Source organism: Dysidea avara, chromosome 12 (genome assembly GCF_963678975.1).
Source record: "Dysidea avara chromosome 12, odDysAvar1.4, whole genome shotgun sequence".
Taxonomy (NCBI): domain Eukaryota; kingdom Metazoa; phylum Porifera; class Demospongiae; order Dictyoceratida; family Dysideidae; genus Dysidea; species Dysidea avara.
The window spans coordinates 16,249,642-16,321,730 of record NC_089283.1 but is presented as its reverse complement, the minus strand read 5'-3'; the positions used below and the strand labels follow the sequence as shown (position 1 = coordinate 16,321,730).

At 37.9% G+C, this 72,089-nt stretch overlaps 5 protein-coding genes and 1 pseudogene across 6 annotated transcripts; 2 read left to right on the top strand and 4 right to left on the bottom strand.

Moving 5' to 3' along the window:
• Nucleotides 1-22,537: 22,537 nt before the first annotated feature.
• Nucleotides 22,538-26,452, bottom strand: LOC136239877 (uncharacterized). The gene has a single exon (XM_066030623.1). It carries the CDS (start codon nt 26,450-26,452, stop codon nt 22,538-22,540), a length of 3,915 nt encoding a protein of 1,304 aa, XP_065886695.1.
• Nucleotides 26,453-27,065: 613 nt separating this feature from the next.
• Nucleotides 27,066-28,634, bottom strand: LOC136240746 (uncharacterized). The gene is made up of 2 exons (XM_066031785.1): nt 27,229-28,634; nt 27,066-27,175 (listed from the first exon to the last, which is right to left on the bottom strand). Exons 1-2 carry the CDS (start codon nt 28,361-28,363, stop codon nt 27,165-27,167), a joined length of 1,146 nt encoding a protein of 381 aa, XP_065887857.1. The 5' UTR covers nt 28,364-28,634; the 3' UTR covers nt 27,066-27,164.
• A 7,634-nt stretch (nt 28,635-36,268) lies between these two features.
• Nucleotides 36,269-43,512, top strand: LOC136240259 (uncharacterized). Of its 2 annotated transcripts, none has more exons than XM_066031196.1 (7): nt 36,269-36,630; nt 36,732-37,158; nt 40,695-40,867; nt 40,921-41,022; nt 41,073-41,559; nt 42,583-42,979; nt 43,032-43,512. In XM_066031196.1, the coding sequence occupies exons 1-7, from the start codon at nt 36,410-36,412 to the stop codon at nt 43,313-43,315; spliced, it is 2,091 nt and encodes a 696-aa protein (XP_065887268.1). In that variant the 5' UTR covers nt 36,269-36,409; the 3' UTR covers nt 43,316-43,512. The 2 variants fall into 2 exon arrangements, with proteins under 2 accessions (XP_065887268.1, XP_065887267.1); XM_066031195.1 differs by having other exon boundaries at nt 36,693-37,158.
• Nucleotides 43,513-43,927: 415 nt separating this feature from the next.
• On the bottom strand, nt 43,928-48,214 carry LOC136240260 (uncharacterized). The gene is made up of 2 exons (XM_066031198.1): nt 47,957-48,214; nt 43,928-45,213 (listed from the first exon to the last, which is right to left on the bottom strand). Exons 1-2 carry the CDS (start codon nt 48,151-48,153, stop codon nt 44,031-44,033), a joined length of 1,380 nt encoding a protein of 459 aa, XP_065887270.1. The 5' UTR covers nt 48,154-48,214; the 3' UTR covers nt 43,928-44,030.
• Nucleotides 48,215-48,883: 669 nt separating this feature from the next.
• On the bottom strand, nt 48,884-50,504 carry LOC136239876 (uncharacterized; annotated as a pseudogene).
• Nucleotides 50,505-55,331: 4,827 nt separating this feature from the next.
• Nucleotides 55,332-69,934, top strand: LOC136239875 (serine-rich adhesin for platelets-like). Its single transcript, XM_066030622.1, has 10 exons — nt 55,332-55,537; nt 62,565-62,644; nt 63,074-63,258; nt 63,624-63,798; nt 64,361-64,624; nt 65,735-65,995; nt 66,158-66,283; nt 66,339-66,438; nt 67,114-67,168; nt 68,245-69,934. Exons 1-10 carry the CDS (start codon nt 55,332-55,334, stop codon nt 69,643-69,645), a joined length of 2,853 nt encoding a protein of 950 aa, XP_065886694.1. The 3' UTR covers nt 69,646-69,934.
• The last annotated feature ends 2,155 nt before the right edge of the window (nt 69,935-72,089 follow it).

Below are 72,089 nucleotides of genomic sequence, written 5' to 3'. Positions count from 1 at the left end.
ACTTTTTAATCTTGTACGAATTCTATCTAGTTGCATCTCATATTACTATCACTGCTATTGACACCAGCTATCATCCTATATCCTGCTGCTTTGAAGGTCCCTTGATGCTCAATAATGCTATCACTGCCTAACTTTGGTCATTCATGCCATATATAGGGGTTAAAAAAAGGATCATGATGCTATAATAATTTATTTACATAATGACATCACTCACATTGCTGTTGTTAGCTACAGTTTTCAATGACTGATCCATGTAGGGAGGTCACAATGAGCAAACAGTTGCAAACTTGGTACAAGATACAGGAATCAGGGTTTGCAAGCCTAGAATCTGCTATTGCATTCAATTGTACATTTGCAAAGTTTTACACACAACTGTAAGTCTGATATAACATTATAGCTACTGTTATAATAAATAGTATATAAATATAAACTCCACAATCAACAGCAATTATACAGCAGCAAGAAGATGCTTGTGATTATGACTCATATATATAGCTATGCAAAACACATTGTTTAGTCTATAATCCATCAGCAGACTGTCAGTGTGTTAGCTTCAGCCAAACATTAGCCAATCACAGTGCTTTAATTCACTCATGCTTTAATCTCTTTCTATATAGTCACCTGCAGAACAAAAGAGGTTGTATAGCAGTACATATAGTATATTATATGCATGCATGCAAGTAAGTTTAAGGAAGTATGACATGTACATATAGCAGTGCAGTATATTAACCATTTTTAATGACTGCTCTATTAGAGTGTTTGATGGGTATTGAAATTTCTTACCACACACTAGTACAACAAAGTTGTGAATTTCACTGCAGCAGTATACTTATACTATTTTTAATTGAAGATGATCTCACTGCATTGGCATTCTGTCAAATGGTCAGTAAGCAACAGAAAGATGCTTGTTAACAATACATGTATTACTGGAACACATTAACTACATGTTAAATAAATTGGCAACTACACTATACCTGAATTGGTTGTGGGGATATATAACTCGGTTCAGTTACGTCAATATATAACTACACCCGTTATGGTCTATAGCTATATACAAAATGAAATTTATATAAAACCATAGATAATATGTGACCAGATTTTATAGAACCGATCCAAATCGCACATCAGGCAAAATCAAACTAACACCACCAGTGGATAGCTACACTATCGTACTACAAGTTTTGACCCTCAGCACTACTCAAACTACACGAGGCTGGTTTTTGCACACGTCTTTTCTGGGTGGTGTGGAGTGCTCAAATGGCGGTTTCAGGCCTTGTGAAGGACCTGGCTTGGCAAGAGTCAGTGGTTTACTGGTGGACAGCCTTATAATGTTGGCCAGACGTGTTCTCTGTTGATTTTGCTACATATCAGCCATTAAGGAGCCAGCACAGCCCTGTAATCTCGTGTCTGGACTCCAATCGTGGTCTGCCTCCATTTTGAGGTCTAACTTTTGCCCTCCCCGCCACCCCCCAACCTCCACCCCTTTGTGAGCACTTGTGATACTACTTCGCTCGTCCAACTGCTCAGATTTTCTATCTTATTTGGCGGGAAACTGTACAAGCAGCTACAAGTACTGGAAGTGACTTGAAAGGTAACAGATTGATGCATCTTTTGTGTAAATTTCATACGCGTGCTTGCTATCCTTGGAGAGTTATGCTGGCTTCAATTCTTTAAAACCGTTTATCTCGGAACTTCCAATGTGCGATTTGGATCGTTTTTCCAAAATCCAGTCACATATAATACTCATCTGGCTGTAAAGGAGCCAAACACACAAAAACATACTTTGGAATCACTCCATGACCAGTGCCAGCCACCACACACTGACCAGACTTCTTTCCACTGCTCCAGGATTCTTGGCAGGTCACGTGATCTCACGTGATGCTCCAAAAATAATATTATATACCTCTGATAAAACAGAATCTATATTAATAACAGAAAGCTGAAGCTGGAACATGACCCTTAAAGGGTTGACCAGAACTCAAGAACCAGAGTACCGAAGACAAATGGTATATACCAATACACTGTCATTGTACACTATGCATGTAGCTATATTCCATGCAGAATGTTCACGTATACAGCTGTAATGCATGTTTGCCATTGGTACATGTATGTCATGTAGAGTGCTGGTCGTGCTGGTCAATCAGTACAAAACTCTCTAACAGAGCAATCACTGCAGCATGCCACTTTGGTTACTTTTTGCATTCAAGATATGTTACTTCCTCGGTTACTGCACTCACAGGACCAAATTCGTCAAAATTAATATTGAATCGACCTCATCAAAAAAAAAATTTGCAGCCCTTTAATTAATCATACCGCCCTCACAAATATTCATCGCCCTATGGAAATTAATCAATGTGCAGTTTTAATTTATTTATACCGCCCTCATAAATATTCCATCATCCATCAAAAATTAATTGTGCAACTCATTATAATTTCAACACCTGGCTTCACCCACACAAAAAATTACACTGTATCTACCAAAATATACTGTACTATTTTGACACTAATACTACACCATATATATATCAGCATTCATTCTTGGCCGCTTCAGATATCAGCTATTTCAATTGCCAGTTACTTTCATGGGTGCACTTTTTTTTACAGCCAATGCTAGATGTTTTTGCATGGATTAAAAAAAAATTTGTATAAGTAGTTGGATTAAGTTTGATTCTTGGCCGCTCCAGATATCAGCTCTTCAAGTTACCAGTTATTTTTACTTTCATGAAGTCTTTCCCTACAACTGAGCTGTTTTTAATTATATTGGATTACAGGTACTTGCAGTTTCTTGGATGCACCTTTTTTTTACAGCGAAGGTGTTTTTGGGGTGGATATCACTCATTTTTGTTATAGTAACAGTCTCACTGGTGGAACAACAAAATTGTTAAAATGGTAACATTTAGATGACTGATATTAGGAATAATATTATTATCTTGGAGAGTCAAACATGTGCACCTGTCATTGTGTTTGACAAAGGCATGCACATTACAGACACTGTTCACACTGTAAATATGGAAGTATGAATTTACAGTGTAGAATAGACAGACTGTTCTATTAGAGTATAGATCTATGTTTATTGTGGCATTCATTTACTATTAACAAAATTTTACAATATCTCATCTGTGGTAAATACTTTAGATTATGCTCATAATTAGCAAGTGCCTAATTAGTTCACAATTACTACACAGCAGGCCATTGACTGTTCTATTAGAGTATATTTATCTTTTTTATAATATTATTTACAAAATAATTATATCTGTGGTAAATACTTCAGGCATCTTATGCTCAAACTTAAGCATTAACTGGGTGCCTAATAAATTACTACACAGCTAGCTATGCATAATTTTGACTGAATTCATAATACAGACAATTTATTGCACAAGCACTGATGGATGGTAATACGACGCAATGCTTACCAGCAGTGATCTTACTTAATTCACTGCAGCTATATACACATAAGTCTCAGATTACATTTCAAGTGTTTGTGTGTTGTGGCACTGTAGGGAAACACTATGCATCTCTTCGTCTCAATAACTGCATCATCATCATATTTAGATCAACTGTTGTAACTGGATTGACAAGGTGTACAGATTTTCTAGTCATATAGAATCAATAAAGAGGGAGGATGGAGGATGAGGAGGATGGAGGATGAGGTAAAGAGGATGGAGGGAAACTAACAAGACATCCGATAACTGAACAATAATTATAGGAGGAACAGTCAAAATGCACTTAAATAAAACATCTCAATTAATATTTAAAACTCTTTGCTGATACTATAACCATGAACTCTGCTCTGGCAATTATCTTATAATTGTGTAGAACATTATATAATTTGATTCTTAGTGTGTAGCTATAGAGCCTTAGGCCTCATAGTGCATGGAATAGCAATTTATACTGGCAGATGAAAGAATACCTTGTATACGCAACCTGAAAGCTAAATACATCAGTATACAGGGGCAGATCCAGGGGGGGGGGGGGGGGGTGGGGGGGGCTTTGGGGGCTGAAGCCCCCCCTTCATATTTAGGCTTTACTTGATCAATATGCTGAGTATTATAATGAAATTTTGTCTTAGCATAATTATATGATCACTATATACAAATACTCATAAAACCACCTTATAAACATTTTTCCAAGGTATTATCAGTGGATTTATGCTAAAGTTTATGCAACAAGGACCCGGATCAGTATTGGAGGTTTACAAGATCGAGATACTCTAATAGAGCAGTCAGCTAACTACTCTAATAGAACATTCACTGGAAACATGTAGTTAGTTATGTTATGGAATTTTTCCAAATCTGCCTGCACCTATACATACAATGAAGTGCATTGGTCTGTTTAAAGGGCTTCATTCATCTACTTGTGTAGTTAATATGTATGGCAATACTTAATTCAGGTACACAATTTCCATTGAAAATGCTCTCAGATTCAATCTTGTATTGTTCAAATTTCAAAATTTTCCACTTTCAACATATTATTATTCTAACATGCACCTATTCAGTGTTGTGCAATTGTGAGAGGGGTGCATCATGTACTTGGTTGCCTGTACCTACCCAAACTTTTCCATTAGCAAAATACTTCAGAGTCAGACAGCCATACCTATAATCTAAAGGCAGTATATAAAATATCTACAGGCAGAAAATATTATGAATTTTATGTGGAAATGCCTCCAAATTGAAGTATTTTAGCATCTATTTTTCAAAATTTTCCTGGGGGGGGGGGCATGCCCCCAGACCCCCTAGTTCCCAAGAGATTAGTACCTTGAGTTAGCCCCCCCCCCCCCCCCCCTTATAAATCCTAGATCCGCCCCTGGTATAGCCATTATTATCAAGAGTCCATGCAAGCATATAACAAGAGTTCATTTTAATATGGGACTCTAACCATCTTTTGGACAATGTAAATATAGGGCATCAGAGCCAATACAGTAGATACAACCAGTACATTGAGATCCTAGCCTTTTTGACTGGAATTAAACTTTCAAACTTGATGAAGCGAATTTGGTCACTGAAGGACTAAAGTGGCAGTATACTTAATTAAAATTTTCTGAGGGAGTATACCCCAGAGGCCTAGACTATATAGACCAGTTGACTTAGTCTTAGCTACCACTTTCACCTTACTGTGGTGCCCCTGATGTATCAGTAACATATAATAGAGTAGCTATAAAAAAGCTAGTTAATGCCATAGGCATAGCTAGGGGGTGGGCATTTGCCCTACCATCACGCGTTCTATGCGACCATATATGCATGCACCATCACAAAAAATTAGCAGCACACAAACAATCCTATATATAGCTATAGGATATAGTACACACGTACCGCATTGCTGTGCTATGACTAAGGACAAGTACCACACAAGACTGACAATTATCACGTGATCTATTTAGGTGAAGTCCCTTGGAATGTCCCAAGCGGACACACGTGATATGCGGTTTTAATTAAAATTCTCGTTAAAATTGAACTAATGTTTAAAATGGCAGTCCAAGAAGGAGAGTGAGAGAGAAGTAACGAGACTACATTAAGTCTTATTGTAACTGGATTTCATTTCATGGTGAGGTGTACTTTAATGCAGAGGCCGTACACCGTTGCTGAAGTATGAAAGAACAAACTAGAGGTCACGCATATAAATTACTTAAGCCCCCTGCCCACCTTTCATGTCGGGTCAACTATTTTGGTACTAGAGTAATTAATGATTGGAACAATCTTACGAGTGATATTGTAGAAAATTCTTTATTAAATAATTTTAATCAGCTATAGATAATTACTTTTATGACTATAGATTTATGTTAATGTAATAATTATATTTATAGTTAATTTTTGTTCATTGCATCTAATTTATGTATGTAGACTCTATATGTATGTAATTGAATGGGTGTACAGGCTTCTAAGCCTCAACCCAAATCACATCATAATCATAATCATAATCAAGAATAATAATAATAATAAAGAATAAGAGTCTGGAGTGGAGGTTAACGAAACTGATTAGGCCACTCCAAATTAATTCTCTGTTTCCCGTCCTGGACGCAGGCATATTTGCATGCGAGCGGGCGGTCCATTTCCATTATTTCATTATAGCTTTTCAAGCCTGGCACAGCCAAAAAGGCTGCACAAAAGCATGTTCCTTCCTTTGTAAGTTGCAAAAATAACACAAACGTGAAGTTTGGGCTGACTTGATATAGCACTGCTCAGGGGCGGATCCAGGGGGGGGGGGGGGGGGGGGGGGGGCCGAAGCCTTCCCCCCCCCCCTTCATAATTTTTGCAAAGGCTTTACTTGATCAATATGCTGAGTATTATAATGAAATTTTGTCTTAGCATAATTATATGATCACTAATAATACAAATACTCATAAAACCACCTTATAAACATCTTTCCAAGGTATTATCAGTGGATTTATTGTTATTGTTATTGTTGTGATTTTGCTGCTGAAAGACATGGATACAAACTGGGGGGTTGGTATAAAACTAAACTAGACTATAAAATACAGCAGCTGGTGTGCTGATAAGAGCTATCAGCACCCAATTATAAGTTAAGATCACAAGGGAGCAACTAAAAATTACAAGTAAACTAATTAATTAACAAAGGGGTAATTGGGGTGGAACTACACCTATGACAAGGGCATACAACATGATAAGTACAGTAATTATTGTCATCAAAGTTTGAAGTGAACATGGCCCAGAAGATGTTGTTTAACTGTCTCTTTAGTGTTGCTATAGATAGATCTAGATTTAAAGGTGGCAGTACATTCCATAAACGTGGTAAACGGTTAAAATAAAAGTGGCGGGAGGTGCTATATTTCGTATAATTATGAACTAGCTTGGAATGGGTTGATGATCTTGTAGAACTGTTGCTGTTAAAATGGACCCACTTGGAGATGTCAAAGTGTAAAGATGGATTCTTGATGGATTTAATAAAAAATAACAAGTCATTTAGTTCGTAAGTAAACATGAGGGGAAGCATCGACAACTTTAATATGCTAAAGTTCATGCAACAAGGACCCGGATCAGCACTGGAGGTGTACAGGATCGAGATACTCTAATAGAGCAGTCAGCTAACTACTCTAATAGAACATTCACTGGAAACATGTAGTTAGTTCTGTTATGGAATTTTTCCAAATCTGCCTGCACCTATACATACAATGAAGTGCATTGGTCTGTTTAAAGGGCTTCATTCATCTACTTGTGTAGTTAATATGTATGGCAATACTTAATTCAGGTACACAATTTCCACTGAAAATGTTCTCAGATTCAATCTTGTATTGTTCAAATTTCAAAATTTTCCGCTTTCAACATAATTATTCTAACATGCACCTATTCAGTGTTGTGCAATTGTGAGAGGGGTGCATCATGTACTTGGTTGTTTGTACCTACCCGAACTTTTCCATTAGCAAAATGCTTCAGAGAGCCATACCTATAATCTAAAGACAATATATAAAATATCTACAGGCAGAAAATATTATGAATTTTATGTGGAAATGCCTCCAAATTGCAGTATTTTAGCATCTATTTTTCAAAATTTTCCTGGGGGTATGCCCCCATGCAGGCTCTCCTAGTTCCAGCATGCTTCGCACACCTCTACCCAAGAGATTAGTACCTTGAGTTAGCCCCCCCCCCCCTTATAAATCCTAGATCCGCCCCTGCTGCTGACACGTCAGCTGACACTGTTTCAAGATAGCTTTTACTGAGCCTATCAGTATGCAGGAATAACCGGAAAATAATGGAAGAATACGGAATAATGGAATATTTAGAGCTGGCAGTAACCAGATACGGGCGGTGGACGGGAAACACAGAATTTATTTGGAGTGGCCTTAGATCGAGGATTAGATCATCGACACACACTAAGGTATATGTGGGTATTATGAGTCACTTAAGTTAAAAGCTTTCCTATCACCTAATAATGTGACCCCAATTTTTCATACTACTTGTAGGCAAAGGTGTAACCATAAACTACACTATCCTAAAATTTCAAAAATTATCCTACCATGTGGTTGGCTATATGATCTTTTCTCTAAAGTACTGTATGTGCTCCGTTTACGAGTCATATGGGGGTATTATGGGTCACAATATTCATTACTTCATATGTTAATTATTTTATATCCAATTATGGTAAGTGTTGTGGAAATATTTATAGGCACTCTAATGGCATTCAAAACACCATAGTGGACTTGGTTTTTGCACTTTATACCTTCATACTCCTTATTACACGGTGAGAGGTACGTGTAGCTAATCTGGACCAGTATTCCTGCTTAATGAACTAAGTTATCTCTTAATTGGATTCGTAGTTAGCTTCTGATCACTGTCTATATTGATCTGAAGTAGTATCATCCATTTCTTCCTAAATCTGCAGGATTTAACACTCTGAGCATATTTTAAGCTATGTGACCCTTAATACAACCTGACCGAAAATACCAGCATATACCTTAATTAACCGAATTTACGGTATTTTAGAGACCCGCCAGGCGAAAACTCCTGGTAGCTCCACTAGCTCGTACAGTGGCGGATCTAGGAATTTATAAAGGGGGTTTCCAGTTTAGAAGGTGGAAATATATATTGACATGAGATACGCAAAAGTTTGTACTACATCGTCTGGTTTGGTAAGGTAAGACCAAACAATAATAATAATAATAAAAAAAAGGTCACAGCCTAGTAATAGTACATAAAATATATTAAATAACTTCCTACACACTACTTTAGTAGCTACTGTGACTGCTCTATTAGAGTATCTCGATCGAGACGCACGCCGCGATAATTAAAACATTTAATTGTTACGCAATCATTTTTCAAAGGGGGTTTCCGTGGAAACCTTTGAAACCCCCCTAAATCCGCCACTGTCGTATTATCTCATGGCGAAATTGTTGACAAGGTGTACGGACCAATTACCAAAAAACCGTGGGTATCTTGTCATTTTCCACTTATCATCATAAGAAGCCTCTGAACTTTGGCTACAGGTGAAAGTAAGTAAGCGAATCTGTGTCAGATATCAATGTTTGTATGAAAAAGTCGAGGGGTCCGCCACGACCTTAGAATCCTGTACGAGATTCCGAATCCCACGAAATTTCAGGCAAGATTCCGGATTCCAACCCAAGATTCCAGATTCCAAGAAATATTTAAATTACTGAAATCCAGTTACAACAAAGCTTGCAGCGAGGCTAGCAGTCAGCTAGAAAAGCTCAGTCATACTGTAGAAGGCAAGGTAGAACACGAGGATGATCTAGAAAGCTGCTTTACAGGGTTTTGACGCTTCTTGAACGAAAGTCGTAGCTATTGAACGAGTACTTCTGTACTGTTTTTACACCAGACAGAAATGATGAAGACCTGCCAAGCATTGGGGACTCTCCTTTCTCAAGTATTTCTAAAATCAATTTACAGGCCTCTGGAATAACTAAGCTTCTAAAAGACCTTGATCCATCAAAAGCTGCAGGACCCGACCACATCCCTGCTAAATTTCTGAAGATGTTTGCTGAAGATTTGACTCCATGTTTGTTCATTTTGTTTTCAGCTTCCCTTAAACAAGGCATAATCCCTACAGATTGGAAAAAAGCAACAGTATCACCTATTTTCAAGAAAGGATCACGATCCGACCCAGCTAACTACAGGCCCATTTCACTCACTTCTTTATTATGTAAAACTTTAGAGCACATTATTTACTCGCATGTGATGGGTCATTTAGAACGTAACAATATCCTCTCAACCAATCAGTTTGGCTTCCGCCAAAAACGCTCTGCTGATCTTCAACTACTATTAACCGTCCATGACTTAGCATCCAGTTTAAATGACAATGCACAAACTGATTGTATACTGCTGGATTTCAGCAAGGCTTTCGACAAAGTTTCCCATAAACTCTTACGTTAAAGTTAAGGTACTACGGAATTACCGGAGAGACAATTAACTGGATTCAGTCTTTTTTAACCAACCGTAAACAGCAAGTTGTTTGTGATGGTTCTATTTCAGAAGTTGTCAATGTTACCAGTGGAGTACCGCAGGGCTCTGTATTGGGCCCCTTACTGTTCCTTGTTTTTATAAATGACTTACCCAGCTGTATCAAATCTACTTGTCGCCTATTTGCAGATGACTGTCTATTGTATCACCAAATTCACTCTAAGCATGACTCCGATGTCCTACAGAATGATTTACATTGTCTGGAACATTGGGCAAACAAATGGTTTATGCAATTTAACCTAATTAAATGTGTTGTTTTAACAATTACTCACAAAGTGCATCCAACTGTCACACACTACACACTGTATGATCAAATGCTTGCCCATGTACAGGAAGCTAAATACTTAGGACTTACATTAGACAGTAAACTTACTTTCAACAAGCATATTGAGTGTATCTGTAAAAGAGCTAACTCTGCCCTAGCATTCATAAGAAGAAACACTCATTTCTGTCAGAGGAATATTAGAGTTGATGCTTATTGTACATATGTCAGACCAATTTTGGAGTACGCAGCTTTTGTTTGGTCCCCCTATACCAACATTAACAAATTAGAATCTGTTCAAAGGAGAGCTGCTAGATATGTGATGTCTGATTTTAACAGATACAGCAGTGTTAGTGAAATGTTATCAACTTTACAGTGGGACAGCTTGAAGAAAAGACGAGATATTCAGTCTCTATGTGTCCTTTATAAAATCTTAAATGGTTTAATAGATGTTTCACTCCCAGAATGTATGATTAAAAACTCTCTTATCACTAGAGGTCACAACAAAAGATTTGTTACAATATCTTCAACAGTTAATAGCTATAAGTACAGTTTTTTTCCACGAGTAGTCCCTCAGTGGAATGCTTTACCAAGTGTCACTGTCAATGCACCAACTCTACAACAATTCTCTACACTTGTACACTAGTGATCTCTTCAATTACTTAATTACTTATCCTTAATTAATTTACTTACTTAATTACTTATACTTAATTAATTTACTTACTTATTTACTTACATTCCAATTTAATTTGTAACTAATCATTGTACTATGCTCATGCATATGAGTCTTACAATTATAAAATATAATATAATATAATAGTGCGATTGCTCTTGCGTGTGTATGCTATCTACTACTTGTGGTAGTAGTTAGCTATCTATTACCAGTAATTGCCTATAAATAACAACGCTATTATACGTCTTGCTATGAAAACTACCATGATAGGGATTTCAAATGGTAACACAGGTTATTTCACTCCTAGAACGTCCAGTGACAGTACAGACGCATGCATGCGCAACCGGGCCGCTCTACGACTTTCATTCAGAAGTGTTAAAAACCCTGTAGCTATACAATTTATCATGATTTTTGTACAATTAATTATAAGAACTTAAGTATAATCTACAATAACAAAACGTGTCACAATCTAATCATTAACATAGCTCAGAAGTACGATGTGTACTAGCTAGATTTCTCCCCCTTGCTGCATTCAACACAGTACCACGATTTAATCTGATCATTGTATTCCACACAAGCAGCATGAAACCATTTGTTACATGTGTCACAACATACCATTTTGGAACCATCATCTGGCATTCGACATATGCAATGCACTTCACACACTTCTGTGCTTAAAATTCTGGATCTACGCTTGCGATGCTGTGAGGAGGGAAATTCTTTTAGCTGGCCAGCTCTTAAACACCTATATAGACACAGTAAGTTTAAAGCGAAGTGAAATTAACAGCTCAAGGCAAGTTATAACAGGCCAACAAGCTTATAGCTGCATACCACGAGTTGCACGCTATTAGTAGGCATTCCAGACTGATCTTAAAATTTTGGAAAACAGGCTTTTTATATGCTCAATAGATAGAGTAGTATTGATTGCCGATCTCAGAAATATATAGTTTGTTGGGTTGGAATTAGCTACTTTGGCATGCACAGTGCTTAAAAACTGAAAAAAGGTACATTTTATCTCCAGGGCTCCCCATACATTTTACAGGGGAAAATGGCACAATTGAATCAGGAAGCCATCTAGCAATCTGGACTATCTTGAAACTGCAGTTGCTTCTAGCTGCAAGTTTGTACATGTAATGAGAGTAACTTCAGGTCTTATTGGATCTCAGCTATCTTTGTATGCTTTGTGGTGAGCAAATATGTTTCACCTACTGCACACTTCTCAATACAATGGTGTATGCCCATAGGCAAGTGGCTATCTCAAGTTGGTAAAAACATCAAGTTAACAACTTATAAAGGTAAACAACTAAAGTGAAGGTGCCACAATACCTAAGGTGGAGTTGTGGTTTCAATTATGGCATTGTTATGCCGACTTTGAAGTGGTTTATACTTTTGAGTTGATGACACAACCATCAGAAAATTGCTCTGGAGCTGAAAATCGCTAACCCGAGCGAAGTAACTACGCACTGTAAAGTAAGCACCAGTGACTACCTTCCACCCGACCGTACGTTTTTAAAGTTTTAAAGTATTCTACATACATTATAAGGCTTGAAAAGATTACAAAACAACACAAAACTTACTTATATGTAACACGCACGATAAAACTAAGATTTTCATGATGATCAGCGTGTGGACAAACCCCACAGCGATTTTCACCCTCATTGGAGCTCGGACGACGGAGCAATCCCAAGTTAAACACGAGTTGTCATTTTGTGCCAGGGTTCTATTGGGGAATATACGGAGAATTTTTTTATTAAAAAATCTCGGATACTGGAATGCCTACTATTAGAATATCCGGAATTATTCGGAAATTCACGGACTTTAATCAACCAAAAGATTCCAAATTTTGTGCGAGATTCCGAGGGATTCCAAATGACTTGTACGGGATTCCAGCCCGTGACGGACCCCTCGGAAAAAGTATACCCATCATGAGTCGAGTCACATGTTCTGGTCTAAATTACTGAATTTATGTACAGTGAAATATATGAAGAAGTTTGCTGCATGGCACAGACATTATTTAGCTTAATCACGGAACACTTTAATTTTCACAAACTAACCAGCAGAACTATAATTCACAGTGCTTTTGTTTCATTGTAACACTAATGTAGTGAAGGTTAACAATGGCTGTCAAGACATCGAAATAGATCAGAGCGTTCCTTTCCAAATATCCGGCATTCAATTTGCCATAGAAAAAGTAAGTGATTTTCAACCTTAAAATGACAAGCTTAAATTTCCTCTGATTTCCTTCTGCTATAGCTCATCTTAATCGCTATTCACTGCTATTTCCAAATCTGGTTCAAATCTGAGGTATCTATCACGTGTCATGGGTTATTATTAGTGCTGAAACGATTACTCGGTTATTTGACTATTCGGTTGGTACGACACTATTCGATTCGTTACCACACTATTCGAATAATCGTTAGCACTTTGTACACTGTATTCAGATGGAAAAGCCAACATTGAAACTTAAGATTGTGAATGAAGTGATATACCTATGCCATAAAAATTCTATTTTAGAAAAGATAGAAATAGCTGTTAGGCTTTACCTTGCTCCCTAACAAAAGGTTTCAGTACTTATTCAATAGAAGTATAAGCTTAAAGAATAATCGAATATTCAGTCATTTTGTTCACAACTATTCGAATAGTAAAAATTGCTACTTGTTTCAGCACTAGTTATTATGCCTTTTATTGCATGACTCCAAAACACTCAATACAAAATGTATGAGGAAATCTGGTCAGTTTAGGCCATTTTGACGAGCCAAAATTTCCGTGAATTGGACTTCGTTTGGCATCATTGTACTCGCAGAGAGTTGCTCTACATGTATCAAATTCAGAAAGTTACTAAACAGACTCAAGATAGGCGGTACACAATAATTAATTAAATTTTTAATAATTTTTCAATTGAAATGTATTGGACATGCCTGTTCCAGATGGAATTTTTGCCATGAACAAAAGTATAGCAAATGTCCACAAACTTCTTGATATGCCTGTCTATTCAGGTCTCTGTGTAACAATGTCAACTGTTTAAACAAATGAAATCCCCAAATGTTTATTTTGTGTAAAAAGTGACAAATTTAAGTGTATTGCATTTAATGCTCACCTATCTGTTTTTACAGGCAATATAGTCATAGTGATTTACCCACCAACAGTGGATGTGGTTGTGATACTTAACTGTGGACCAGGTAGGACCCTTATTAGTATTGTGAATTCGGATCAGTTTACATACAGAACTCGAGGAATTATATGGTGTTTTCTTTTTGTAGTGCTCAATATTGTGACGTCAAAAGGTGTCATGAATTTCTACATGATTAGTTGATATTGTACTATCTCATATGATGGTAACAAACTAATAGCCAGGTCAGTTTACGTGTTGTGCGTATAGTATTAATGTTTTCCTAGTACCCAGATTTTTTGGTGTATTGTACGTATTAATGACACCGTCGGTTTTGCAGGTGCCATCTGGTCATAGCAGTTCACGTACTAGCAGTCAGATGTAGTCATGGTAAGTCACGTTTGACCAGGGAAGAATGCTTGCTTGTTGTTTTACAGGACTGGTCTCTTGTGTTGTCAGAATACCAAGCAAGATGTGTTTTGTGGTGACCACAAGCCCAGCCCTAGTGATAATTGGCCAGTTGTCTGATTAGCAGCTTTAACTTAAGGTATGTGCACAAGCTCACAGAAATTGCTTTGTAAGTTGTACTTTTATGCACAAGTGTAACTTAATGTTACTTAGAATCAGGTATTGGTTGTAAAATGGGTTAAACAATATATCAGGTATTTGCTTAGCTTAAAAGTGGGAATTGCAACAATTGCAATCCTGAATTTCCTGTTGTATAGCTAAGAAACATGTTGTACATTCTGTTTGGTGGCTACTTGTTGTTTGACAGGTCTCCTCGTGTTCATGTTTACATTAGGCACCAAAACACATTTACGTTACCTCTGGTACACCAGATTCACTTATAGTCTTGAATATAATTTTTAATGTTTAATTCAGTGCCTGCATGCTTGTTCTTTTATAGGGCTCACTTAATCTTGTGTCATCATGAAGACATCTAAGAAATAATCACTTGGTGTTAAACTGATGTTTATTAAATTTTTGTTATGTGTTATTATAGCACTGTTACATGTTTACTCTACTGCAAGAAATTTTCATGAATTCTGCAGCCATCTTATCCACAATTAGAATTGCCTTATTAGTAGCTGTCACGGCAGTTCACACTTCCACGGCAGTTTCACACTTCCACAAAGCACCATCAGTGTAAGACGGAGCTTGTGTTGTGGCTTTCATTATGTATGTAATGTAGGGCAACAAATTTTTGTGATTTGTGACCGTGTACATGAATTTTGGTCATTCCACACAACTTGCAAAATATTTCTTGTACCATAATGCACCTATCAATGTGTTGCCCCACCACCACCCCCCCCCCCCCCCCCTCGGGTGTAAGTGGAGATTTACAGGGGGGGTTGACACGAAACTGCTGCCTCACTATGGGGCATTTGACGATCGTTCAGTAAGCACCCAAATGTTTTTTTGTTATTACTTCCTTCGCTATGTCAAATCCCACGTTGCAACTGGGGCCAACGGTGGGGATTTGACATGATAGGTTTGCCCTACTATGGGGCATTTGACATTCGCCTGTGTCAAATCCCACATATGCCCGAGGGGGGGGGGGGCAGTGGGGCAGTACATTGATAGGTGGATGGCACTAAATGGAGTATTGATTAACGATTTATACGTGTCTGTACGTTCTTTTATCACGCTTTCACACCTTATTTACACTCGCATGGGGCGTGGCACTAAATGGACTCTAAAAGATTTCTGCTTAAAATGCCTTCCCTAGGGAACTTATGGGTCTGCACGCTTTCACAACATGTTGCTTGTGTCCACATCGTGTCTTCAAAAGTTATTGTAGGGATTAGAGGTTTGAATGGAGAAAATACGCGTAGGGCCAACCAGATTTAGATAATGTCAGGCCTAGATGGCTGGTACAAATACGGGTAAGATGACTGGTATAACGTGACGATACGTGTAATACAAGGTAGAGAAATAAAGTGAAATATGTCTAAATACGGCTATACTTTTTATTTTAGCAAGGTCGCAAGAAAACGACGACTGAAGATTTTTTTATTACGTAACCCAATACAAATCCATTGAGAGATGTTGCATAATCCAGGGCTAATATTGTGAAACCGACCCTACACGTAAATAACTCACAGTAGTGGCCGCGTCTTTTAATTGGGCGTGCGCTTCGTAGTTTCTTGGCTGCGCGCCTCACTACCGTGAGTCTTGATATTTGATATGATATTGCATAGTGTGCTCATGCTTTGCCATCTTTTTGGCATGTGCATTGCATTAATTTTCAGTTAAAATTGTCCTACCATGCTGGCACAATGCTTGAACCTGTTGCTAGCCTACTATGCTCAAATTATACTGGCATAATTGACACAAACATCAGGTGATCTTCTCTACTTCAGTAATTTCATTGTAAAGATTATCCACACAAAAAAAGCCAAGCTGTGAAAAAATGGTGCAGCCTTAAAATGCCTGGGTAAAAAAAGTTGTGAAATCAAAGGTGGCTGTCTGCAATGATGTTAACGTTAATAAATTTTAACAATTAACACAGCCATTATTTAAATTCTTTTAGCATTAACATCATTGCAGCCATTTCTTGGCCGCCACCTTTGATTTCACAACTTTTTCCACCCAGGCTTTTTAAGGCCGCACCATTTTTTCACAGCTTGGCTGTTTTGTGTGGATTTCACTTCTTTTTGTACTTTATAAGGTCAGAAATGACTGCAATGATGTTAATGCTAAATTTAAATAATGGCTGTGTACATTGGCTGACCTTGGAGCCAATGCACACAGCCATTTATCATTAACATCATTGTCATCATTGATGTTAATGCTAAATGTATCATCATCATTGTATCAACATCATTGACTTTGAGATTTGGCTGTGAGCCAATGCACACCACCAAATCTCAAAGTCAGCCATAGACCAGCCTATGGCTGACTTTGAGATTTGTTTTTACTCACATTTCTTCTTTTCTATGTAGATACAATGATCATTATTGAAAATAGACTTGTAAATGTATTTCATTACATGATTTAATTCAATATTTGAAAATAAAATTATTATTGTAATAAAATAATAGAGTGCACATTTTTGAGGACTTCTAATAGAACATACATAGAATGTTCTAGAAAAATTTAGAACTTCTATTGATAGATCTACATATGAAATCACAAACTTTGATTATAAGCAGATTTCAACTAGAAATTTCATTTATAAAGCAGAAATTAAGTGAGGTGATCAGTCAAGGTAGCAGTGGTTCAGTGGTTAAGGAAGCAGGTGTTAAGTATGGAGGTCCCTGATTTGAACTCTGGTATGTTTTTTCAACATTTTTTGCACACCTTTTTTACCCCGCGGTGACTGCTCTATTAGTGTATCTCAATCCCACAAATTTACACTTGTTTGGTTTTTACTTTATAACTTTGTCACTATAAGTCTATTGCTATTCAAACTATCAAAAGGCACTGCTACGATGATCAGCCTATCTACACACCAATTTTCAAGTTATTTCTGTACTTGGTTTACCCTGTAACTGTAACAAAAGTTTGATCTTTTTTTTACGTGAATAAATGCTCATAACACCTTGAATATTCCTCAGATTCACAACAAACTTGGTACCTGAATCCACTGTTACACGTTCGTCGTTTAAGTGTGCCAAAGATTGAGGCAATCTCAAGTTACATATTTGCATTTTATAGCAATTTTTGCTAAGTGTGTGAAAAGAAATCGAAGCCGCCATAGTCCCCATACTGCATAAGAAGAAAAAAATGAAGAAATTAAAATGAAATTTTGAACACCCATATCTCACAAATGGCTGTACGAATTTAATCAAATTTGCTGTGTGGCATACCCTACCTGGGGGATAACTATAATGCAAAAATGGTGTGCTTTGAAGAAGGGGCCATGGAGCTATGCACACATGAAAAGGCAGTTTTCTTTCTTCCTGTCAATATACTCACGGTAAGGTTGCCGGCTTTCTTGGCCGCATGACACACTACCATTTGTCTTGATATGTAATTCCTAATTTGCCTCCACACTTGTTCCTAACATAACCGATCATTAGTTAATTTGTATATACCAAAAGGAAAGAATGATGCCTGAAATGTTGGCTATGAATTGCATGATGAGACATACACCCCATGTACTAGAATACAACTGGACTAACTAATTTCTCACTTTAAAATAGGGAACAGCAAAGGAATTCAATCTCCCATTTCTACTGTATAGGGAGACATGGTGCAAATTGTTTGAATTGACCCAAATAATTTTATTGGGTTGTATATATAAAAGCAAAAGCAGTAAAAGGGACTGGGAGCAACAGCTTTAGCCCCCTCCTCTCCAATGACACACACAATGAAACTAAAAATATGTTTCAGATTTGGCCTCATACCACTCAGTGTATAACATTTGTATCTACCACTGAGTCTAACCTTCTCCAAGTCTAAGCACACGCTTCTATACTCTAATTAATTCTGCACAGCTATTTCACTAAGAAATTGTAGCACTCAAAAGTTATTTTACTATGAAATTGTAGCATTCAAAAGTTTGTTATTACTTGAGAAAATCATACATACTGCAAACAGTCTTAATAATCATACATATTATAATATTGATTTTAAAGTCAATTACTTCCATTTGTTTCTGTGAATTAACTCTGGTACATTTTATGGAATCTTGATGACAAAATACTATTAACATGCTGATTGGTGTGGAAACACCCCGGGCAGTGTGCACTCGGCATATTCGAGCAGTGCACACCCTCGGGTGTAATCACCACTTAACATGTACTTAGTATGTGTGCATACAAAATAGACACGACTATATAATGTTTTCCTAGCTATACACACCACCCTTCCACCACACCTAGCTCTATTGCCTACTTTTTCCTAGTTCTAACCACAATAACATTTTCCACAAAGCCATAACATGTACATAACAACACCAAACAACAAACACTCATGCAAATATCTACCACATAACATTGCACCATTGCCATAAATATACATAACAGCACAAAACACAAATAACATTCATACAGACATCTATACACAAGTACTTTGGGGAAAGGGCAACTGAGGAAATTGTTGGAGTAGGGTATAATAACTTTTGCACAAGCCACGCAGACAAGCATTGTGTATATGGCATAACTGGATTTACAGTTGACCATGAAGCAAATCTGTGTTCCATTTAGTACAAGATTGCAGCAATGCACCATATATGCATAGCAACACAACGTGATAGCAGCAACCAATGAATAATCATATAAGTTAAATTTAGCGTAATTGGTTTGGTTTGGCTATGCACAGATAATTAGCACTCCATCCACCTGCTGTTGGTCCTCAGTTGCCATGTAACTATATATGTGTATATCTAAGTTCAATATCAGTAATTGGATGTACAACCACTAAGCAAACAATGTAACTAAGTTATGCATACAAAGGTTCAATTTATATACATACATTATGTGGACAACCGTACAAGCGCATACAACATCATGTGCACTGGCACATATACTTAATGCATGGTTTTGGGTGGGAGGGAGGGAAAAAGTTTTTTCTGTCCATGCACTATGGCATGATCTCGTGATCTCAAACCTGTCAAACCAGTTTATTACAATGAATCATTATGATGTCATTACATTTCATGTATCCTACAAGATTGGTTCAACTTTTACCTGAAACAAGTGTTGATTTCAGTTTGTGGTACTAGCACTGCTAATATACAATGCCTCTCTAATGGACCTCACAGTCAACTCAAGGATTCTGTGTTGCTGAATTTAATTACTTTACTCGAAAGGCTAGTTTATCACTAAAGAACGCTGGCTTCATTTACTATGGTATGGTACGTAGATTTGCACTGTATCCATTCTACGCTCACACCAAGGAATGTTAACTTCAATTTATTGCTTTGCAATAAATTGAAGTTACGTCTGCCTCAACCAATATAATTTGATTGAGCTGCTGCCTTGTAATACGTCTGCCTCAATCAATATGATTTTATATCAATTCATTGGAAAATACAGAGGAGAAGTGCAAGATGGGTATGTAACAGCTATAGCACATATAGTAGTGTAACTACTATGATAGAATCTCTAAATTGGGTCACTCTAAGAGAACGCCGTAAGATTGCTAGATTATCCTTCTTCCATGATATTGTACACAAAGCTGGTGTAGTAAATATACCACCACATTTTCTGAGGACAACTGGACACACCATCCACTTCACTTTATCCACCCAAGCGCTAACACCACAGCATATCAAAATAGCTACTTTCCAAGAACTATCATGCATTGATTGGAACTCATTATCAACCCGATAAGAAATAATTTCTAGATAACATTTGTAGCTAACTAATCATTTGTAAATAACTAATTGTACATATGCTCCCCCCTTGTACTTCCCCCTGTAATTTTCTCCCCTGGGCATAATCAGTAAACACTGCCTGCCCAGTAATAATAACCCATCCAGAAACAGCTTATAACTGTAAAAAAAGTACACGTCCAAGTAAAGCAGAGTTAACTGCGACAAAAAGTAATGATATCATAATGCGGTCATGTACGAGGTGTGCAAGTTGTAAAATTAATATTAGCTAATCAGATAATACAATGTTATTGTTAAAGTGTTAATGAGAACTATGTGCATGATGCTGCTAGTTTTTAAGTGTGTGAGCATCTTCGATTCATAAATGCCACACAAATTTAATTCTCAATAAAGCAATGTGTATAGATTCTCTGATAGCAATAAATAGTTTGAGTTTGACCACCTTTCCTTTGTTCATAGCATTGCCGTATACAGGAAAGGCGACCAAACTCAAACTATTTATTGCTATCAGAGAATCTATATATACACATTGCTTTATTGAGAATTAAATTTGTGTGGCATTTATGAAGATGCTCACACACTTAAAAACTAGCAGCATCATGCACATAGTTCTCATTAACACTTTAACAATAACATTGTATTATCTGATTAGCTAATATTAATTTTATAACTTGCACACCTCATACATGACCGCATTATGATATCATTACTTTTGTCGCAGTTAACTCTGCTTTACTTGGACACGCACTTTTTTTTACAGCTATAAGCTGTTTTTGAATGGGATTTCAATACTTTTTGTTAGAATAAGCAATGCACTGTTGATAACAGTAGTGAGTTTCCATGGTTTTAACAGAAACCCCAGGTTACAGTGACAGAATATTAAAATGTAACTAATTTTAGTGGCCTGGGCCGCCCACATGAGTGAGTAACTATGGTATTTTGTCCCCGACCCCAGCCTGAAAGGGGGCCCAGGAGGCCCCATCAGTGGCCCCTTGAATACCCGTTTAAAGAAAGATCGATATACTCTAATAGAGCAGTCAAGATCCAGACCGTTCTTTGTCCTGGGCCCCTCTTTAACTCTTTGCCCTGGGCCCCCTAACTTCTCTGGGAGGCTCTGTTAGTGGCATGCAACTGCAGTCAACTAACACCCATTTTAACTAGTAAGCCCTTAATAACACTTTGCCTTTCATCTTGTACTGCATTAAAACGATCAAGATACGCTATTAGAGCAGTCACAAAACAGCTGTAACACAGCAATCAATATTTATCATAATTACAACTTCTACCTAGCATCAGATTGTATTGTTTAAAATACTAGCTACTTAGACTTTACGATATAAAAATATAGCACTTGTTTGTAGAAATGTGACTGTTCTATTAGAGTTATTATTATTATTATTGTTAATTAGCAAAGCCCACTAGGGGCAACACGCTAATGAGCATTACAATCACATATTATATTATATTACTTACAGCGTTCTTAAATGTTTCAAGATCTATTGTGTCGACATTAGGAATTTGAAGGGAGTTCCATTGAATAATTGTTAGAGGGAGGAAGGAGTATTTGTACACATCAACTCTTGTTTGCAATTGAGTTAGCTTGAGAGGATGTTGAGCACGGGTGGAGGACACTGGAGTTGGTGACGGTAAGCAATGATCAGGTATTGCTAGTAAGTTCCTGACAATCTTGAATAGGAAGGTGAGTCTAGCAATTGTTCTTCTGTTTTGAAGTGTAGGCCATTCAAGACTGGTTAACATGTCTGTGATGCTATCATGGTTTTGGTTAGATCTGTGCCAGGGTTTGTTCAAAACGAAACGAGCAGCACGGTGTTGAATCATTTCTAGTTTACTAATACTAGTGTGATGATAGGGGTCCCAGATGGTTGAGCAGTATTCTAATGATGGTAATAGCAATTGTTTGTAGACGTGTTCTTTAATTTCTGATGGTGCATTGTGAAGATTTCTTTTTAAGAATCCAAGGAGTCGATTTGCCTTCTTACAGATGTAATTGATGTGAGGATCCCATGATAATTTGTGGTGGAGACGGATTCCAAGGTAATTGTGTTCTAATACTGTAGCTGTAACGAAGACAGAAGGACGCCAAGGCTCAATCGTTTCGGAGGGATAACTCGCTTCGTTTTGGCTCACATAAGACTGGTCATAATTTAAACAGAGTGTACACTTTTATACATTATATCACGTGCACATAATGATGACATCATAATAATAACACACATTACAAATGTTCAAGTCCTGCTTGCAATATAATTTAGACAATCACTCCTCAGTCTCGACATCCTCCCGGGAGAGCAAATAAAATAGAAGTTGGGTTATCCCTCAAACATTTATGTATTCGTTGTCGGGCGATCAAATGAGCCTTCCTTTTCTTATCATGTTTAGTAGAGTATTGTTCCTGGTTATTGATATCATCATATTCAGTAACATCATCCTCAGATCTTCTATTGTCCATCATAGTTATCTGTTCATCTGTTTTACTAGGCAATTCCAGTGGATAAAGGTGACATATAGCTCTAGCAATCACACCACCACTTGGTAAAAGAACCTCTGCTGATCTAATTTGACCATCACGTCCAGTTATCAACTTCTGAATTTTACCTAGTTTCCAACTACATCTAGGGATGTTATCATCTTTCACCAATACTATGTCATCTATTTTAGGAACTCTTAATGTTGAGTGTCTTGAATTTTTGTGATAGATAGGTAAACTTTCTCGGAGACTCAATAAATACTCCTCCCTCCAAACCTTCCAAAACAAATCCAGATACTTCTGGCCTTTCTTCCAAGTCGTAAACAATTGTGTTGCAGTATCTCTCTTAGGTTGATAATCCTCATCTGTATGATAACTATCTTCTGTGGATGGAAGACCCAGTTTCCTGTTAGTAACCAAAAAATGTGACGGTGTCAACGTAAAGCCCGACTGAAAGTCTTCATACACATATGTTAGTGGCCTCGAATTAAGTACTGCCTCGATCTCTGTCAGCAAGGTAGCTAGTTGATCCAAAGTAAAATGTTTTCTTCCCAAAGCTTTCCGTAAACATCGCTTAACCATCCCAACTAACCGTTCATAAAGGCCACCCTGCCAAGGGGCCAAAGCTGTAGTAAAGCTCCATCTGATACCCTCACTAGAAACATAACTTAACAAATCATTGTCTGTAAAAACTCTCCTCCACTGTTGATTTATCACCGTATTTGTAAGTTTGAATCGAGGAGCATTATCTGAAATTATGGAATCAGGCTTTCCTCGTCGTGAAATGAATCTTCTCAAACAATTTAGAAACTGCTCAGCCGTCAAACCCAATACCCACTCCAAATGTACAGCTCTAACAGTTAGGCATGTGAATAAACAAACCCAAACCTTATGTAACTGACTTCCCTCCTTAACATACACTGGCCCCAAGTAATCAAGTCCAGTAAATTGAAAAGGATCAGATCTAGCCACTCTCTCACGGGGCCAAGGGGGCATCAGTGGCAATGGGAAAGGGGCACCTTCGTGTCTACGACAGATCATACAACATGATAAAACACTTCTTACTGCTACTCGACCCTGAGGTATCCAATACTCCTCACGGATTTGTGAAAGCGTATGTGCAACTCCAGCATGAATCAAGCGTTCATGCACTTCTTTAATCAGTAACCGTGTAAGTATTTCATGCCGTGGTAGCAACTTTGGACATTTGGAACTGTCAGTAGTTTCAGCATTTAGAAATCGTCCATAACATCGTAACACTCCATAGACATCTAACTTCAAACCAAGCTGGTGTATCAAACAGTGTTTTCTATCTTTCTCAATAGCAGTCAGTACATCAGCAAACCTTCGTTTCTGAACAACAGACACCCACAACAATGTTGCTACCTGTAAATCACTTGCACAAACTGACTGTCCATCAGACAATGAACTCAACACAAAGTACAATAACTTACACCTCCTTTCAATTGATTCCCTAATCGACTGTGTCAAAGTAAGCCAGATTCTTCTCCTAATAAACTTTAAACAATAAACAGTAACTCTCAAAAGTCTTCTCAAGGAGGAAAACTTCTTTTCATCAATTCCACAAATTGAGTTAACATTGTCAACATCATGACTAATGACTGAAGTCGTTTCATACAAAGCCCTTGGAACCCCACATTCCAATCCTTGTAATATCTCGGGTGTCAATTGAGGTATACACCATTCTGGCCAGATGTTCTCTGCATCTTTAAGCCACGTAGGCCCATTCCACCATAATTTGGCTTCCTTAACTTCAGACACTAGCAATCCTCTAGTAGGAAAATCAGCAGGGTTCTGGTCAGATGGTACATATCGAAAAATAACATCAGATTCCTTTAACACTTCTTTCACTCTATTCTCAACAAAGGTGGGCAACGGCTTGTTGGTTTTTAACCAATGTAAAACACATGTTGAATCTGTCCACAAAATCCGTCTCAATGATGGTAATTTCAACTCCCTAGCAACAAAATTTGCTGCTCGTATTCCAATGTTAACAGCAAGTAACTCCAGTCTAGGAAGTGTAATATTTCCTTTCATCTTATGGGTACCCTTTGAAACCAATCTCATCTTTGAAAAGATAAGGTTTACCTTGACAGAACTATGTTTCTCTACACGAAGATACACTGCAGCTGCATAAGATTTCATTGATGCATCACAAAACACAAGCAGCTTATACTGTTCAGTAGTGTCCACATTGGCAACACGTCTATTTATCTTAAGAGTAGACAACAGTCTCAATTCAGTCAATATTTCATTCCATCTCTTACATAACTCTTCTGACAAAGGCTCATCCCATGACACACTCTCCATCCACAGTACTTGAAGAAACACCTTCCCATAAAATGTCACCGGAGTAACAAGACCCAGTGGATCAAAAACCTTAGCCACTACTTTCAATACCTCCCTTTTTGTAGGGATAACATCCGAGTTACTAAAATTAACTCCTCCAACTTGTAGGTTATCTTCTTTGTAATTCCATGGCATGCCAAAGGTCTTAACAACACTTCCTTTGACAACTTCAGTCTCCGGTAACAAACCAAGGAATTCAGATGAATTGGAGATCCACTCCCTTAGATTCATAGATGCCTTTCCAAAAATGTTCTTTAACTCAAAATAAATCTTGTGAGCTTCTTTCACAGTACCAGCTCCAAGTAGGACATTATCAACATAGATGTTCTCACTAATCTGTGAAGCAACAGGTGTGCCAATCTTCTTCAAATGATACTTGATTGTTCCTCCCAACAAAAAGGGACTACAAATAATTCCAAATGGAACTCGACAAAATCGGTAAACATCCAGATTTTCTTCAACCACTTCTAAGCTTTGTAAGTTCTTAAACCAGAGGAACCTTGTTACATCTCTGTCCATCTCCTGGATACCAACCTGCAAAAAGGCTTTCTCGATGTCAGCAAGCATGACAATTGGCTGGATCCTAAAACGAAGTAGGATACCACACAAGTCTGGTAATAACACAGGGCCTCTGTGAAGACACTCATTTAAACTCTTCTCTCCCCTCTTTGCTTTGGTTGAAGCATCATACACAATACGCAGTTTGGTTGTACTCTTAGCTGGTGTGATCACTGGATGATGAGGAAGATAATGGCATTGTTGACTTGTCCTTGTATCAGTAGTGACCTTCTCCACTATTCCTTGCTTAACTTGACTAGAAATAACTTCATCATATTTCTCAAGTAGATTTCTATCCTTCTGAAAACATCTTGCCAAAGATCTAAGTCTACCAACTGCAATATCCAAGTTTTCAGGAATATCCAAGTTCTCATATTTCCATGGCCACTGTATCTGATACCTACCATCCTCAAAACAAATCGAGGAATTAAATCTTTCAAGAGCTTTATCATCATCAGTTATGTCCAACGGATCGCTGATTCCAATTGTTTCCAATCTCCAAAAGTCTTCAATACAAGTAACTGAATCATCAGAACATGAAACCATACTCATTTCAGGTAACATCTTATTAACCTCTGTCATCACAAGACAACTTGAAACATGTTGTTGACAACTTCTGATACTGTACTTTCCTGTAAGAATGTATCCTATCTTTGAGGATATCAAAAACAATCCTGATGGAAGTGTCAACTTCTCAGTACCCAAGATGGTCCAAAAATAATCAGATCCTATTAAGAGGTCAACATTCACCGGCTCTACATCCTTGGGAACAGTGTCAGCCATTTTCTCTGGAGAAATTGATAGCAAAAACTCTAGATCTGATGGTTGTATTGGGCCCCTTTGTATTGGGCCTGTAATTTTATTTATCACATTAGCATGAAGTGGTAAACAAGAATTGTTTTTAGTTATCACATTAAAGTGGACAACAAAGGTGTTTACCTGCTGAGGTGTCCTTGCAGCAAAGGTCGATATAGACAGTAACTCCTCACGATCACAAGTTAACTTCTACTTCTTAGCCAGCTGGTCAGTTATGAAGGTACGATGACTTGCACTATCCAACAAAACTTTTGCCATAATGGTTGCTGATCCATCTGCTGTCTGAATAGGAACAACTGCTGTCTGTAACAAGACCTTTTCTCCAGAAGCAATTAAAGCATGATCAGTGCCTACACTTGCATTAAGAGTTTCAGTAGGTTTATCTTGACTCCCCTCTGTTACTACATTACCAACATCATGGTCAGGAACAACATTCTTTCTCACTTCACCATCACCAAATCTTTGTGGGCATATAGCTCGATTATGGTGTTGTTTTTTCCCACAATAATAACAACCATATCTCTGAGGTGATGAACAATCAGTAAATGTGTGTCCAACCTTAAAACAAAGAAAACAACGACCCTGAGTTATCAGTTTCCGCTTACGTTCAGCAAGTGTTTTAACTCTGTCACATTCATCATTAAAGTGGTCACCTCTGCAGAACACACAACTAGGACTTCTACCTCTTCTCTGTACATTAGTAGTAAAAGTGTCAACAGATGCCTGATTCAATAACTGCTTACCACCTCCGGACAAGGATTGACTCTCCTTTTGTCCTCCTTCATGTCTTACAGGTCGATAGTCATAATTCCTTCCTTTGGCATTAGCCACTCTTCGATAAGCATTCTCTTGAACAATCACATATCGACTCAATAACTGTCTCAATAATTCCATTGTCCATTCTTCATCACATTGTTTTGTGCTTTCCAACTTTAAAATGACTTCCAAAGGGAACTTGCTCAAAATCTGGTAAACCAGCATCCTCTGATTGTCAACTGTCTCACCTTGTGACTCCAACTGTCTCAATATTCTCTCAATATTATTGTGAGTGTACTGAATGTCACTGAACTTGCACGAAGAGGTTGGAAGATTCTGTAATTTGGCATAAAGCACTTCAACTATTGATTCCTTTCTTCCAAATCTCTCCTTTAAAAGTTTGAGTGCTACGTCATAGTTCTCCTCAGTTACAGAGATGCCTGAAATTGCAACAGAGGCAACACCTCGGAGAGTTCCCTTGAGATAACTGAACTTTGACACATTTGGTATCTTCTGCTTATGAACGGACGAATGAAAAATATCCCAAAATTCTGGCCACTTTAACAAATTTCCATCAAATATCGGTAAATGCAACTTCGGAAGATGTACTGACAACTGTGGATTGTTTACTGTAAAGGTATCACCTGATGAAGAAGAGGTCAAGGTCGCAGCTTGTACTTCCCGTGTAGCTTGTACAGTTGCATGGTCAATTATAGGTTGAAGGTTAGTTTGTGTTGAGGTTAGCATTTTCTGGTAGTTGGCTTGTTCTCTCTTCCTTGAGATTAATGTTACTCTTGCTTTCAATCTGGATATCACTTCATTGGCGGCAAACATAAGTTCAATAAATCCAGTTTCGCCATCTGTCGCTCGAGAATACTCTTTCTCTTCAGTAGCCTTGGCGTCACCTTTTGCTTCCTTAAGAACGTTCGACCAGTCTTTGTTGCATTTTTCTAGCAACGAAACGTTAGTCGTGAGCCTGTTCAGAAAATCTTCTACTTCACTCTCGTATTCGTCCAGTTCCTGTTCCTTGGGTTTATTCTCCAACAAACCGTTCGCTGACTCAATGTACTGCTGTAGACGGGCCTTAGCGGGTCCTACTATCTTCCTTATTGGTCCGGACATCGCCCAGAATCCTGGTCACAGCACCAACTGTAACGAAGACAGAAGGACGCCAAGGCTCAATCGTTTCGGAGGGATAACTCGCTTCGTTTTGGCTCACATAAGACTGGTCATAATTTAAACAGAGTGTACACTTTTATACATTATATCACGTGCACATAATGATGACATCATAATAATAACACACATTACAAATGTTCAAGTCCTGCTTGCAATATAATTTAGACAATCACTCCTCAGTCTCGACAGTAGCCAGTGGAATGTCTGACATTTTGTATGTGAAAGTACTCTTGTTATGGTGTGTTGTTATCTGTAAAATTTTACATTTGGAGATGTTGAATTCCATCATCCAGTCAGTTGCCCATCTTGTCAGTGAGTTTAAATCATCTTGAAGTATTTTATGGTCTTGTGGTGTTTTAATGGTTTTGTAAATAAGGATATCATCTGCAAAAAGACGGATCTCACTTTGGATGTTGGCAATGATGTCGTTGATATAAATCAAGAATAGAACTGGTCCAAGAACAGACCCTTGGGGAACACCAGATGTTACATCACAAGTAGATGATTTAGAACCTTCTACTACAACTTGCTGTGTGCGACCATGAAGAAAAGATTCAAGCCAGTGTAATATTTTCCCTCTTACTCCATAGTGCCTTAGTTTGTAGAGGAGTCTTGAGTGAGATACTTTATCAAAAGCTTTAGAAAAATCTAGTATTGCAGCATCAACTTGTAAATTTGTGTCTATTTGTTTGGCAATGTCGTTGATGGTGATAAATAATTGTGACTCACAAGAGTGCTTAGACCTAAATCCGAACTGTCTGTCAGAAAGAATATTTTGATCTTCCAGATGCTTCATTATTTGACTTACTATAATGTGTTCCATTGATTTGCATATTACTGATATTAATGAGATGGGGCGATAGTTTTTTGGGTCAGATTTTTGGCCTTTCTTGAATATTGGACTGACATAGGCATGTTTCCATTGGGATGGTACAGTTCCAGTTTCTAGCGATTGTTTAAATATGTAAGTAAGCATAGGAGAAATTTCAGCTGCTGTTGTCTTTAGTACAAGTGGATGTATGGAGTCTGGACCAGGAGATTTTGATGGATCACAGTTGGTTAGAATGTTGTAAACTCCTTGTTCAGTGATTTCAAATGCTGGTAGAGATGGATGTAATGAAGGACCTTTGTCAGGAGTATCTCGATCTACTTCAAGCATTGGCTAATTCAAATGAAGAAGCCACGCCCCTGCCCATATCAATAAGAGATCTTGTGAAATGAAAGAAATAGTAAAGAAAAGGCAAGTATGTACTGAGACAATAGAGGGCCGCGTAATCATGTCCTGTTGTAAATAAACGCCTTTAAAATTTATATTACTACTAAATAAGCGCAACAAAATAGGCTTGCGAGGCTGTTCTCATTACTTGTCTTTTCGTGTTGAAGGGAACAATTGGTGAGTTTAACTATACATGTATTTGGTTTTAATTGTAAAAAGGCGATTAGCACATTATCATGATAAAACATGTATTTGTCACAGTAGAGTCTCTCACGATTATTAGACATTGTACCAGGGTAAAAATTTTACTACTATATTTAGAGGTTGTAGTGTTTGTATATCTTAGTATCTTAATAAATAATCCCCCATGATCACTAATAGTACAGTGAAAACTGGTCATTATTCAGGCTGTAGGGACAAAATTTTCTGACCTAGCCTTTTAAAGAGGTGGCTGCATTTTGAGGCCTTAAAAAAGGTAAGAAGCATGCTGTTCTAACTGGCTATAGAGATGAATTTAGTTTGTGACAGCATATGAGACAGTGAGTGCTGGCAGCAAGGGGGCAGCCAATCTGTTAGAGCACCAAAGGCACTGCTTCAGACGTAGGCAGTTGGCCATCAGCCCCAAGTGTAAAAAGTTTCACCATTGGTCCTTATAAGCTCCTGATGAAGAAAGTGATGAAGTCATTATCCATAGGATATATTTTTCAGAGTATCCATTTCAGTTCTACAATATAGTAGCCAAGCATAAGACGAACATAACACAGCATTCCAGTAGTTTGGTGGTGACCACAACACTGCCTGAGTTAAACTGTGGTGAGATTTGAGACTACCAGAAGCCCTGGAATGCCTTCAACACATGAAATACCAAATATCTAATGCCTGGCTTTCATCCACAGTGGACCTGTCTTGGTGGCCACTTGTACAGAAGGGAAACAGCTGCCACACAGTCTTGCGAGTGAAACAGCTAGTTGCCACACCCCTTAATTATCAATTTGTAAAACCATGAGCAAAATTGTGTGTGCGAGCAAGTGCGATGTGGCATTGCCATGTATATGGTTGCTGCCTAGCAGTGACACATCACGAGTATTGAAGTCACAATGCGTTACTGTATCATCCATCTAAATACAATCTCTGAGTGTGTCATTTTGTGTAGAGAGCAAACTTCCACAATAAGTGACCTGCAGGTTTCAGTGTATATTGTTAACCATTAATATTGTGCACCATTGTGAACTGTATGTACAGTGAAACCTCACTTAGCAGCCACCTCTTTAATAAGACCACCTCATTATATTGGCCACCTCTAGTAGGTCCCAAATATAGCTAAGCAGTACTTCATGACCTCATTAATAAAGCCACCATGTTATTCAGGCCAATTTTTTTGGTCCCACAGTTGGCCATATTATTGAGGTTTCATTGTACTTATGTGAATTTTTATTTTTCGTAACTTTTCTTCAGGTTTGCTGATGGGCACTATGAAGCATTGTTGACCGGTCCGTACATAATGTGGTGACTTGAAATGATAAAACAGTACGTAGCATGTCTTGTATGTACATGTAATGTGTTGTAATGTGTCCACACATCCACACATCTTTGAAATAAATATAATTGTATTCTCTATAAATACTCAATTCCATTGTGCCACTGGGTCATAAGCGGGTTGAGTATGGATCATCCAGGACATTTGAGTCACATTTTGTCCTGGCCAAGTGGATCTCATCCACTGACAGAATATACAGGATCAGATCACGTGTATAAATTATGGTGGAACTTGTTTATTTCCACCTTCACTCAATAAGCAGGTAACAGTGTATAAATTCTCAATTAGAATCTTTTCAAGAGAGGTTGTCTTTCTATACTGGTGGCCATTAAGACAGGTTGTACTGATAGAGTGTACGCAACAATATCCTCCACTTAGTGTCGTTTGATAGTGATGCAATGGAGACTATGTATTGTTGCATTTAAGTATATGTTAAAGCATAGCCGCGAGTGCTATATGAAAAATAAAGTACGAGGCGCGCGGCCGAGATGCTAATAAAGCACGAGGCGAAGCCGAGTGCTTTATTAGCATCGAGGCCAAGCGCCGAGTACTTTATTTTTCATATAGCACGAGCAAGGCTATGCTTTAAATGTTTTATGGAACTTTCTAGTCGTGTAGCTTCACCATACACTAGGACTCGTAATTAACAAGCGTTGCACGAACTATTAGTAGCCTGAACGCACACAAACTAGTTTAACAAAGTAACTCACGCGTATTTCACCATAGTTTGGCATAGTAGACGTTCATCGCGTCTTTTGGCAGGTTTTGCTCACAACCCACAATCGATTCTATTGTGAGTCACATGGTGAAGTATTTCCGTGATATCTCCAGGAGTTGTCCGTTTACATTAACAAACGTAACAGTAACGTTATCTTCTCCCACCCATCATCGAAGCATTTAGGTATGTCTATAAAAGCAATCCAGTGGTAAAACTCGTATCTGCTGGGGTGATTGATCACTCAGCGCAGCAAGGCTATCAGCCTTCACCGGCTTGGGTGATTAGTCGTACTGGCGCAATCCCCGTAGGCTATTAGCCTACACTGAGGCACGTGGGCAACTGTGCTTTATTGCCCACAAAGAGTGCTTTATTGCACCGCAAAGAGTGCTTTATTGAACGAATAAAGCACTCTTTACGGTGCAATAAAGCACTCTTTACGGTGCAATAAAGCACTCTTTGTGGTCGATGAAGCAGTTGGCCGACTGAGAGTGTACTTTATGAAAATTAAAGTGCACTGTTCCCTTTGATCTCGCCCACGCAAAGTTCTATAAATACTATACTATTATATTGCAACTCTAACACATATTTATAACAGGAATGTTCGTTAACTGTTTAGACATACTGGAGCCACACCCACTCATCTGGATTCTACAAATGGAGTCATATCAACTTGTCATCGTACTTACTCATTACTCCCATTGTGTTTGGATGAATATACATGCCGCCATGTGAGACTTGCTACCATGGCGGGCCACTGGATAACATTTTCATAGCAGTTATATTGTACAATTCTTACATTATTGTTGTGAAAAGTGTTTGGTATTCATGTGTCCTCTGTATGTTGTAAATACACTTTTGTGTAGGGGTGCTATCGAATTATTAGGTGATTTTGCACACTTCCTTTTAGGCTAGGTACATGTGCTAATTACTCACAGCTAGTGTCAACAACTGGTAACCGCAGTTGTACTCTTGTGTCTTTCTTTAAGCCGCACCCTTAGAGGACAAATTACGTGGGGACGACTAAATTCAAATTTCAAAACGAACGATGGTATCATATGCAGCACCATAGATTATATCTATGGACTATAATCAAGGGCGTCGGAGCCGGGGGGGGCTATGGCCCCCACACTATTTTCAAAAGCATGTTTTGCCCCCCCCCCCCCTCCCTCCCCACTTTTGGGGTGACCTAGCTCAGGTTGAAACAATCAGCCAAAGCTATATACACAGAAATACATACATCCGTACGAGAAGCCATACAACACTACGTACCAGCACTGGCATCACCATTCCCCCGCTCGAGTCCTCCACAACTGTCAAGCCATTCACTGTTACACCCAAAAGCGCCTATAATTTTATTTATGATTAGTCCTTGCACGTGACATCTGTTGTTCAAATATTTTTCCTGGAGCCTGAAACTTAAATAGTGGAAAGAATGCCACATCGGTGGTATTATTATGGGAAAGGTTACGCTCGAATGGAAGGATAGCAGCAGATCTAAGAGGGCAGTCTCATTGTAGTGCGTGAATGTACAGGAGTTGCTGACTTCTAAGTACTGACTATTAAATTTGGTAAAGAGTTGATTTATCTAAAAGAGAGGCATGCAAGGATATGTAAATGAGAGTAGCCAGCGATGAATGCAGTAGTGGTGTGGGGTTCACGTGATCCTCACAGTCGGAACCTGCTACAGCGAATAATCCAGTTCCTTCAAGGTATGATGTTTCTCTTAGCAGATACCACTGTTAATGTTATAATCCTTGTAGTGGAGGTACTGCACAATAAACATAAAGGAAAGACCTTCACGTGACCATGATTTCTCACATGATATATACATGCATCGGGCACGTGCAGTAGGTACAGTCTATTTCCGCTTGGTTGACTAGAGAAACGAAGTGTTAAAAGTCACGTGCTTGAATGTAGCCAATGGGATCAGTAGCCTTCAGTTTAAACTAACGCCGTCCGCCTGGCGTGAAATTTCATGGTTTATTTCTATTCACGTGATATTTTTGCATTTGGCTTACGTGGACAACCAACCTGAAATAGACTGTATAGCAGCCATTAGTAGAATAGGGAGTGAGCAGATAGCTGTGCATACATTGTAGCTTTAGGGTCATATTTATTAGCTAGTGATAACACTTCACAACACCTGTATATAAGCGCACGTATGAACTGAATTACAGGAGCCCTATCAATGTGAGCGTGCATGGGTATTGATCAGTTTATAGTTAGCTGATTTTGGATGCCTTTGGCCCTCCCACTCTAAAAATCGTTCCTACGCCCATGTTATATAATTAATCTATGGCAGCACACCGGCTTCTTTGTGGCTATATACACTGATTAGCTAACTACATAGAGCGCCAGTTCATCAATACCCAGTGACCGTAGTTGTGCTCGCGTCATTCTTTAAATTCCGAGTAAAATTATTAGAGAGCAAATGACGTGGGGGCGACTAAATTCAAACTAGCCATTCACGAAAACGTATCTTTCAATCTGAACGAAACTTTTAGAACAGTTTAAAGACACATTGCCCTACAAGCCAAGCGAGGTTTGCGGAAAACAACAATCTGGGTTGTCTGTCATAGATCAGTTTGGTGACCATCTGCTTGGTTGCTCTCATGGCCCACTACGTATCCAACGCCATGATGCTCTAGTTTCTATAGTACATCATGCTCTACTGCAAGATCACCCTGGTGTTCTCCGTGAGCAAAGTACTGCCTCTGATCAATCTCGTCCTGGGGACATTTACCATCCTGATTTTACTCTAGGCCATCCTGCTTACTTTGACCTCTCTGTCAGGTGCACAACTCAGCCTTCCTTTATTTCCGCTGCTGCATCTAAGGCTGGGGTAGCTGCTGCTGCCGGTGAGGAGGCTAAGGATGACCATTATTTGGAAACTGTTAACAACCATGGTGGTGAATTTTTTCCCCTGGTTTGCGAGTCGTTTGGTGTTTGGACACCCTTTGCTTTATCAACCTTATCCACGATTGCCGACCGTACTACTGTAAAAGTGGTATTCCCAGACAGTTAGCAAGGAAACAATTGCTTCAGCGCTTGTCGGTTACTCTCTGGCGATATAATGCCAAAATGATCCTGAGACATTATGGCTTATGCCCAGAAGATGGCATAGACTTGTTGAACTAAGTTATTAATTAAGGTTGTTTTGTAGTTAACGTAGCTAGTTTTGTAGTTAAAGTACTTAGTTTGGTAGTTAAGCTAGTTAGAATTTTGTAAAAAAAATATAAAAAATCTAGGTTTTGTATTTGGCCTCTACGACGACTGAAACTTCGTTTGGTGCTGAAAGTACGACTGTAGTGTAGGGTAATCATGTATGGTGAAATTTATGATGTGAATCTTGAGGCGATTGAGTGAATACTGAAGTGATAGCAGGGCCATCAATGTTCGGAATGCACAAAGAAACGTAAGGCATATACCTGCGGTTACGTCTAACCGCATGCGATTAAAAAAATGAAACTTCCCCTTTGATGTCGGCAATTTCGATCACGAAACAATCGGCATAGATTTGCTTCACTACTTGTGTCGTAGTTACTAGTGACACAATGAGTTCAACTCTAGAGTTTCAGAGGGATAGCATAAGTGACGGGTGAGTTACAGGAAGGCCGAATTTGACAACGTTCGTTCCTGTAAAATCCTCACGTGTAGTGATCGCGTCATTCATTGTCTGCGGCGCGCGTTTCTGCTTTACTGGCCACGCGACTCACCACCGGGAGTCTTAATAAATCAACACTCTTTCGCCATTTCCACCATGCATCACATGCGCTACTGATCTTGTGATGGAATAGTCTCGATGATTTCAGCATTAATTTTTTTTCCGGGAATAACCAGCACCCCTTGCACTATGGGGTGCCGTTTGTACCAAAATTGTACAAAAATGCCTTATTTATAAACTATAACCATACTTTATAAATCAATGCACTACTTTATAAATCATGAACATATACTTTATAAATCATATGCATGATTTATAAACCATATACCTGATTTATAAACCATATACCTGATTTATAAATCATTGACATACTTTATAAACTATAACATTGATTTATATAAATTATACATGTGATTTGTAAACTATAACACTTATTTGTAAAGTATAAACACTGATTTATAAATTATAATATTAATTTATATATCAATATACTGCTTTATAAATCATGTGTATAGTTTATAAATCATGTGTATAGTTTATAAATCATACACATGATTTATAAATCAATAACATACTTTATGAACCATACATGCATAATTTATAAATCATCATTATGATTTATAAATCATGGATATACTTTACTACTTGGTTATTTTTGTATTTTATAAATCATTGTTGTACTTTATAAATTCACTTGTATAAATCACTGTTGTAAATTAATACTATAATATATAAATCGATACTATTTTTGACACACATTGTTGTTACATATCGATATTAAATTGAAGTAGTAGCGATATAATTGCTGGTACTGGCACGTGACTGATTGAAGTTGAAGCGGGGAAACGGAGCACATGGCAGCCAGCGATCCAGCAAACTTGGCACAAGCTTTGGCCACTATTGCGAGCGCTTTTGCGCTGAATCAGAACAATACAAGTGGAGTTTCTACGGCCATTACCAACAGTCCTGTCACCGTCGCGGTAAACTCGGCCCCAGCTCACACTAATTCCACTTCACCGGGTACCACTAACTTCGCTACCGGGTCGAGTACAAACTCGAGACCATCGTCAAGTAGGTAAGCATAGCTAGAATGTACTCAGTGAAACAATTGGAATTAAGACTGAATCACCTACATAGGGACTATACAGCAGTGACAGTTCTGCCCTCTTATCTTAGGAGAAGACGTGATGTTGCGATGGACAGGAAACCTAAGAAAGCCAAAGTTATTAAACAGTGGGACAGAGATGTTCTGTGTTTACCCCCTAGAAAAGGTGGTGGTGTTTTAAGTTATCCAAGAGGGAAGTATCGTGCACAGCTAGCTGATTGTGGCTTGATTGGGAAGCTACATATGACATCTGTGATGGAAGAAGAAGATGTAGCAAGGGAAATTAGATCAATATTTAAGGGACCCATGAAAGACGATGCAAACTTTCAGTTTCAGTACCTTCAATCTACTGGGGGTGGTTCTAAATCTTTGACCATACCTGCACAGAGTGAATCTTTTAAATGGACAGCTTACCAGGTTGCTCGCTTGTCTGGGCAGTCAGGAACTATTTATATATTGGCACTGGATGAGCTTGATCTAAAAGATAGTAATGACAAGGTACAGTATACACTATGCATGGTGCAGTATATATGACTGTCTTAGCCTATATAATTTGTACCAATATACTTTTGTAGACCTGAGTTAAATATGCTTAAAACTTTTACCAAGCAGACAATTTCCCAATATTTTCAGTGTTTCTGTTATGCTTGTACCATACAGATGACATCATGGGGAGAGCCTAAGCAAGGTATTTATAGATTGAAGATTAGCTATATGTATACATACGCTATATTGTGTTGGTATTTTGTATATGGAGAAGAATGATTGCTGTCATAAAATTATGTTGTTCAGTAGATAATAAAAAAAAAATTAATCAGTCAAGTCTAAGTGACTCTCAGCACTTACTAAGTCAACTGCTGAGTCCTTAAAAGAACAAAAATGATGGTAAGATGACTTAGATCCCCTTAGACAAGTTCTTGCTGAGCGGAGTAAAGAAAAAATTAACTTGCACCTCAGTCAGTGAAGCGCTCTACTATAAGACTGTCCAGAATGCTCAGACAACAAGGTAGCAATACACTTGTAAACTACAGTAGCCATTGGACCCATTTCTCCAGTGCATGACCCATTCCTGCTGTCATCTCATTCATCTTATGTCTGTCATGTTTCCTTCTTCTTGCATACTCTTCTCAGTTCTGCTTCTTGTTTCTCTTTAATTCCATTCACAATCTGTTAAGTTCTGTGCGACATCTATGGAGCCATTCAACTCTATCATCTGTGTCATCCATTTGGACAATGCACAAATAAAGGAATGTGCCAGTAAAACATGCCGGTTTTTGTTTGTGTCATAAACGTACATACTAGCCTTATATGGAGTGTCAGTAAATCATGCCGGTTTTTGTTTGAATGTATGTACCAGCCTTATATGGAAGCATTTGTAAGTTGTCCATGTTTTCTTGTAATCCGTAAACAGCTGTACGTACCATCGACTCGCTAGTGTTGGGCTTACTCAGGCTTGCCCCAATTATGCTTCTAGGTTAACTATATTCCTTATAATAATTAGAGGTGTACCGATATGAGAAAGCTAAACTGATCCGATGTGATATGAGATGAATTATTTTGAAACCGATACGATACCAATCCGATATACCGATATAACTAAGTGTAGCTATTTATATTTGAGGAACCACATATGCCATGTTCAACTTTATTTTAACTACTGAGGACAGTCTTAAGATTATTGGCTATGCTTGGTTACCCATGGTAGTGTGGCCTCTATTGACAGCTCAGACTATAAGGCACCCACAAATATTTTAATACATGCCCCTGCCAACATTCTGATGGCTTGCAGAGATGGGTGGTTGTTTTATGCTGTGTTCTTGGTTCATTTTATTGCTGTTTCCCCAGGCTCACCACTATGTGTGTTTGTTGTATAATTGGTAAGCTTTGTGACAACAAAACAGTGATTATGCATGTAATGATATGGTTTTGCATAGCATACCGCTTTTAGACAAAGAAGATAACTACTGTTTCTCACCCTTGTTAGCTAAATATTAGGGTTTATAACGTGGCTTAATCATTGGACAGTGTCCTCAAGATAGTTTGGTTATATATTGGTGTATCGTATCGGTTTTTAGCAGCAATATCGGCTCCCACCGATACAGTAGAAATGTCTATATCGGCCACCAATACGATATGTATTGGTATATCGGTACACCTCTAATAATAATAATTTAAAACGGTGAATGCCCTATTAGAGTATTTCCCTACAGCGTGACTGTTCTTTTATAGAGAGTGTTGAGCTAAGGAACTAGGTACAATGCTCTTAATCTATTACAATTTGAATTTTCCGCTGACTGCTCTGTTAGGGAATATCGATCTATATTCAAGAAATTAAGATTATGGCAGTCGAAACCATTCAAGCTAGGGAAACCAACCTGTGTACCACCAAAATTGTACCACATTGCATAATATGTAGCATAAAATTTGAATGGCGATTTCACCAAAGCTAGATTTTGTGTTTGGTTTATAGTGCCACTGTTGATATATTTGGTACTGCCAACCTTCGTATCCACAAGGTGCATCAAATTTGTATTAGTTCTATAAGGCTTGTAGCAAACATCAGCTTAGTGGAAGTAAGCTTGTTTGGTGCTGATATCTGCAATACTCTGCCAGTTTAGTTGGTATATGGCACTTGAATGACATTGCTAATGATTTGTGGTTTCTTTGGTGTTTCACTGCAGTATACTATAACTTCACAACAGTTTTGTACAGTATACTACTGGATAAGCTAGGTATTGGGCTTAGAACAGTTCGGTAGTAGTGGACACAGAGGCAGATACCAAAACAGTGCTCTTAATTGCATTTTTAGTGATACTAAAAGTATGTGTAAATTAAGTAACTGTTTCCTTGCACTGCACTCTGATCTTTAAAGTAAGCCTTTCTTGAATGACTTTGTCCCTTCCCATGTGTCTGCTGGCTGTTTTCCAGTGGCAAAAACATTATTACTTTCCCAGTGATTTCATGTGTAGTAATGCTTTAAAGCTCTTCACAAACCATGCTATAACTCTTAAGTGATTTAGCAGCTTCAAATCTCCTACACTGTTAGATAATCTATGGACTGTAATGGGCCAGTAAGTATAGCTGCATAAAAGTGAGTTATCGCCAAAAGGTAGTACAATTCGCCATGAACTTCCAAAATGAACATCAAACTTTGAAAAATACTGAAAGCTACCTAAATTACTACCAGTGATACAAAGTTTAGTTGGCCATAATATTATGTTGAAAAAATGTGGTGGGTGTATCATTTATGGTTACATGAGAATCCCATAGAATGCTAGTGAGTGTACAATATGTTTAATTCCTACATAGTTTAGTGAATTAAAACATAACTGTGTACTTGAATCACCTCATGAGCTAAAGAAAATTATAGAGCAATTTTAAGGTTTCTGCTTTGGAAGTTGTTCCATATATTTTTACAAAGAGTATCTACAGTAGACCCTCAAATATCCAACCTTCGTTTATCCAAAATTTAAAAGGACTGTTCTATTAGAGTGTTTTAGGTTCAGTGTATGTTCTATTAGAATATTTCAATAGAACTCAATGTATGGGCTTAAGTTATCCAAACAATTCAGAACACTTTAAGCATTTCCTGAAAACAAAGGGGTTTGGATTACTGAGGTCTACTGTACTTCCTTCTATAAAATCCAATGATCTTGCAAGAAGTTACAGTAATATTAGTACAAAATTATTACAGGGAAAAAAACCTGGAATATTCAAACAGGTATACTTATATTACAAAAATGTATTAAAATTGCTCTTTAATTAGAGTCTGGTTTTTGATTAAAGTTGGTGGAGTATTATGTGAAATAGTAGAGGGATATAACCTTCCACTATCCATACTAGCATAACTTTTGACTGAAATTATCAGCTGTTTACAGCACCAGAAAACTGTATATAGCCCATTATGCTTTTTATTATGCTGGCATATTTGATGCAGGTCTATGTTTTTGTAATCAAACAATAATAAATGGTGGAACTGTGTGCTATAAAAAGAAAATTTACATTGCCTTCTTACTCCATTTCATTATTTTCAGACAGAGAAGGTGTCAGATGACAGTGACAGTGATGATGACAGCAGATTTCCAGTTGGCCCTATATGGAGGAGTGACATGCCCTCATCTGAGCCATTTGAGGAGGAAACACCTGTTGTTGGTAACAACAATGCAACACCATCGCCACAAATCAGCTGGAGGGTTGAATCATACAAGTGAGAAATTATGATGATAGCTACTTTTTTTATCCTGCATCTTTATTGTAAAGTAATTTCATCAGTCTGTTGTCAAGTGACAGTGAAGATGATGATTCTTGTAATAGCCCAACATCTCCTAACATATCACTGCTGACACCACCGAGAACTGCACTGTAAGTATACTACGATCGTTAATAAATGAAATAAAACTAATACTTTATAGAACAAGCGATACTTCCATTGAAGTACTTCTTAGGGCCCATTGCAGTGAGGTATTATCAGATGACAGAGATGATGTGCACAGAATCAAGGCTCGCAGGAGACACATTTGGGAGGACGTTTTAAGCTGCTTTAAACGAGGATTCCCTGTATCAAAGCATCTCCGAGTCACATTTTTGGGCGAGCCTGCTGTTGATGCTGGAGGACCCCTGCGGGAATTTTTTCATTTGTTACTTGGGGAAATCTGTGGAAATAATTCATTGTTTTGTGGTCCAGATACAGCTCGTGTTCCATTGCATAATGTTGCAGCACTCACAAAGCAAACGTTCAAATATATTGGCTATATGATAGGAGCTTCTTTGGTGAATGGTGGGCCTAGCCCTAGTTTCTTTGCTAATATTGTAGCTGATTATATTCTGTATGGGATTGAGAGAACGAAAGTGAAATTAGAAGATGTGGTGAACCTAAATATGCAAAGAAAATTAACAAAGGTACACAAGTAACAATTACAAATACTCAGAAATATAAGAAACAAGGTGATGTGCTGCTACTTATAGGCACCCATTCAGTTAATACTATAATTTCAGAGGAGGTTGGTCACGTGTCATAATCCTATGACGCAAAATTATGCAAACAAGCATTATTCTATGTGTTAAGGCTTGTTTAGCAGCTAGGAAAGCAGTGCATTGTACTGAGAAGGCTTGTAATATCACTGGGATGCTCTGGTATAGGTATACTATCCGTCCTTTAGAATATTAAGAGGTGTGAAGGTTGAATTAGTTTAACCCTTCCTTTGAGATCATGAGATGAATGATGATGCGTGATCAACCTCCTCTGACTATATTTGTAGTTTTTGTAATTCATTTATGACAGTCTTCATTGCTAAGGAAACAAACCACTTAAACCACAAAGAACTATCTTCTTAACTGTTTTATAGTTTATCTATGGTTTGAAATTCTACCAACGAAACCTTGTTCCTGCTCTTAATTTTTGTTTGCATATGGGAGGGACACATCCCCTTTCCATGGTAGCCTTTTTCCCCCTGCCCTTTTTAGGGGCTGCACACATTTTACAGCTTGGTAGACAGTGATCAACATAGTCAATTGCATTATTTTGGTGTTGCATTGTTAGCATAGAAATTCTAACAGCAAAACATGTCAACATTTACAGGTACAGGTGTTATATTAATGTTGACATGCTCATGTGCAAATATTTTGCTAGCAAAATCAGTGCATTCCTAGTGAAAATCATAAACGGCCAAACTGTTTTAAAAAGTGCTGCCATAATACACCTGAGTTTTAAAAGTAGTGAAATGAATGGTGACAACCAAGAAATGGCTACAATGCTGTGCATGCTTATGCTTATAATTATATTAGCATCAGTGCAATTTTCACCCAGTTGTTATAAGGCCATTCATTTTTTGCAGCTTTGCTGTTTTGGATACAACCATACATGTGATGAAAAATGTTGCTGTGATCCCTATACCACTTGTGCCTTAATTATGTATTTTATAGCTTCTACAAGTGCAAGATGAGGAGTCCTTTGTTAATTTGATGGACTCGGAGGAATACAACTTCCGATATGAGTGTGGCATTTGTCAACCAAGTCAGATGATAAAATTTAACCAGCGAGAAGAGATAGTTAGTGCATTAGCAATGCACACAATTTATTCTATTAAGGCCGAGCTTGACCAGATAATTAGTGGTCTTGATGGTTATGGGCTGGGAAAGTTGGCACAAGACAATCCAGAAGCTTTCAGGCCACTACTTGTATATTATAAACCATTGAAGCTGTCAGCAGATGCAGTTCACGAGATGTTCCCAGCCGGTCTTTCTGCTTTGGGTTCAAATACTAGAGATGCACAAGAAGCTGCGTTAATGCATTGGGTAAATTATACCCAGGCTGTAGAAGGTGAGTATATGTTAGTGTTCTGTTTCCAAATAGATAATTTTGCATTTGATAGACTGCCAAGGAACAATGGAGCTGACAGACCCAAGAGACCAAGCCAAAGAGACGTTTCATATATCACTTGAAGACATTGTGGTGTTTGCTACTGGCATGGCTGAAGAGCCACCAATGGGTTTCCTCCCCAAGCCATCCTTGGTATTTCACAGTGACAGACGTCATCCTAGGTCTAATACTTGTGCAAATGAAATCGGTATCCCTGTACAAAGGATGCCATATGAGGAATTTGCATATAATATGACCTACGGAATTCTAAACACGATTGGTTTTGGCTTTCCATAAGTGCACTACAGCTACAGTATGCTGCAAATTAAGAAGTTACACTTATTGATTAACTGTTTGAAGTTACACTTATTAACTGTTTGAAGTTACACTTATTAACTGTTTGAAGTTGTACTTAATTGAGTAACTGTACTTCAATGAATTACATGACAACTAATAAAATCAGCCTGTCATCATACCCTGACTACACCCTACACATGCATAATATATTCTCTTACCCAACGGGGTTGTGCCACCACAGCGGTTGGCTATTGATAATGATTTTGTTACCGTACACACAAGAAAAAACATGTGTACATCACACCATACACTACTATCACAATTCGCAGAGTGGGGGCTAGCATAATAAAATTCAGAACTGCTCAGCCCAAGCAGCCCTAGGAAAAACCTGATGGCATCTTTTTTTGTGACTATTAAGGAAAAACCCTAAATAGTTCCACTCTGCCAAGTATGCAAAATATGACAATCGGTAATGTAACAGTGAGTTGTATGTAAAGTCCAAATTGCTGATCTGCTTCATCGCCATCCATCTCAACTAGAACACAGCTAAGAAAAATAGGGAGGGGGTGGGAGCCAACCTGTACTAAACACGTGGTGTAGAATGAATTATACTAACTTTATTATACCCATTCTTGTGGGAGCTTATTTTCTGTATGTTCAACTGCCAGAAAATACATATACAGTATTTGGGATTACAATAATAACAATATAATAATTAATTTAATATGCATCTATTGCAAATGCCTTGTAAATGTTGACCAACTGTATAAATGACATCACGGTACGTTGTCTTTCCATCAGTAGCTGTTTGGGTTGCTGTTGTTACTAGTGATTCAATAGTATCAACAAGGTGATCACAAGGGTTAAATTTATTGCATGGAACTTCTACAGATTCCAAGTTTTCTGTGTCCAAATTCAGCTGTAGATGTGGATGACCACCCACCATGTCTGCTTGATTTATTTGATAATTAGAAGCAGTTAATCCTGACACACATAATTGGATGGGAGACATGTTTCCTTCAGTTGACAATGGATGGTTGTTCCACCCTCCTTGAACTTCAGCCAAGCACTTGTTTATATGAGGCAAAAACACTACCTGCAAGCAGAAAATATCAATTTCATTACTTGGATCCAGTATCCCTTCAGCTTCCAGCTCATAAAACATATCAATGAAAGAACTAGATGCACTACGAGTCACATCTCTCCATAGTCTTTCCACACGTTCGTTGTGAACTGAGCTTCCTGTTAAAACACGTGACAAATCCTGATGTGTTGATAGCATGTATCTCCAAACATCTACATTTTCGCCACCACAGTCTGTTCTAACTGAATAGGGTATCCCATAAATTGAAATTCCCTTTAGAAATTCCTGCAAGACTGTGCTGGCTAAATTATTGTTGGCATATCTAATGTAAGTGATTAGTCGAGAAAAGCCATCAACACCAGCATGAATTACCAGACGCCATCGTATCATCTTGTGGTTTCCATCCAAATGCCATACGGCATTTGGATGTGGTGTTGTGTATACTCGACGTCTAATTACTGATGAATGTCTGTTTACTGTGTTTGTGTGATCAACACGATATATGGCAGCACGTAACTTTTCTCTCTGTACTTTTATCCCACTATGCAGCAAATAACCTTGCATCATTACTTCCCCACATGATGAATGGGATGATTTGATATTTGTTAAAGCAGTATCTAGATCTGATTCAGAAATAGAAGTAAATTTAGATGAGTCAATTCCAAATTCTTGTAGCCGTCTATACAATGTTTGCCTAGATACATCCAGAATCTCAGCAATTTTTGTCCATGAATAATTTAAACTTTTCAAATGAAGTATTTCTTCTTTAGTCACATCAAGCTTTCGTCTTCCTTTACAATTTCCAGCCAAAACACTGCAGTAGCACATACAATAAGTTACAAGACAAACATTCACACACAGGAGCTGTTTGTATACTATATAGCAGAGTGAAAAATTTTTTTTGAAGGGGAATATTAATTTTAGTGGATTGCCACCACCTAAAATTTCAAGGAGGAAACTTTTTGTTTTACTGGATACATTAATATTAAATAATTGACTGAACTGCAAATTTCAAGGGGGAAATTTTCATGGATGTGAATGAGTCTGGGAAAATCCAAGGTCCATCACCACACAAAGACACTATTAAATGTCTACAGCCCCAGATCTAAGTAGTTTGCTTTTCTTGGCTGCCTTATACAAGCCTTGCTAGCAGTGTTCAAGCAATCTAATGGACCTCTGGCTAATCTGGAATGGCTGAATGTGGCAGAACACCTTTGTGGCCAATCTTGAATTGGATAGGAATTGTACCGTAAACTTGATTTCATCTTGTGTTAGCCAATCTTGATTTCTTATGAAATTGTCTACAAATCCACCACAGTCATCTCTACACATAACTCTTTACCCTGATGAGTATAAATTTGTTGTTACAATTTGGTACCTTATTGGTAAGCTAGGAACTTAACACATTAAATATAGGTGGTAAGACCGGTTCTCCCAGAGACAGTCACCTATACACATGGCCAGATTCTACTCTTTGCATGGCATTTATCAACTAGCCATTTCTAATCCATAATTAAGTGCCACACTAAAGAGTTGGGTCTGGCCACATGAGACTAGACATCAGTATGTGATTGAAGCATTTGTCCTTCCAATGTCCACCATTAATGCGTGGCCATGCATATTGACGTGCTAAAATTTCCATGAATACAAATAATCCAGTATACTTTAATGCAGTATACTTTGGTATATAGTGGAACCCCTCTAAGACGGACACCATTGGGGAAATTAAATATGGGGGTGTCCTTATTTAAGGGGTTTTCTAAAATTTTTAATTGATCAGTTTTAATGCATGAGACTAGACCAAGTGGTGGAGCAAGATGGGTTATGGTACCATGTAAATGAGATATGATCAGCAACAGAAGTGATGTTATTGAGCATAGGTTACCTATGGTGTGTGGCCTCCACTACACTATCCAGACAGCATTTTTACCAATATTCTTAAGGGTACTTATTCACAGTTTCAGAGATATGGATTTTTCTGACTTATGGACCACCCCTAGTCCCAAGGGGTTTGGATAACTGAGGTTCCACTGTACACCCAAGATATTATATTATGTTGCAGCACTAATGCATCGAGCTGAAGAGTCACCAACACTCCCTCACAAAACCCAAAATTGTGTACGAGACTCCCATCATTTAAATATTTCAGCATTACCATAAATATTTGTAAATATATTAACCCCTTCACTGCTGCATTTCTGGGAGATTCCAATCTGAATGATTTAAGCCACTATATATATCTTATTCCATAAAATATTAATCACCATTAAACAGCGAATCCCATTGTGGTATTATGGTTTACTTAACTGTAACCCCTACACAGTTATATAATCACAAAGGTAAAGATCTGTCAACAATCCTTAGCCAGCAAATTAATACATATAAACAGTCTTACAGTGTTATACTGTAACAGTACAATGAAGATTGCTAGTACATGTATATCTGAAGCGATTCACTGGAAGTCTGGTCTTCAGATATTTGAGCAACTATGCATGCACATAAACCCACCCACAGGCCATTAATCAATGAAGTGAAAACCACCCAGTAGAGTGTTAAAACGTATCTAATCTATTTCCTTTCATTTACAAAATTAGAATCACTTCATGTATCCACCAGAACACGATAAAAAAATTCATCGATTACGTAAAATCACACACATTAGTGCACGAGGGATCCGTTTATCCCTGTTCCCATTTGTGTAGGAGTGTGACCACCTTATAATAAGTGCATTAGCTGGTAGAAAAACAATGAAAGCCTCAGAGTACCTAAATATTAAGGCTAGGAGCGTTTATAGAGCAAATGTGCCATATAGCATCTACAGCGATGAATGGGCTATATTAATTAAAATTTTTATCTTGATTTTTACCAGGATGTTTTTACCTCTACTGTGCAAGTGGTCAGAAAAGAGGACCACAGAAGCCTCGTCAGAGACAAAGGTATACATTAACAAAGATTAATGAAACATCCAGCAGTCAATTAGCTATGAGCTACTCCAAATAACTTTCTTCTGGAACACTGTGCCATTACATATCCTTGAAGACAGTAATCAAAAGTCTTTCCGGCATCACCTTTATAATTACTTATGTGTCAATTAACTTCTTAATCACTGTTTTGTGTTTTGTTGTGTACTGTTTAGTTTGTAGTGTACTGTAGGTATATGTATGTTTGTGTTTTGTAGGCGGACACCTTGTACAGGCTTTGCCTTTTGTGTATGCCTTCCTTTTTGGTAAATTGATAATAATAATAATAATAAATAGTCCAACCGTTATGAAAGCGGTTCTCGAAACATTGCTTAAACCAACCCATTTTTTTTTGTCATGATTTTGTCAAAGGACTCATAATTTAGCTTGTACAGAAACAATTTTGTACATGATTCCAGATTTCAGGATTCCTAGATAATTTTCCCTATAGGCATGCTAGGACTCTGTCCAGTATGAGCGTTCACCTGAGAGTCACCTACAAAAATTTCTAAATCCCACCTTCACTTCCCTACTCCCATAGATATTCTACACATCCCCAAGGAGAAATCCTTGGAAGCATCTATTTAAACTTAGTACCTATTTGACGACGGTGTAGCAGCGACAATCTGAGCGGTGGAATTAATGGCTGGGGAGTTCACCGTGACGGCGACAGGAGTCACAGGACTGTTGGTAATGGCCGTAGAAACTCCACTTGTATTGTTCTGATTCAGCGCAAAAGCGCTTGCAATAGTGGCCAAAGCTTGTGCCAAGTTTGCTGGATCGCTGGCTGCCATGTGCTCAGTTTCCCCGCTTCAACTTCACTCAGTCACGTGCCAGTACCAGCAATTATATCGCTACTACTTCAATTTAATATCGATATGTAACAACAATGTGTGTCAAAAATAGTATCGATTTATATATTATAGTATTAATTTACAACAGTGATTTATACAAGTGAATTTATAAAGTACAACAATGATTTATAAAGTACAAAAATAACCAAGTAGTAAAGTATATCCATGATTTATAAATCATAATGATGATTTATAAATTATGCATGTATGGTTCATAAAATATGTTATTGATTTATAAATCATGTGTATGATTTATAAACTATACACATGATTTATAAACTATACACATGATTTATAAAGTAGTATATTGATATATAAATTAATATTATAATTTATAAATCAGTGTTTATACTTTACAAATAAGTGTTATAGTTTACAAATCACATGTATAATTTATATAAATCAATGTTATAGTTTATAAAGTATGTCAATGATTTATAAATCAGGTATATGGTTTATAAATCAGGTATATGGTTTATAAATCATGCATGTGATTTATAAAGTATATGTTCATGATTTATAAAGTAGTGCATTGATTTATAAAGTATGGTTATAGTTTATAAATAAGGCATTTTTGTACAATTTTGGTACAAACGGCACCCCATATTGCACTAGATGTTGAAGTGCTAGACAAAAATTGGACTGAGATTAAAGGGAGCAATTTAAATAATTAGGGGGAAGGCACCCGACCCTCTGATAGTACAAGGTCAAGTGCCCTATGGCTGATGGGACGACCACTGTGGGAGCGCGCCCCCTAAAGGCACGCAATCGCTGAGCGGAGCAACGAGAAGCTGATGCGACAACGTAGCCAAGACATCGCGCTGCTGTAGGGAACTTCTCTCTTCAGGGACAGTAAGTAAGCTAGACGTTTGTAAAAGATGCTGGTACATCCACTGATTCCACCAAACGTTGAAAAGACTAATGGGGTAAATGAACCCATCTCAACCTCCCTAATCCTCTGCTCATATTTCCTACGTTTCTCCCTTTCAAATCTCCGATACAATGAAGCCACTGGTGTAGCACGGTATGACGAAGCAGTTGGATTAAACACCTTAACATCAAAGAAAGCCCGTTGGTGGTGACCACCCCAGAACCCAACAGCTGAAACATCCAATCGTGCTCCATCCTCACGATTTGCAGTAGCGTATGTGAGTGTTTCACCAGAGAGAGACTGTAAAAGGGGCTCAACACACACATCAGTACAGACTTCTGACAGGATGGCAGCAGTAAAATCCCTAAGTTCGTTGTGCCTAAGGGTGGGGTAGCCACCTGTAGGGCAGTTCATGGAGTGGTCCACAGAGAATCCTTGACCACAAACACACTGGGTTGGCAATCCAGATGGGAGCCACCCATAGCATAAGCAGAGAGCATCACGGAAGGCACCCTTATGCAGAGCAAAGCCATGCTCCTCTACAGGCAAAGCAGAAAGCCAAGAGGAGGCCCCTTTCTCGCTAGACAGTGCCACAATCCTCTGCAGACCAACTGGTAATGATTGACACAAAGTGGCAGCGACCTCATCATGCGCTCGATGCTTCATTCGCACAACTTCACACTTAGCTGAGCGTTGGGCCTCCAAGGTGTCAATGCTAAATGTTAGCTCCTGCTGAACAATCAAAGCAACAAGCGCAGAGGTAATCTTCACAGAAGAATCAAACTCAGCATCAGAATGAGATTTGGGATCACAGATACCAAGACCACCCAGTCTAACAGGTAAGGAAAAAAGAGCCCTCTCCACATTACTAATAGATCTCCCAGTCAGTGCGGGCAAAAGTTGAAGAGAGATGATGTCTTCCAGTGGTTCGAGAAGGGAGGAGATTGCTGGGATGGTACGCACAAAATAGGTCCACTTGCTACACAAGCCATGTGTAAATGCAGCATACGCAGCATGAGAGTGAGTTTTTGCAATATTAACCAGCCGGCGAACACAACGGGACCATGACTCGACTTTCTCAGTAATGTATGCCTCAGTAAAGGCGCGGGAACCAAGAGCAGCTCCAAGATGACGTTTGCCCTCTACAGTGATGCTCACTCCCGTGCCAGCAAACTGTTGTTTGGCTTCATCTAAACGTTCTGGTTTAACGTTCTGTTTGGCTTCATCTAAACGTTCTGGTTTAGCATTAATGCAATACAACCCTCATGAGTAGCTACCGGAGAACTCCAGGACTATGTGATTTTAAAATATTCTGCCTCTGAAAGGAGAGTTTGTCTCTCCCCCTTTCCTTCCTGGCTACGCCCTTGATCTCCCCTCCACCAACTACACCTCCTTAATTATAACTACGTACGCAGCACATGTTGCTGTCAGACCTTCAGTGCTGGTCACTGTAAAGTTTTGATTATGATTATGATTAAATACGGATAAAGGCACAGCCTGCATATCCGATCAATGCAGTAATTATACAAAAATAACTCTTGAATCAATTAAATAACTTATACAAAAATAAATCTTGAATCAATTAAATGACTATCTAATAATGATTTAAAAGTGTTAATCGAAGAACTATTTACAACATAATTAGGCAAACTATTCCAATTGTTGGTGATTCTATTGATAAAGTAATTAGATCTACATAATAGTCTTGAGCGTTCCTTAAACAATTTGAATTGATGCCCCCTGGTAATAGATCTTGAGTACGTATATATATCAGTAAAATCGGTGGTGAAATAATTGTTAAGAATTTTGAAAAGAAATATTAGATCACCTCTCAAACGTCTATAATGAAAAGATGGCAAATCTAGTTGTGTCAACCTCTCTGAGTAAGATTTGTCTTGAAGTTGTGGGATGAGACGAGTAGCCCTTCGTTGTATCTTCTCTACCTTTCTGTTGTCTAGAATATAATGAGGCCCCCAAATAGGATTATTGTATTCCAAGATAGGTCGAACTAATGTATTGAACAGACAAGTTAGCATGGTAGAGTCAAGGTATTCAAATGATTTCTTAATCAAACCAAGTACTCGGTTAGCTTTGGTAGTAACTTGAGTGGTGTGATGGTGGAATTTGAGCTGATCGTCAAAAACAATACCGAGGTCGCTGTGCGTTGCATTGATGTCAATAAATATTCCGTTGAGACAGTAAGGACCATAGTGGTGGGCTGGGCCGAAGTGAAGGTGTTTGCACTTGGAAATATTAAAATTCAAAAGCCACTGTTGTGACCATCTTTGAAGTAAGTCTAAGTCACTCTGTAACGCAGTATAGTCTTCTCTATTTCTAATGACTCGAAAGATTTTTGTATCATCAGCAAACAATAGCACCGGACTTGATACAATTGATGGTATCTCATTTACAAACATCGTGAATAGTAGGGGACCCAGCACAGAACCCTGGGGGACACCACTAGTAACTGGAATGGTGGAAGATTTATGGCCATTAAGTACAACTTGTTGCACTCTGTTAGATAAAAAACTTTCAATCCATTTTAGCACATTTCCATGAATACCAAACGATGTTAACTTTTGCAATAAACGTCGGTGTGGAACAGTATCGAAGGCTTTTTGGAAATCTAAGTAGATTACGTCAATAGAATAGCCCTCATCAAGATGATGAGTTAAATAATCCAGCATCAGAAGCAATTGAGTGGAACACGATCTTCCTGGTATGAAGCCAAATTGATAGGGAGACAGTAAGTTGTTTGTGGATAGGTGGTTCAGTATATGATCTTTGACAATGGATTCCATTAACTTGCTGAAAATAGAAGTGAGGCTGACTGGTCTATAATTGCAGGCCAGATTCCGTGCACCTTTTTTGTGAATAGGTGTTACATTGGCACACTTCCAATCTGAAGGTAAAGTGCCACTATTCAGCGATTTATTAAACAGGATAGATAATGGTACAGAAATAAATTCACTTACAGATTTGATAATAGTTATAGGCCATCCGTCTGGTCCAGAGGATTTATTACTTTGTAGAGCTATTAGCTTGCTGAAAACAGTTTCAGGAGTGATTTCAATGGAGTCATCAAGGAGAGGGAAACTAGTTGAATCAACTGTTGGAATACTTGTGGTGTCCTCACAGGTAAATACACTAGAAAAGTATTCGTTAAAGTGAGTAGCCATTTCAGTATCGGAATGTATTGCAGAACCATCCGAGGAGACCAACTCAGTAACACCTGGGCGTACTTTTGTCCTTGAGTTAACATATTGCCAGAATGCTTTAGACCTAGATCTGACACCTTGAGCCAGATTCTTTTCGTAGTCTTTTCTAAGGTTACGAGTCAAGCTTCTAAGCTGATTATTTACTGATTTAAAGTTTGCAAGGTCTATGAGAGAACGGGTCGAGAGGTACTTTTTCCAAAGATGATTCTTTTTCCTTTTCAAACTAAACACTTCAGAGTTACTGTATAGGCTTTTCTTCTCCTTGGGCTTGTAAGTAGGAACACAATTGTCAAGAGCATCCTGAAAGATTGACCTAAATTGCAACCAAGCATCGCTCATATCAAGGGGGTCCAATAAGGATACCCAGTCAACATCACCAAGAGTTTGCTTCATTAGATCAATATTTGCCGCTCTTGTATTATATTTCAAGTTGTCAGTCTTCTTCGGCTCCAAATAGCACAAAAGATCAAACTGTATACAAATGTGGTCGCTATTACCCAAGGGTGGAAGATGCAACAAGTTTGTAACCATATTCTCTTCGTTTGTGAATACTAGATCGAGTAGGCTTGGAGAATCACCCTGTCTAATTCTTGTGGGCTTGTTGACATGCTGAAACAAGAATAAATCATCTACTGAGTCGAGAAAAGGTACTATATGAGAATTAGTAGTTGAACCTGAAAGGTCTGACCAAGTAACTTCTTTAAAGTTGAAGTCGCCACATACTAATAAGTGAGAATAGTTATCGAGTTTGGTAAATAAATTACAAAGAGATGAAACACTAGCACTGAGATCACCCGTAGGACTACGATACAGACAGCCAACTAACAGTGAATCAGATCCACAAAGTTGAATTCTAACCCATACTTGATCTTCAAGATCAGGTGAGTGAAAAAATACTTGATGAGCCTGCAGCTTCTCAGAGACAAATATTCCAACTCCGCGTATGTGAGAGGTGACAGGGGTATATGTGTTTGGATCAAAGTTAACGTAAAGAGAATATCCAGGAAGTGCCAGTAGAGCTGAGCTAACAGTAGAATTTGGTGATTTAGGAAGCAATTCGGTAATAATAATTATGTCAGGGGGGTGGCTACCTGTAATTTGAGCTGAAAGAAGATCACGCTTATTTAAAAACTGATCAGCGTTTGTATACAAAGTTCTTAACATTGTATTACTTATCATTACTGAAGAACCAGCAAGACTTCTATCAGGAACAATTAGTAGCCTGCTGAGTGTTGGTGGTTTCAGCAATTATATTTACACGGGGTTGTCTCTGTGAAATAATGCCATTACGAATTATCAGATTAGTTTCTCCATTGGCCTTCCTTTGTTTTAACTCGTCAACAACCCTTTTGTGCTTAGCACGTTCAAGTCTTGTTCTATCAGGGACAAGGTATACTTTGTTGTACTGTTCGTGTCGCTTCAGAAAGTGAGAATGAGAGAGCATGAAAGTCTTGTCGTCAACATCTTCAACAGTCAATAGTAACGGTCTGTGTTTATTAGGGATCTTTGGTTCCAAACGAATAGCCTTGGTTACATCCAGATCCAATTTGAAAACTGTGTCACTTAGGGCCTTAAATGATTGAATATCAACATTTCAGTCAGTGGACTCCGGGAAATTGTATGCGACAATGTTATTTTTCCTTCGATCTCTATCTGCCATCTCATCTATAATGTCTAGAGCATTACTAGATGGACCAGCTCCTTGAGTGATGGATTGAGCTGGAGCACCAGTGTCCATGTTAACAGCAGACTCAACAAATTTGGAGGATATAGATTGCACTGAGTTGTGTAGTGTTTGTTGTTTGATAGTCAAATCAGCAATTTTCTCACTAAGGTCAGTCAGAGTCTTAGATAAACAATTCTGTTCCGTTGCTGTGCTGGTTTCAGAGCTGTCAGCCGGTGGGAAAAGTGCTTTACTAATTGAACCGAACATAAGCTGCTTGGAGCGCGTTTCACACTTATTAAACTTACAGTAGTACATAACATTTTCAACAGTGGATGTTAATTGAGTAAGCAGTTTACATTCGTCTTTACTTAGACCTTCGCAAGATGCGTGCAGCCACGAACAGCACTGACAAATCACATTGAACAGCCTCACTTTTTTTAGTACATTTCTTGCTGCAATGACGGCAAACATCTACGCTCTTACTGGAATCGTCAGGGGAATCCTCTGGTCTCTTTCGTTTGGATGGATTGTTTCCCAGCGATGCCATCCGCTTCAGAGTCTACTTTCAGTTCCAATTGTTGCCAACTGAGGGTGACCAGCAGCTGTGAATATACGCGAACGAGACAACTGTACGTACTGAAAGCAAACAAACCTTCCTTTGTACCGTTATCTACACACTTTTCACCACGGTACCACAGCTTATTTAGGTTGGAGGTGATGAGAGAGAAGTAGGTCATACAGCCTTAGCGCGTCAAAGAAAAAAAATTTTTTTTTAAAGTGCTAATAATAATAATAAATAATAATAGCTTGCTTGCTTCACTGCTTCTCTGAATACTGAGACTCTGGCTTTTATCCGATGCACATTGTCTTTTTCTCTACTTCGGTCAGCTACAATGTGCATACGTGGAAGTAGGTCCATCTCGCATCGCTCCTCTGATGCCTCTCCTGAGATGGGCCGCATTGATGAGCACAGGGACTTTTAAACTTTTAGCAATCTGGTCCTTTTTATTCAGTTGTCCAGCACGTGCTTTCTTTGTGCTGGGGGTGGTAGGCAAGGGCAGTCCATCCAGCCCGGGGATACTGAGACTGATTTTATCTCGATCTGACTGCTCTATACTATAGAGTATCTCGAATTATTGATGCCGGGGCCTGGGTGGCCCGGCCGGTTCTGGCTACCCCCTGACTACAATGATAATTGAGTACGGACTTTCTCTCTCAGTTTAGACCGTCGCAGACAGTCGTAGACCCATGGTAAGCTCGTGTAGCAGAACGATTTAACATAGCCAGTAGGAAGAGACAGAAACAAATCCTGTCCTATATAGTACGAAAGACCGAAGTACTACTAAACCGGAAATAATTATTAATGTTTAATAAAAAAGAAAGTCGGCTCGTCAATAAACGTCACAAGAGTTATAAAAAGGGTCATAGCTTGAGACGAAAGCCAATAGCAACTATTACTGAATCGATCAGACTAAGTATAGCTATTTCCAAGATTGTGCGAGTCACTCAAGTGGAGTCACTGAAGATCGAGTTGAAGATTCAAGATAAGGGACAGCCGGAAAGAACTGAGTAAGATCGTTACGCATGTTACGCACAATACCTACTGAAGACGGACATGATTTTGCCTGCTGCGTATGAGCCGAGTATGAGCACAGATAATTTAACTTAAGTCTTCAGTATGTTTGTATTAAACTACAGAAAATTGACCAGGTTTATAAATAAGCAGTTTTTCCATATAAACTGGTTTCTAAGTCATGGCCACCACTGTTGAATGGCGAACTCACGGACTGGTCGTCAATAAAATTGAGTTAGCTATAATTATCATAACACACTGCATTTTCAAGGATTTGTCACCCAATTGCAAACTCCCTCCCCACAATAAGATTTGCACTTGTCATTGAGAACAATAGGACATTTGCAGCTTTGTAATGTTATTTTTTGTACAGGCACTTAACTACACTGTTAAAAATAAAGAGTAACCACCACTCTGAGAGTTCCCAGTGTAGGGAGGATTTAACACCTCATGGAGAGTAACCAACACTCTGAAGAGAATAACCATTACTCTGAAGAGTAAGCAACACCTCCTTCAGAGCATGTGTTACTCCCCAGTTACTCCTTTAGAGTAATGGTTACTCTCCAGGGGTGTTAAATCCTCCCTACACTGGGAACTCCTTGAGAGTTGTGGTTACTCTTCATTTTAACAGTGTAGTGCTCAGTTATAGGGTAACCATAGTCGTGGCTATTTTTCAGTCAGGGCTCTTGTTATGTTTTGAGGTTGCACTATTTGTACACTTTGATATACAAGCCCAATATAAAGATGACAGTTTCTGTGCCTGTTTGTTTTATTGTCTTTTAAAAACTGTGTACATGTGGAGATTCATATTATTATAGTATCCTTGGATGACCAAGGTCATGAAGGTCACATTCTACTCAAGTATTACTTGGGCATCATCCAGTTTGTAGAGTATTTGGGTCTGACTCATTCATTCCTAGATCATCGGATGTAAAGTAATCATACAGTGCATATTGGGGAAGGTTTGGGCTTTTCTGGCTAAAATTTTCACCCTAAAACCAGCCTCGCAATACCTTCATGGCACCTTGGCAGAATTGGTTAAGTATAACCAAGCCCAAAAGTTCCTTCAATACTACCTGTTCTTGCTATGAAATTTTAAAGAAATATTATACAGTGGAAATGTTCAGACTGACTGACAGATTGACTAATGTCTTTGACAAGCTTAACTCAATAATGGCTAAGGATACAGGCTTGATTTTTTCACAGTTTGACATCACTTCATTCCTGAGATGTGCCTTTTGGCATACTGCAATATGTACAATGCATACTTCATGCACTTACCTTTGTCCTCCTTTGTGTTCCATTTCTTTTTGCTGATAATCCAAGGTGTTGATTTGTGGTAGCTCGATGGCTTCCCTACATTTATAAATGGAAGTCGTCCATATTTTCTGTAGTTACTGGATTGATTACAGAAGTGCTTTTCTTACTGTTCTTTCTGAACATTGTTGAAAGCAAAGCATAATGGCCACTTCCACTTTCAAGTCACTAATTGACATGAACGGTCCATATATTTCATGGTGACTGCATTGATTGCAGAGGCACTTCTCCTGCTGTCCTTCATTTGTAGAACGGGCTGAACATACGTACATAGCTGAAAGTGAAATGCAATGGCTATTTCACGTTCGAGTCAGTAATTGATAATTGGGGCGTGCGTTTAGACAAAACATTAACTCTAGTGCCATTCTTTCTTTTGATTCAGTATGCATGAGTTCACTGGTCACAATAATGTTGAAAATGTAAATAAACAAGTATAAGGAATTAGGAATTTAAGATCATAGAAATAAGAAGTAGGGAAACAAGGGAGGTAGCCTACACCTGCAGATATACTAGTGGACATTTAATCCCTAATTCAGTCTATTCTATGATCTTTAATCAAACTTATTAACTGCAACCAACATTGTACATGAAATGTAGCCTTTTGTCCACATCTCTGCATTATATACAATGGAACCACTCTATTATGGACCGTGGGCATTTTGGGACCCAGAATTTTTGACCACTTTTGCTGTAATATATTAGAGGTTTTCCTCTTTCAGAGGTAAAAAATGTACTAATCAGACCTGTTGGGACCAAAAATTTTGTCCTTATTATGGAGATTTTTTCTATTGTGTTCTTAATTGGAAAGTTTGTTAGGAGGGGCTCCATATAAATGGATCCCATCTGCCTTGGTCAGAGGGCCGTGCAGGCCAATTGTGCTGATCCATTTAGTCCAAACACTTTATAATGCAGTGATGCAACCATTAATAACCTTGTTAGGGCCTATGTTTTGCCACCCAGTGCTAAATTATTCTCAAATGGTAGCTCTCTTTATCCTTCAACTTGGATTAACAATGTGCTATAGACTTACCTTAGTAACTGATTACTAGAAGAAATAAGAGTTATTTAGCTTGTTCATATTTTAAAAGCTACTATACTATTTCATGAATGCATAGCTCTATGCTTTATGGCATAATTAGTTAGACAATGGACAATACATAAGACCAAGAGTTCATAATATATATATATATATATATATATTTAGGAGAGTATCCAATACTGTATTTCTGCTTCAAAACACACTGCCTAATAATGTTATGCAATAGTCGTCATCATTAAAGGTGTTAGCTTCCTTCAAGAGCTATAAGGGCCTTGAAGTGCTTGCAGGTCTTCGCTTTAGTATATCAACGCCTATCAACAAGTCTTTTGTGGTGAAGCCACATGCTGGAGTTTACTGAAATTATACTAAAATAATCTGATATGTTAACACAATGTCGCACAATTATTATGCAGTACATTTTGAAGGGACAATACAGGCATTGGATACTCTCCTAAATATAATTATATATTATGAATTCTTGATAAGACTAAAATATTAACTGTTTTGTAATGAAACTTCTAAATTGAATATAACTATATACAGTCTAGTTATCTCATGGTGATATGTTTGATATGTAAACAAATGCAGTTTCTATGAAATGAGCTAAATGTTGAATGTAAACCAAATATATAATAATGTCTCCAAACATATAATAATGTCTCCAGACAAGTATGAAATTAAAATATATCCAGTCAACACTTAGTTAATGCCTCATTTGCTGAAAGGAAATGTCATATTTGTATTGTAGGTACCATTAATATTATTTTGTTGTTTCTGAGAATTGGGTTGTTCTGAGAATTGATTTCATGTGAGGTTCATGGCTGACTTAAGTTTATATTATGTTTAATGGTCTAATCATTAGTGGGCTTACTTGTGCATGATTTGATTGCCTTATTGTTGGCGGCTTTGTATATCCTGATGAAACTGTTGTACAGTAAGCACTGGATACTACTAGTAGCAGATGGCCTTCTGGCCAATGCATTGTCTTTGAGCATTTTCAATGGCCGCTTGAACAGAACTCCTGTGATAGTTGGGAAGAAACAGAAGTGAAATGTGGTCTGTATTTAGTACAGTGTATAGATGCTGTCTTTTGTGAGCTTCAAAATTTGAAATGCAAAACTGTAAACTCACTGGTTTCGCTTGGTATCAGATTGTATTCTACATTAGCGTAAAAGTAGTGTACTTTGTTTTGTAAATGTGCTTCTTAAAGTTTTGGGTGAAATTAATGTATAAATATACTTCATAGTCATAGCAAGGTGGCTACAGTGACATTATACTGTTGATATGTAATCTGTTAGTGGTTCCAGCTTTCTCTGGTATGCAGCTGAGTTTGTTCATGCAGTTCCCCATAAACACTATTATAAGGCTGCACAGGATGTGGACATAACACATGAAGTCACAGTGGAATAAATGCATGGCTACCTGTGAGATCATGTAGGTATTCAGTAGAGCAATTTATTGTTCTTGTCCTGCACATTTCCTTATATAAATACTCAGAGATTCTGCTTCAACTCAGCTTGTTTCAAATTGTGATGATTAACAACATCAAAAGTGACAATAGAGATGTAATAACATGCATCAATTTATTTGTGCAGTGTGTGAGTTTCATAGTTGCATATATAAACCATTCTGGTAATTTTTTACCTCATATAAAACAATACTTTTTCTTATGGAAGCCTGATTGGGCATAACAAAGGTCTTTAACACATTTATCACAATCACTGAGGCAATTCTATCTGTCACGCAACTTTGTTACATAAATCAAAATTGAATATGTGACCTGGTCTGCGAAAAGGGGTCTTATAGCTTTTTCAATTGCATGTATGGCTACCTGTAACTTGTAATGTGACTGTGGTATCACCCTGAAAATTGGTCCCCTTATACCCTTAACATAGCACTATGGCTTGGTGTGATGTGATGATGATAGGTTGAAAACATGAGGAGTTATGATTAGTCAAACTTGACAATTTGGAAAGGCTATAAGACCACTTTTCGCAGACCGGGTCACGTATTTTTGATATGTTGTAAAGTAGTATTGTATGCACCTGAGAAACGTTTTATGTTAAATTTGTGTTAAAAATCTTAACCATTCCCAGCGGCATTGGCAAGCTGAAACCTATCCAATCTTGATTTATACACATATGTGCTGAAACACCCGACAAATTGAAATCACTTTCATCTAAACTTACTGGTTCCTATTTAACTGCTTAAAGTTGTCCCTTTATTACCTGGTAGAAGTTAATAAGTTATTCTTTTAATCATGGATGTGGAGATATTGTGTATTGATGTATTTTCACTTACATTTTCACCACAAATGTAATGTTGTCTATGTAAAGCTACCCTGGACGTTTCCACTGTTTTAGTTAGTTTTTAGTGGTGTTGCAGTAAATTACATAAGGTAGAAGGAAGGAGTAATGGCTATAATATTGTAAGGCAGAATCTAAATGCAGTCATCCACCATCCACTAGTCTGGCAGTGCCTGCCCCTTCGCATAGAATAAGGGTCTGGTGACCATAGTATACGCTACTTGTGCGACAGGAATTCAAATGTGGTTTTGAATTGCGTGTGATGTAATAAATTACCTGTTCGGGCTGTTGTAACTGGGCGAAGAAAGCACAAAACTTCATACTTCTCAATGTAAGTCTTTACGGCATGTGTATCTTGGAGTCTCGCTTGGCGAGTATCAGCTGCTTTCCAACTATTCTGAATTCAGTCACCATGGTTATTGTGTTATTCATGGTACAAACTACACATTTTACGTCACAAATATTTATTTAAACTGGATACTGCAATTTGATTGGCTCTACCACTATAGTGGTAGTAGCACAATACCATATACTACGGTCACCAGACCCTTACTCTAAAAGTGAAGGGGCAGGTGCTGCCACACTATTCATCCATATGCCACATACATGTAAATTCAGAGTGGAGGGGGCAATTGTCACTTTAATATTGGTGCCAGACAGACACTGATTATGGTCAGACACAACACATATCTTCTAGGAAAATGTCAGGATGTCTAGTCAGTGTATTCATAGTCTGTGTACTCTTTAGTTTCCTGTGTGAAAGAAAATAGTATTAATGTAATTATAAACTGCATGTATAAACATTGTATACAGCATTCTAAGTACAAAACTCACATTTATTACGCATGGGTTACTGAGAAGCATACAGGTGATGTGGTATCTGTTATAACAAATGCCAACTGTCCATACATCCTCCGGCCAATACCTTTGCTCACTCCTGTGGAGTACTATAGTCCTGCCCTCCAGGAGGATTTGTCTACCTACTCATCATGTGAGTCATGGTATCTCGATAGTGCACCACTGGTTAGGCATGGCTGTGTGTGAATGGCAGCCAAAGCCAAAGTCGTCTTTACCTGGCATGCTGAGTAATCCTGTTCACCTGGAATTAATTTTGTTTATCACACTCATTAGTCAAAAGTTGCCAAACTATTAGTCATGATTATGTCCATACAACATTTGTATACCTTATGTCTTAATTGAGCAAGTAATATGTATTTTATATAGGAAAGATCTATACCTTAAAAGTGTTTTGATTGTAACTATCAATTTCATGTAACTGTAATGAGAGGAAGTATAATACATAGCTATGTATTGAAAGCACAAGAAGGACACTCTACAGAGATTCTCATAGTTGGTATGATAGTAGACTGATGCTCTCATGTAAATAGCTGCTCTCTAAAATTTATCAGAATATCGTATGAGCAGAATTTTTGGTATGGAATTAAAATCAGCAATTTGGTAGATGCTTACAAAATCAAATTTTGCTGTATTTATATTATTAGTGTTTCTAATATTTTAACTGATTGAGCAGTCATGAGAGAAGCAAGCTAACCAGAGACTGAACCATAGATTATAGAGGGGTGCGTAAGCTCTTTTATAATGTACTCTTGCACAGAGCTGGTTACTTTGTTTCCTTTTGCTGCACTGTCCATCCTCTCTCATGAAAAAGTTTTCTCCAGTATGCAGGCCAATGAGGTAATTCAGCTCTTTGTAAAAAAAGATGAGAAACGAAAAGCCACTCAGTTAGCTTGACATGCATTTCATTACATTAAACTCTTGCCAAATGGTAATGATTAAGCAAAACACCAAATATTTTGTTCACTATGTTTTCAGTTTATACAGTGTCTTGTTGATTGCATTATTGGCAGCTGCAGAATAGTACATATATAATCTGTGGTGACAAAAATATTTTATCAGATTACTAGTGATAATTTTCTTGGTACAGCAAAGAGTGTTAGATTATTGGATTAGAGAGGGGCTTCACTGGGTATACTTGGCTTCACCAGATGTGAATTCTTGCTTCACATACATGCATGCCATTGTACATGTGTTCAGTGTAGTTGGTATTTATATGGGCATGTATAATACTTATGAAAATTTTAAAGAGAACTGCAGTAATGACCAATACATACAGTGGTGGGAGATGAGTACATGGACATCATAATTCTTGTAATTCCTTTCTTCTGTACTAATACTGTATGTATAATAGCCTCTTCCATTGCATGGCCTTTATTCTTTATTCAGCAGTTGACTGTGCTTCTTTAGTACATGTTAACTGCCATACATGTACATGTGTACATATTAAAGCTGTTTCAAAAATTATTGTGAAATGTGTTTTAAATTGTATTTACATTGTCACAGTTCTCACTCTAACATGATGGATAACATGATGTTACTCTTGCTGGTACTCCCATTGGGTGCATTTAGTTATAGTTATGACTGTAAGTAATAAATATGTGTGAATCCATTGTAGTTACAGAGTAGTTTAGAAATGGTGTATTTTGTACATTACATTGATCTGGGAATGTTTTGGTGAAACAGCTGATATTGTAATCACATGGAATTTCCCAAAACAACTATCCAATTATTTGTTCCAACCTAGGTATGTTGTTCTTGAATAACAACTATTAACAATCAGAGATGGCTAAACTGGTTTTGCACATATTTGGTAAGGATGTTATCCTAACCTGGGAATATTTAATTGGAAAAGTAGTAGTTTGTGTAAGCACCAACAAGTCATTATTCCGGCCACAAATTTATTTGTCTGTTATACACCCCACACTGGCTTCAATTGGTCATGCATGTCTTAATACTGTGATTATCTGCATTTAATTTCACTGGTTTATGGACACTGTGATTTATCATTGCAGATTTGGGGCAACCATTTGTGGATGTAAACTGCACTACAGACCATGAAACACAAACACATACCATTAATATATTTTGGAAAGTGGATCCACCCGCAAATCTAAATCTCACACCTGCGCAAATCTCATATCGCTTGGCAGACGCTAGAGCAGATATTGACTGTGATAGTACTAACAGGACAGTGACTGTAAGTTGCATAGTAATGCTATACTACACACAATGTAGTAGCAATTCAAATACATATATAAGTGAATAGATGTGAATGCTCTATTAGAATTTATGTTGATGTCACTAAAACTATTGAGTAGATAGTTTGTAAAAAATTTTTGTACTTTTTGAGTAATGAGAGGAAAAAGAGAGATGCCAAAAATAAAATCCTGATGGTTGATTGATAATGCATAAATACTGACAGGATGGTTGCCAGGACTGTTCGTATAAATTCAAGCAATTACGAAATTTATTTTAGGTAGTAATCAAGGTTTACCTCATAAGTGTTTTGTGCAATGTTCACATGTATGTATACTGTAAGTTACGTACTCATGTATCCATCAGAATGACTATAGTAGAACTTCAGATGATATCAGTGACAAACATCAGTTAAGCTATGAGATCTCCACAAATTATCAGTATTATGAGTCTTGTGCAGTGTTGGTTTTCTATGATGATTTTGACGACCCTTTCCAGAATTTTAGTATCACTACTACTGTAAAAGAGTGTCAACTTGAAGGTTAGTTATAAGCAAGAGTTCATAACAAAAGGTACTATTTTAACTCTTGGTTATAAGGAGAGCTAATTGTAACAAAATGTGAAGAAATGCTTAGTTCCATATATGGTATTGTTGAATTCCTGTAATTGACATTGCATTATGGCCACTGTTGGTATAACGCTTGATCTTGATTGACCACGACCACAGTATGATATGGAAATAATTGTTTTAAAAAGGAAGAAGACAACCACCAATGAAATTTCAATGTGTAGTACCACCAGCTACATTTAGTAAAAAGTATCGCTTGAAGAAATTAAGAGACCACTGAAGTGCTACAAGGCAAAATTAATAATATAATATACTATGAGTAAAATTTTATTGATATACTTGCAAACATTGAATTTGTAGCTTCCACAATGCAACTGTATGTCTGTATGTTTGGCTTATGTCTCATAGTATTTGTACTCATCTTTCTGTATTGCAATATACGTACATTCGTATCATTGTTATAAAATGTGGGCTATACATGCATGGGTACATAGTACATACAGTGCCAATTATGTATAGTATTTGCTCTCTATAGTTCCCAGCAAAGTCCTGTCAACCCCTTCAAACATGACTATAGAAAATGGTTCAACATTTAACATAACATTTGAATATTATGCTGTACCCCCACCAAACTTCACAATGTACATCAATGATGAGTTTTATGAGACAGTAAACAACACAACATCACATGGTACACACACTATGGTGTTCACTGATGCTAGTCAAAGAGGATGGTATCAATGTGTGGTAGAGAATGAGTTTGGAATTGACAACTACTCTAGTTTTGTGGAGATTGCTGGTAACACTTTATACAATGTGCAATGTTGTGTATACATGTTAATAATATGCAAGTAACAACCAGCAGGGAACCGGCCCCATTTATAATTGTAGTATATTAATTTGTATAATTTTCATTGTAAAAGTACTCTAATAGAATAGTAGTAGTAGTTGTTCCAATACAACAGTCAATGGGTGAAATTTCCCTCAGAATTGATTTCATGACCTAAATTTCCAGTGGAATTATATACATATATACCAATTATTAGTAAATTCTTGTGCTTTCTGTGTGGAGAGTAAAACCATGTGTGTTGTTAAAAACATGATTTATATGATTATTCACTTACTCACTACCCTGACTACGAAACATACTTACGCACATGTTCACATGCACACACACACACACACACACACACACACACACACATGTAGTTGCACAACATGCACCAATACACACATACACATGCAAGCATAAATGTACATGCACACAACTTCACATGCACACAGACATCACACTGCATGGTATACACATATACGCACATGTTCCATGTTTACAGCACCTCAAATGGTCACTGCGCCTGAATAGTGGCCTCCAGGAAGACAGAAGTAACTCCATGATACACCCATTATAGCTGTTGCTGGTAGACAAAGGCACAAGTGACCACAAACAGTGGCAAGCCTGTAAGGTTACCACAGTCAAGTAATGATTGGCTGAAGGTATCAGTCAGTCAATCTGTTAATCAAATTGAGTTAATAGGAAATGTGTTGAAAGTGTTTGGGGTGGCTCTGAAGTAACCAATATTGCCAAGCTGTCATGAAGGAAATGTAAGGTTGATTTTTGGTGATATCGGGCAGAAAAGCCCAAACCCTTATAACCCCTATTGTACATAACTACCATTCTGTATGTGAAATTCAAAACACATTTCTACGTGTGTGTGTGTGTGTGTGTGTGTGTGTGTGTGTGTGTGTGTGTGTGTGTGTGTGTGTGTGTGTGTATGCATAGGTTAATGAATTATCAGTTGGAGTACCATTACCAACTTAAATAGTCATTATAAAATGTGGACTATATATACATACATGAAGTTATATGGATACATACAGTGCTAATTATGTATAGTGGTTTGCTCTCTAGTTCCCAGCAAAGTCCTGTCAACCCCTTCAAACATGAGTATACAAGAAGGTTCAACATTTAACATATCATTTGAGTATTATGCTGTACCCTCACCAAACTTCACGTGGTACATTAATGATGTGTTTTATGACACAGTGATTGGTACAGCAAATAATGGTACACACACTATGACGTTCACTAATGCTAGCCAAGGATGGTATCGATGTGTGCTTGAGAATAGCTATGGGCCTGATGAGTACAGTGTGTTCATTAGTACCAAAGGTATGCTTATCCCTAATACAATTCATCATGTATTATTGTTGTGTTTTATAAACATGCATCAAGTAATGTTAATGTTAATTTTATAAACATCTTTTTTAACTGGAACTACAACTGGATATACTTCTTCAGATATTACAACTCCTTCAACTACTTTAATTCTAGGTGATTCAAGCACTACAAGTCCTCCAGGTACCTCAAGCACTACAAGTGCTTCAAGCACTCCAAGTGCTTCAAGCACTCCAAGTGCTTCAAGTACTTCCAATATTCCAGGTACTTCAAATACTTCAGGTACATGCAGGGTGTGTGGGTTATATTTATTTCATATTGTATATTTTCTATGCAGATTCTGCTCTAGCTGCTATTATTATATCAATTGTTGTTTCCTTGATCATGTTTGTGTTCATTATTGCTTGCCTTGGAGTGGCTACATTCAAGTGGAGAAGGTTTGTATCTCTTGTATCTGTGTATAAATATAGTGCAATTTCAATGTAGGAAACAGTAGAACCACGTAAAAAATGTGTACAGTATATACAATTATACATGTGTACACACATGTCTCCAAATGTATTTTTTTAAATACTAAACCAGCACTATACAATGTCACACATACATTGTGGTATGTTTTAATGTTTAGACATTTCACCTGTGACTACAAATTAGTGACAGATTAGAGAACAACCCACAATTTTTTTTTTGTCCTGTACTTTTCTATTCCCTGTCACAACAATCATTATCTGCATACATATTTATTTATGAAGCTTACTTTTTACATGAGTACATATTTGGTCAGAAAACCAAAGCAAGCCAGCGATCAGACTCATTTTCTACAGATCTTCTATATACCACTACTCTACAACTTAAGAGAGACTTATGAAACCAACAAATCATACTGTAATATCACTTTTGAATACTTGGATCTGTGCTATTTAGAAACCGTCAGTATAATTACATAATTATGTCCTCAATAATTATTATGTAACACTCCTCAGATAATAAAGTAACGCAGATCCTAATATCCAAACAACAACCTACACTTACATGCACCTATTTTCATCCACACCCTTTCTTTAGTTTTATATGTTTGCTAACATTTAAATATGTCGCTGTTTTATTTACAGAACAATATTCTCAACAGCAGTGAAATGGGATAGAGAAGAAGAAGCTAACTATACGGTAAGGGAAAACTATGTGGTAAGGGAGTACAGTAGTTAGTCTATATAAATATACAATAAAATGATTCATATAATATTAATATAAGTATGATGGCATGAGGAGAAGGAATTCAACAACAATAAATAGTTAAATTCTCTTTTGTTCATTGCAGCACATATGTAGAAATGTTTGATTAACAGTGTGGTGTAATGTGACTTTCAGTTTTCATATTTTAGTATCAAATTTCTGTGACGTCGCTCATGTTTAGCTAGCATTCAGTGATTTCTTGTAAATATAACAGACACCTAAATACAGGCCTCAAAGTATTGTACTTTTACACACTTAGGTGTACAGCATGTCTGCATGGTGCAAAATTTTAATGCAGATGAATTGGATGATGGGTATTTTGACAAGAATATGCTACAATATCATACAGTATAGTAACACTGTATAATAGAGAGCACGATTGCTAGGACTTCTCTATCCAAAAGTATCACCCAAAACCAGCATCACTTTTCCTTCTTGGCAGCTTGTTAGCCATAATCAAACCCAAACTTGCCTTCAGAACAGCTTATATGGAAATTTTAAAAATATTTATTATTAACAATTAACTGACAGACTGATGCATTCAGACAAGCATAACTTAACTATGGTTAGTTTGTACAGTAGGGTTGATTTCTTTGCTGTTCAACATCACTTAGTTCCTATATATGTCTTTTTGCCAACTACAGCAGCTACATCATGGACTTACCTTTGTCTTCCTTTGTGTCCCATTACTTTCTCCCCTACTTTGTAGGTGTTGATTCGCAGGCAGCATAATAAGGGTTTCAATGCTGACTAGCTATCACAAAAATCTTTTAATTTGTGTAGTGACTGGATTGATTGCAGAAACATTTTCATATTGTTCTTAGCTTGTAATGCTGTATAACGGGCAGAACATAGCTGAAACAATAGTGGAATAACCGTGTTGCTTTCAGTAATCAATAGTCAAGGTGCACATTCAGCATAATACTTAGCCATACAATGTTATATGTATGTCATTCCATTATTATAGTCCTGCACTTTCATGTTTGTTACTCTATTTTATCACTTCCTAGATGCCACCAGTGGATAATGACTATTATTCAGAATGTGGCAGAGATGCACCAAGCACAGTTGAAAGTCTTGGATATAATAACGACAAAGTACATGAGTGGATGAAAGTTGTACATATGCCTATGTTTGATGAAGACGGGGATTCGGTTATTTCAGAAAATCTATCAACCAAAGAAATGCTAAATCGTGTCTGCGGCAATCAACCTAGCAAACTAACAGACTCCTTACCTGACTCAGGAATATTAAGCACTGTAAACAGCTGTGATTCCATCATGCAGCAGAAAGGCTCAACTTATATTACAGAAACAAAAGTTGGTGAATTACTGCATGGTACTTCGTATGGAGGAAAGGTGTTGACTGAAACCCCATCTAGTGGTCAAGTTGATTCTCAAACAAATTCCAAGCACTTCGGTATATCATATGATGATGACTCTCTTACCAATCACAACGCTGCACTGCAGGGTCAGTATATTCATTGCAATTCTGCAACTGATCTGAACACTGCAGCAGACAATAACAGATCTTTACCACAGTTGGATACCAGACTACCATCAGCCAGTGATAGTGTTATGACTAACACATTATCAGAAGGTACTTATGTTGGTCACAGCATTGCATCTGATAATGATGGTGCTTTTCATGATCAAAAAGCTAGCACTAGTGCTAGCATGGGAAGTGACTGGCCTGAACCAGTGCATTCAACTGCCCCACCTGATGACAGTGCTCCTCATGATAACCAATGCAGCACCCCAACTACTGGAGTATATCAGTCGTATACAGATAATACTAACAGTTTCCAAGTTGTTCCTGTAGACGTAGAAGTAACTTTGTCTGTTGTACCACCTTCCACTTCTACCAATGCTTTAAATTCAGTAGAAGAAGGAGATTATGTCGGTCATGATATAGCATCAAGTGATGTAAACACCAATCAATCCCCTGCTACCAATGGTTGCAACACTGACTTCCTCACTAGCCATACCACTACACCAAATTTTGCGGAATATGTATCTTACAATGCAGCTGTAGAAGATGTGCACAATAGAAATGATCTCTTGCCACATTCACAAGATAACCCTTCCAGCCAAGGGATCATCCAACCTGTTAACAATTCACCTTCTGAAATAAAAACAAATTCTGCTTCTTCTAGTATTTCTTCATTGCCGTATGTTTCACTTAATGAAGGAAGTGACATTATACCACTGCCATACAATACACAGACCACAGTTGCTGGGGAATATATACCATATAGTACTGCCAGGAGCCATGACAAAACAGTGACTGACAGCACACAAACCGCCAGCTACCTTCCTTACCATGAGAAAGATCATCTTCCTTCTGATGAGTTAGCAAAGGAGAATAATCTGCAATTTCTAAGTAACGGTTATGTTACAACATCTGTGTAATATCATTCATTTTATTTCAAGATTTGTGTACTTTAAAATATATTGTGACATTGAATATAGTTTCCTGCTTTTATATACACTCGATATAACTACTTGTACAACTATGCCAAACACATCTGGCTGAATTTGAATTCTTTTCTATTTTTTGTAAGTTTATAATAATTTGTAGTATTCCTTCCACACTATCACTCACAAGCTAACTGTTCATATGTGCTATGTATGTTTTGAAGACTACTCGTAAATATATAGAAGTACAGTGTGATTTTCATAAAGAGTGTAGCTATGTTAATATTGTCAGTTAGTCAGCTTCACTACTGTCCAAAACTTAGTAAGTACACTAGTTACATTCAAGGGCTGTGTGTAGCACAAGGGAGCACTGTTGTATACGTACCAAAGTCAACGTGTTTATACTTGGTTTATAGCTGAAGAAATGGTTACATTTATGCATAAAAGTCTTTGGTCTCTTGTGTTTCTAATATCACAGATTTTAAAATCAGGAAGATCCTCATGGTCTCTATTGTTTAAAATTGATGACTCAGAAATACATGTATGGTGAACAGCAGTAGCTATAGCAACCATAGATAGTCATGATCATGACCTGATAAAGGTATCAGGTGACAGCTAGCCTGAGCTAGGTCAACAAAAAACTGCTGATCTATTTGATCAGTATAAATACTTTGAAAATCGTAGACTGATCAGATATGCAATTACCATAATTTGCTTTATTTTCATCATTTCATGTAAAATATTTTGTATGATTTATGTGAATGACTGTTACAGGAGTTCAATCTTATGTTAAAAAAATTTGTTTAGAAACTTACATGAATATATATATATAAATTATTTTACAACAAAAAAAAGTTAATTGCAGTACCCAATTTATTATATAGTTATACAACAGCCACGAGTGCTCTGCCTGATATAAACGCACAAGCCTGAGGGCCGTTAGGCCTGAAGGCAAGTGCGTTTATACAGGCAGAGCACGAGTGTATGTTGTATAACTGTTATGTACCACTCACCTAATAGGTGGGGAGAGCCTCACAGGGCAGCTGTAACACTTATAAAGGCCAGGTTTCTAACATCGATTGTGGGTAACCAAGCCGGACGTTGCGATGACGTTCCCTCTGCAGTGCAGTACTGCAGCCACCTGAGATATTGAAAGCTAGTACGCTATGGGTTATATCACTAACCTGCATTCACTCTTCGACTCTCATCACGTAGTGCTCAGCATGCCAGCGTGATCACTCAATCACTAAGCGACAGACTAATCGCCATAGTGATTCTCTCGAGCAAAAAAAAGCAGCTAAATAGACGATTTAAGTAAACAAAACCTAACTACTAAAGGATACTATAGTTACTATTCACACTGGCTAAGCTCGAATCCGGCGGCATGACAAAACTGGTTACCACAATCGAACGTAAAGGTGAGTATTATTTAGAATATATTAGTTTTATTGAGTCATTGTCGAAGTGGACTACAGTTTAATCTGGGCTAAGATGGCACCACACTAGTAAGGTGTATAAGTAAGTTAATATATATTTAGACTAGAGTTGTGGCCACCGCGCGCGTTGGCTTTTTCAATCGCCATTGGCTGCTTGCAAACATTATACGTATTGTTGACGTTATGGCCCACAATCGAACTTTACATGTCAGGCTATAAAAGGATTCTAGTGATCTGTGAAGTGTCTTTCCACCTATTAGGTGAGGTGTCGTAGTGGTCTTGGCCACCGGCATTTGTGCTATGCTACACAAAACCGCAGCAAGTGAAATATCTGTATATTGCACTGCGGTCGGTGCATTATAACTTATAATGCACTTGTTGCGGTTTTGTGTGGTATACAAAACCGCAACCAGTGCGTTATAAGTTATAATGCACTCGCTGTGGTCTGCAGCAGTGCAATATACAAATTATTACACTGGCGGTTCCTTTGAACTGCCCACGCAGAGTGGTACATACATATATATATGTACCACTTTCACACCTCAGAAAGCTAGTGCATATATATCACATATTGCACTGACTCAAAATGTTAACGAGATATACGCACTGCGTATATCTCATTAAGGCAATGTGTATTATATAGTTATACAACGGCCACGAGTGCTCTGCCTGATATAAACGCACGAGCCTGAGGGTCGTTAGGCCCGAAGGCAAGTGCGTTTATACAGGCAGAGCACGAGTGCACGTTGTATAACTGTTATGTACCACTCACCTAATAGGTGGGGAGAGTCTCACAAGACAGCTGTAACACTTATAAAGGCCAGGTTTCTAACATCGATTGTGGGTAACCAAGCAGGACGTTGCGATGACGTCCCCCCTGCAGTACTGCAGCCACCTGAGATATTGAAAACTAGTACGCTATGGGTTATATCACTAACCTGCATTCGCTGTTCTACTCTCATCATGTAGTGCTCAGCATGCCAGCGTGATCACTCAATCGCC

What these genes read in the sequence shown, in the direction of transcription:
- LOC136239875 (XM_066030622.1), top strand. Translation starts at nt 55,332, where the DNA reads ATGTTTAATAAAAAAGAAAGTCGGCTCGTCAATAAACGTCACAAGAGT. An exon ending in GTACTAACAGGACAGTGACT is followed by an intron (nt 63,259 to 63,623) that starts GTAAGTTGCATA and finishes TGTATCCATCAG; the next exon opens with AATGACTATAGTAGAACTTC. An exon ending in TGTGTTCATTAGTACCAAAG is followed by an intron (nt 65,996 to 66,157) that starts GTATGCTTATCC and finishes CTTTAATTCTAG; the next exon opens with GTGATTCAAGCACTACAAGT.
- LOC136239877 (XM_066030623.1), bottom strand. Translation starts at nt 26,452, where the DNA reads ATGGCTGACACTGTTCCCAAGGATGTAGAGCCGGTGAATGTTGACCTC.
- LOC136240259 (XM_066031195.1), top strand. Translation starts at nt 36,410, where the DNA reads ATGGCAGCCAGCGATCCAGCAAACTTGGCACAAGCTTTGGCCACTATT. An exon ending in ACACCACCGAGAACTGCACT is followed by an intron (nt 41,023 to 41,072) that starts GTAAGTATACTA and finishes AATACTTTATAG; the next exon opens with AACAAGCGATACTTCCATTG. An exon ending in TGCAAAGAAAATTAACAAAG is followed by an intron (nt 41,560 to 42,582) that starts GTACACAAGTAA and finishes TGTATTTTATAG; the next exon opens with CTTCTACAAGTGCAAGATGA.
- LOC136240260 (XM_066031198.1), bottom strand. Translation starts at nt 48,153, where the DNA reads ATGGCAGCCAGCGATCCAGCAAACTTGGCACAAGCTTTGGCCACTATT. An exon ending in GCTACACCGTCGTCAAATAG is followed by an intron (nt 45,214 to 47,956) that starts GTACTAAGTTTA and finishes GTGCTACTGCAG; the next exon opens with TGTTTTGGCTGGAAATTGTA.
- LOC136240746 (XM_066031785.1), bottom strand. Translation starts at nt 28,363, where the DNA reads ATGTCCGGACCAATAAGGAAGATAGTAGGACCCGCTAAGGCCCGTCTA.